The sequence below is a fragment of the Numida meleagris genome, chromosome Z, assembly GCF_002078875.1.
Source record: "Numida meleagris isolate 19003 breed g44 Domestic line chromosome Z, NumMel1.0, whole genome shotgun sequence".
Taxonomy (NCBI): Eukaryota; Metazoa; Chordata; class Aves; order Galliformes; family Numididae; genus Numida; species Numida meleagris.
Window position 1 is genome coordinate 35,944,891 of NC_034438.1, and position 60,948 is coordinate 36,005,838.

General features: G+C 40.3%; 1 protein-coding gene across 4 annotated transcripts; it reads right to left on the minus strand.

Moving 5' to 3' along the window:
- On the minus strand, nt 2,349-60,745 carry TMEM2 (transmembrane protein 2). Of its 4 annotated transcripts, XM_021380434.1 has the most exons (26): nt 60,730-60,745; nt 59,945-60,036; nt 57,098-57,206; nt 36,972-37,308; nt 32,116-32,256; nt 31,021-31,582; nt 28,275-28,444; nt 26,775-26,963; nt 22,594-22,763; nt 19,869-20,078; nt 19,285-19,490; nt 18,675-18,744; nt 15,961-16,089; nt 14,832-14,920; nt 13,235-13,366; nt 12,706-12,741; nt 11,854-12,009; nt 11,567-11,774; nt 10,868-11,083; nt 9,957-10,165; nt 9,248-9,433; nt 7,818-8,037; nt 7,190-7,288; nt 5,656-5,804; nt 4,829-4,935; nt 2,349-4,199 (listed from the first exon to the last, which is right to left on the minus strand). In XM_021380434.1, the coding sequence occupies exons 4-26, from the start codon at nt 37,294-37,296 to the stop codon at nt 4,003-4,005; spliced, it is 4,176 nt and encodes a 1,391-aa protein (XP_021236109.1). In that variant the 5' UTR covers nt 37,297-37,308; nt 57,098-57,206; nt 59,945-60,036; nt 60,730-60,745; the 3' UTR covers nt 2,349-4,002. The 4 variants fall into 4 exon arrangements, with proteins under 4 accessions (XP_021236109.1, XP_021236110.1, XP_021236111.1 ...); XM_021380435.1 differs by lacking the exons at nt 57,098-57,206; nt 59,945-60,036; nt 60,730-60,745 and adding an exon at nt 51,522-51,663; XM_021380436.1 differs by lacking the exons at nt 57,098-57,206; nt 59,945-60,036; nt 60,730-60,745 and adding an exon at nt 50,966-51,082 and having other exon boundaries at nt 11,567-11,744.

A 60,948-nucleotide genomic window follows, 5' to 3' on the forward strand; every position in this document is an offset into this window, starting at 1 on the left:
GGCACAAGAGCAGACATGGGATGTTGTATCAGAAAAGGCTGGGCAGATCTTAGGAAATTCACAGATTAAAATAGTGCAGAATCATTCCTATTGTATCCAAGGAGTTACTTTCTCAGTTTCTTGACATAAAAAAACAGGAGAGGTAGTCCTATGACTTGCCACTCCCATTGTTCCCAGTCATGCAGGTCAACTCCCAGACATGCCTTTTTTTAAATAGGAAGTTATAATTGATACAGAAAATTACGCTACTCCTAAGCCAGATAATTAAAAAGCTCATAAACTTTCTCAAGCCGAATCCGAAGGTGGACTTACATACTTCAACACCATGCGCTATATTGGAACTTTAACTAACACACGACATGGGGAAAGAAAGAAAACATTAGAAAAGAAGTTCTTGTGAAATGTGAGGCAGGCCAGAACCTTCCCAAAGCTGCTAGAACAATGTGTATGACCAGAAGAGAAAGGAGTTGAAAAAGTAGTTACCAGGAGAAGCTTGTATGTATGCAGTTTTGAAGTTCAGCATTTATTGATTCTTTGATCTGGTAATGTTTGGACACCAGGATACACACGTTAAACAAATATAGCTGTGGCACATGCTTTATTCTTGTCACTTCACCGTGTATCCTTCCTGCATAAAAAAAAAAAAAAGACATTAAGGGGAAGTGGAGGAATTCACTCCATGAGGCTTGCCCAAAATTAAGATAAACGGTTCCTAACACATACCCTTGCCATCATCTCAGAACCTTAGAATATCCAGCTCTTCATGTGGTGGCCAGAGAGACTGTCTTACTGATAGAAAACTTCTCTGATCTCTGCCCCAAGTAGTTCTTTTTTCTTGTTATTTTCTGTTCATTTTTGAAACCTTAGAACAATTACTAAAATGCAGAACGAGAAAATGCCCTCAGAGTGAGAACATGCACCCAGATGTGCCCGAAAAATCTCCAGCATGCTGTGCTAGAGCTTTAAACTCCCTTTCCTTCCTCTAGTCTCATGAACTTTTATTTATATATTTTTTTAACTGCAAAAAGGCACAATTTAAGTAAGGAATAGCATTGCTCTTCATTCCTCAAAGAAATAAATTTCTATACAAAGTCTGATCTTGAAAAGGCAAGTCCAGTGAATTTTGGGTAGGGTCTGAAAACAGAAATTTTTCATTTTTAAGATCTCTGTGACTTTCAGGCATGTGATGAAAGGTATGTGGCTCCTACATTAAAGTTGGAAAAGACTTCCAAGATCATCCAGTGCAACCATCAACCCATCACCATCATGCTCACTAACCATGTTTCTCACTGCCACGTCTCCACGTTTCTTGAACACCTCCAGGGACGGTGACTCCACAACATCCCTCGGCAGCCTGTTCCAATCCATTACCACTTTCTGAGAATAATTTTTTCTTTATATCCAACCTGAACCTTCCTGTCACTGCTTGAGACCATTACTTCTCTTTCTATCACTAGTTACCTGGGAGAAGAGGCTGACACCCACCTTGCCACAACCTCCTCTCAGGGAGTTGTAGAGAGTGATAAGGTCACCCCTGAGCCTACTCTCCTACATATTAAAAAATCCCAGTTCCCTCAGCTGCTCCCCCTAAGAACTGTGCTCCAGACCCTTCCCCAGCTTTGTTGCCCTTCTCTGGACACACTCCAGGGCCTTGCTGTCTTTCCTGCAGTGAAGGGCCCCAAACTGAACACAATATTCAAAGTGTGGCCTTGCCAGCACTGACTGCAGGGTGATGACCCCTTCCCTGCCCCTGCTGGCTACACTATTTTTGATGCAAACCAGAATGCAGTTGGCCTTCTTGGCCACCTGGGTACTTGTGTTCAGCCAGCTATCAACTAACAAACACCTCCAGATCTTTTCCTTCTGCACAGCTTTCCAGCCACACTGCCCCAAGCCTGTAGCATTGCATAAGGGTTGTTGTTGGTTTACAGTGCTCAGACAACGTACATTATACAAAGTTACTTAATGCAAGAACAGAAGAGCCTCAAGCATTTATTGCTTTTTCAGATGAAAAAATTTATTTATCAAATGCTTAAATTCACACAAAAGATGACACTTCAACTTCAGGTCCAGTTGTCCATCAGTACTCCTTACACTGGAGTAGCCTTGAGGTTTCCAAGTACAGTTTTTACAAGAAGGCTTAGAACAGCAGAATCTCAAACAATGGCCAACTTCAGAAGCCTGAAGGTCACTATCCAATAGGAATTTCTCTGCTAAGCACGACCCACAGATCAGAACAGTGGAAGTCTTAAGATCATTGCAATCCCCAGACACTAACCCTACTGCACTCAGAGCAAGTAAATCACATTGTCCTGCATTAGTAATACCAAACATTATAGTCTTAAAAATTTGCCACACACACAAAACACTTTTTTTTTTTTTTTTTAAGCATTATAGCCACTGTGCATCAAAACAACTGCAAAATACGTAATCATCCATTTGGCTTGGTTTTGCAATAAAAATAAAATCAGTCATCTGTATGTTAACTTCATCTCTTGTGTTGTGCTCCTTTCTCCTCCTTTCTTGCTTAGGAAAAAAAGGTATTAGACCAGGCAGTTAAATGGTAGCACTGAGGTAGCATATTTTAATTGAATAGAATAATAGGTCTGCTACTGTGCCTCCTCTCCTTTAAAGCACAAAAAATCCCCTGTTTTTCAACTTCTTTGGAGAAGACAAGTGAACAGTTCATTTTCAACAGCTACTCCATTTTAAATTCAAAGCACAAAGCATCTCTGGATGGTACATACATAATAACAGCTAGAATGAACGAGAACACATACAGTAACAAGGAACAATGTCAGTTTTTATTAGAACTATAGTTACATTTTCAGCTCTGTGGCACCTATTGTTCCCTATTATGAAATGCATCTTTACAGTCTCTGAAATCTAATTTCAAAGACTAGAATCCTGAAAATGGGCAGCTGTGTCTCAATTCTTCCAAATAATTTCCCCACTACCTGTAGAAAAGTCAAACAATTGCAACAAAACCCAGCGGAAATCAAAGAGAGCTAATAACAGAAATTACCAACATGGTTATATTAAAAGAATCAAAGTTAAGGCAAAATAGATAGCATGACAGAAGGAACTGAGCACACCTTCTACGCAGAATTTAGAGCTGTGATAGCCTTAATCACAGCAGGAGTAGAAGCTCAGCTTCATAACAAACTGAGAACAACAAGTTTCTCAGTTCTACCTTTCTTTCTGCTTAAAAGCTTTAAAAGTCCAGCTGTACCCAGTCTTAACAGACAAATTAATTGATGAAGTAACTCTTACAGACTCCTGTTGCGGTGAATAGAAAGCAGTGATCCCAAAGAATGGTAGTCATTTTCTGCTCTGTCATGCTGCTACACATGGCCTTGTTAAAACTCTGTTGCACAGAATACAATCCCCACCCAGCCCCAGGCTGGGTCTCCGAATCCCCCCTCTCCACCTTTCGTACAGCAAATCAAAAATTTTACTGCAGTTAAAACTCCTTGAGCACAACTGCAAGCATAATAGGAATCAGTTTTTAACACCCTGGAAAGTAATTTGAGAATGTAACTGGACTTACTGCTAAATTAACTCTCAGGAAAACATGTATACAGCAGAGGGAAAATGCAAGTAAACTGAGTTAGTATGACCAATTCAAGCTGTGTAGAGAGACTTAAGTGTTAATCTTTCAAGTAATCCAAATAGCACTCCAACACCAGATATCAAAAATTTAAGGCTTTTATGAACACACTCTTAAATACAAAAGGAGTATTAAACAGAAAAAAAAAAAAGTTTACAGTAAGTACAAACATCTGAAAAATCTCTGAAACCTGTTTATACAAATACTAATAAATTCTTTCATATTTTGTACAACTAGAAGGTGCACAGACTGGCATTCAAGCGGTCAATGATGGCAAATGTCTGTCAGACAGTAACATGATTTCCTTGGATAACAACACAGTTTAAAATGCCATAAATTAAAAATAAGTTAGTTCACATTTTCTCCCCCAGTTTTTATGTACAGCTTAGTCTTTAATGAGATCTTGTAGCCTTCTTCAGAAGCTCGAGGTCTTTCCGTCGACTCTTGATTGCTCTGGTACAGCCATATTCTTCCAGTTGCAAAGGGATATACTTTTCTATCTGAATTAGCCCATGACTAGCAGGACTGGTAAACAGCTTAATCCAGGATGGCTTAAAGTTTCCTCTGAAGCCCAGAAAGGCCACACTTCCTGTGACAAAAATAGTGCAGTGTTACAGAAGGAGCTCAAGTATAACACACAGGTCAGCAGGAGGGGAACACTCTTCTAAAAGCCTCCTCACCCCATTTACTCAGCATATTGATCCAGTCTTAGTGGCACACATACCAAATTGGCATACATTAATTCAACAATTTTATTTTCAGTTATTATTCAGTATTAAATACTCTAAAATCTTCAATTTGAAAACACAACCATCATTAACAGTTATAAAAATTGTTCCCTCACACAGAACTTACGCCACAGCCCTGAAGGGCTAAGAGCCATTCCATGGGGTTCACAGAAAGTGATCGTCCCTCAAAATACCAAACACATCATTGCAACAGAAAATACTAGACTGGCACAGGGGATTGTTTAGAAGTAGAGTGCATGTCCCTCAGATTTGCTGCATGAGACACAACATTAAGGCTTTGGAAAAAAAGCCCAGGCAATCAGGTTACAGAGAACTGCTAGTCACCTCCCTGCTTGCAATATGCTTCACACTACAGCCTCTGGGTGACATGAAGTGATGTCTGGACCCATGAGAAATCCATCATGCAAACAAAAGCATAGATTAAGGGGGACCTAAGCAGTACCAAATAAATGTGCAAAATTTCACCAACCATTGCTCTGAAGGTAAGGCGGTTTGGCTGTCCCCAGGGACATTAAGGCTTCTGATAAGTTATTAGGAATTTCTACCTCGCCTCTTGTGCTCAGTAGAACTACAGACCTGCAACAGAAACAGCGCAGAGACAGCAGTAGTTATAACTGTGATGTTTTCCTAGTATCCCGCTACATACTTTAACAGCTGTCTTTATAGCCCACTTTCTTTAGAGTTTTTATATTTAAACCATACATGGAAATAAGACAATGTTCTCTGGAAAGCAGTATCTAGAGAAGTAGACACTTGGAAAAATACTAAAAATAAACTTCCTAACTTTAATGCAAACTCTTCTAAATAAGAATTTCTAGTGACTTTTGCATTTAAAAAAATAATAATTAAATGAAACTACTGATCCAAAATTAAAATACCAGAGACCTGATTTTCCTGACACTTTCTTTTTTTTAAATGACTATATTTTTCACTCTGGATATGGAGAAGAGTCACTCCCAACCCAAGTAGGATACCTTGTCACACAGTTTGTGTCAGTGTCCATATGTACCCTTACTGAAGTAAAAGTTATTCCTCTTTTAAGCAAAGAGGTGCTACTACATGAGGTTCAGTTTCTTTTTGAAGTGAAAGGCAGCCAGCACTGGAGAATTTTAGTGAGTGGCTTTGCTTTCTCAACCAAAGCAAAGTCATCAAAGTATTTCTTCTTTTTCCTCAACTTTAATACACATTTTGCTCACTTCCAGTGTTGTTACATAAACATTATTTCTTAAATTCTTGTTAAGAGAGCAGAAATGCAGCTTGCAGAACATACTGGAAATAAACGGTCATTACACGTACCTTTGTGGAATTCCAGATTTTAAATAGCCACCTACACGCTTAATGTCTACTCCAGAAAATAAATTATTTCCTGACACAGTACCAGTGCAGGCATCAACTACAACAATAAGTACACCATTATCCTTGAAGGAAAACATAGTGTTATTGACCTGTATGGGAGGAGAGAAAAAAAAAATCATAAATTTACAATGACTTCAAGTGCTATTTTACTGTACTCAGTGTTAACCTTCATCTGTACAAAGGTGTACTGTTTAGAAATGCTCACTTCTCACTGTCATCTCTCCTATTTTTTCCTTTGAGGAGAAACTTTCAGTGAGACTTCTGAACTTGCATGGGAGCCTTCCATCACCAGCTTCAATGTGGAGACTAGTCACATTTGGGGGGATTTACTACCTGCTTTGGGAAGCTAACATTCAGATAATGAACCATCTGCACTTCTTGCCGACAGCAGAGTTAACCATTCGCCATGGATGCACAGTTTTGTCCCAGTGTTCCCTTACACTCTTACTGCTCCAGATACAGCAAGACTCCTGCAGAAGTTTGCACTCAAGTGCCATTTTTCTGTCTAAGGAACTCAGAGTTTCACTGTTTCAACCAAGCTAACACACTGGCCTTGCAGAGCATAAAGTCACATATGGACTTAAAGCTTTGTGAGCCTATCTGCAAATGCTATCTTCAGCACCACATGCAGGTCTACTTCAGCATCTGAACATAAGCGTAGTGAACATTTTATACAATACCACACAGAATCAGGGAATCGTTTGAGTCAGAAGTGACCTTTAAAGGTCATATAGTTCAACTCCCCTGCAATGAATAGGGACATCTGATGGTTGGACTAGATGATCTTAGATGTCTTTTCCAACCTTAATTATTCTATGATTCTATCGTCTACAGCTAGATTAGGTTGCTCAGAGCCCTGTCCAGCCTGACCTTGGACGTGTCCAGGCACAGGGCATCCCCCACATGTCCAGGCAACCTGTTCTACCACTTCCTTCAGACTTATCATGACTGCATCAGAATAAATACTGAAAACTATGGGCTCCTCAGTAACTGACATTTTTTAGGTTAGCAGAACTTAATGGCTTGAATGATTCATCCCATTAAGCCACCAATCTGTTACATCAAGAATAACTTCAGAAACATGTATTTAAAACAAAACAAAACAAAAACATCTGTTTGTTGTTTTGTTCTGGTTGCCTGTCCCCCCCCAAAAAAACTGCCATCAATAAATGTATAACCATATAGGTCTCATCAGGAATTGAAAGATTTTAAGTCCTTCCTTGCTGGTATGATTTTCTCTCCAGTGGTAAAGGACTTGCAATTAGGATAGACAAATAGATACAAAAGGAGGAGCTGGGAGCTTCCTTTTCTGAGATTAAAAGATCCGGTTTCTGACCGGTTGTTTTCTAAACCATGAATGAACACTTTGTATGCTGGCGAAGAACAGTGAGCTTAGCATTACGCAGGGCAGTACAACTGCTCTAATACCAAGACCTACAGAGAAAGACAGAAGAAAACTACAAAGAATACTCACGGAAATAAATGCTTGCTGACCTCTGCTTAACTCATTTTTACCAGATAAATTAATCTGCACAAGGAGGTAGTTTTTGTGAGGATCACTGGTGAATACCATCTGGATATCAAACGAAACACATAGGTGTACATCACTGAAACTTTATCATGTCATATATTTTGCAACAGGTAGCTCATACTCCAAAGCAATACGACATATGAACAGTATAATAGATCTTATTCCAGTATTTTTCTCATCTTGTATAGAGAAAACACAGACTGCAATTTCAAGTTTATGCTAATAAAAAAATACAAAAAAGAAGAGGAGGTTGGCCAATAGCATGTCCTGAACTTCACATCTGTGCAGGAAAGCTTTCTTGCGTGGCGCACAGTTGACAGAGTAGCTCTACTTATGTCATGTCTTCTCTGTAGCACATAGAGCAGGAGGCAAAGCACAAATATGGAGCGGTGATTTTCCTTCATGTTACAAGAGCCTCACTGCCTGCTTGAGCACAGGAAATAAATACCATGACTATCGCAAACTGATAGGCTTAGTGTTCCGTGCTGAAAAACTGAAACTACGCCTTAACACAAGTAGTATGAAACATCAATTACATAGATGATAAAAGTTTTTGGCTATTTTCTTTTACCTGTGTTGTGCCACACTTTGTGCATGGTACAGTAGTTTTTACTGGCATCTGCTTTATGACGGCTGGTCCTCGGTAGTACTTTGGGTAAGCTTTTGCCATGCAGTTACTGACCCCTTTTGCTGAATCTTTGGTCACAATCTTGATCCTTTCACATCCCTGAGATGAGCAATAACTGTGACCATCCCTACTGTATTTGGCTTGAAGAAATAAAAACAGTAATCTGTGCACACAGAAAGAAAAAGGGAAGGGAGGTGAGAGAGGGAGAATATAAACTCATTGCTAGGAAGATATGTATTTATGTTAAACCTTAGCAACTACACTTCATGATTTTGAGAAGCAGAAAAACTACAGTATTTACTTCTGTACCATTGTTAAAACTTTTTCAAAATATTTACAGTTTCCTAGAATTAGGAAGTCCCTACTGACATATCTGAAATCTCTAACAATTAAGTGAGATGTTGCTATGAATGCATGTATTTTGAAAAGAACAGCCACTCCTTAAATTAGAGGCTTGTAGGAAACAAAAAAACAAACAAACTGTAGAACATAAATGTTTTCCTTAACCACAGATCTTTATAGATACCAACAACAACTGTTTGGATATTCCACTTCATTTACCAGCACTGGACAATGTAGTTACACTGTTGCATTCTAAGCAAATGCCTGAAAACGCAATTTAGAGTGTTACCAATGCGAAGGGGCCAGTAACTTTTCTATTATATATTTATATATTTATTATATATATATAACTATTATCAGTGGTAACTACTGTTACCACTGTAGCTCTTAGACAAAGGAAACATACACGATCTCTAGAAAGCTACAGTCATCTGCCCATTTTCCAGATAAGGAAACAAAATCTGGTGTTAATCATTTACTTCCACATTGAAGAACAAAATTCTCATACACACAAGTGATGTATGCAGGACTTAATTTTAGTAAATGTTGACCATATCTTAAACCTCTCGGAAAGATCTCACTAGCCTCTGCTAGAAACACTTTTGAAATGGAAACTAGGACTTTTAAATACTATCCATAAGGCTAAAAACGGATTTTCAGGAATATATAGTTTTCAAAACATTCTTGTCACAGAGAAGATCTCAGAAATTGAACAATGTACAAATTTTCTTTGAAGAAGGGAATTCACTTTCTGCAAGCCACTTCTCTGCAACACTGTAGATACCACATTTTCTCTTGATATGGGATATGAAATATCTGTGGAACTGCAATGTTCTTGAGAAAGTATTCTCGTGACAATCACTGTATTTTGGAGGTTCAAAGTCACAAACAATACTCCTTCGAAGAGGCTTTGGACTCCTTTGTAACAGCTTTCCTCTAACACAAGTGTCTCAATCAGTTGCTTTCAATGCTGTCAAGCTATTTATTTTCATGTTAAAATCTGTAATCAGAGGCAACTTGTAAGGCATTACCCAGTACTGTTGTCAAAATAAAAATTCTTGTCTGATCGACTCTTTTCAAGCTCCAGCATTGAAGATACAGCTGTGTAGCGTTCTATCTTGCTCGACAGAGCAGATGACTTCCTTTGAAAGGTTTCCAATACTATAGTAAAATCAGTATTTGGTCGATAGCAAAGACCAACACGAATCCAGTCATTCCTAAAAAAAAAAAAAAACACAAGTATATTATACACAACAGGAACAGTTCAGATGACAATATGCAGCACACAGGTCACTCCAGAAATATAAGTTACAGGAACACAAAAAGGTCCTAACTCTGCAATACTTCTTCCCTGCTCTGCACAAACTGTTTCACTAATTGTTACAGTAACTAGGACATCCTTGGAAAACATTTGATTTCATACTTTAAACATTTAGATTACCTAACAATACGATCAAGTACCCCAAACTATGCAGTCCCAATTCTGCCAAACTTCAGTATTTGGTATATTATCTTCTCCAAAGGATTTTTGTTAATGACACTGAACTAAATATAAACTTGACTTTAGGGGCAGGTTTATTGGTTCACCTCCTACTTTTCATATTTTAATATTTGTAACTTAAAAAAATAAAGGTAAAATCTGTTCTCACTGATAGTTACAAACTCTCAGTGCACTAATTCTGCAGGACATTACTTCATTGTTGCCTTATGGCTCAATGATATAATAGAAAGAAAACGTACTTGTTGAAGTTGATGAGGTAAAGATATGTGACATTCGGAGCTTTTCCATTCCAATGTATTGTGTAGCCCTTCTGAAGCATCACTACTGGCTGGTACTGCTGAAAGACAGCTCTCTGATTAATACCTCTAAGAACCATGGGATTGGATGGGTACTCATCGCGTACAATAGTCATGGAAAGATTCTGTCCATTCCATGTTTGAACATAGACCTATATGACACAAATGAAGAGAAAGGGGAAAGATTTGCACACAATCTTTAATCAGTACAACATTAAATGAAACAGTGAAAGACGGACTGTATTGCAGCAGAACTCAAACTACTGCAATTTGACGTTTGCAAATACTTCACAAAAATCACAGAATAGTAGGTGTTGGAAGGGACCTCTGAAGATCATCTAGTCCAGCCCCCTACTGTTTCGCTACAGTAGGTTTCCTTCAAAGCAGATCCCTATTTGAAAAGCTACTGTAGATTTCGTCTTACCAAAAAAGAGAAAAAAAAAAAGTGTCGGGGAGGTGGGGAAAAGCAAAAACAGTACTTGATCAGTCTCATACAGAACAGGAATCAGACCTACATAAGATTTATATTCAGAAGGTGTTCTCCAATAAACAACAACAACCAGTAAACCTTAAAACCCAGTCTGTGAACAAAACACAAAACTCCAGCAGAAGAAAATAGCTCCAATACGAAACAGACGGGACTTCAACATGGAACTCCTGGCGTACATACTCCCAACATATGCATTTGCTTTTTATCATGCAACAAGTATTGCAATCCAGTTTGCATTCTGAATGGAATGTTGTATACAAAAATGGCTGAAAATTGTGGTATGCATAAAAGTATTTTAAAAACTTTCTTCCACATGCTTTGTTCATACTGTAGATTTGTCTCAAATAGAAGTCAGAGTACTAGCCTGTGCATAGGTCCCACTGCAAATCACTCCATTCCATTCTGTATTATTAATGCATTTGGGGTGTTGAATCAAGTAGTTATCCATTCTGCCCACATAAGTATCCTTGTAATCAGTCACTGAACCATCTACATCGTGGAATATTGAGTTCTTGTCACCATCCAGATCTGCTTCTTCAAACCAGGGACCAGGTTTTCCAAAGAAGGCTTTCAGAGAAACCTGCCAACAACAATCAAAATACATACATATTTTTTTTTCTCCAGGTGAAGTAAAGACTAATTCCTGCAAAGACGCAGTAATTTGACAAGAGCTGATTAAAAAAATTCTGGCAAGAGCAATGCAATCTTGCATAGCAGACATTCTGGTTTTCAGTAGTAGGCTCAGGCCAGCTCTTGCTTCTGTCATAACTGCAACTGAAAAATCATTATCAAGGATACACCAGACCTTACAAAATCTCTTTTCAGCTTTACCGTTAGTCAAAAAAGAGATCGTTAATGCAACTTATCCTACAAATTATTTTTCCTGTCTCGGAGACAAAGAATATCACAAGTGATCTCTACCCAAGACATACTAGAGTAGAGTTGCATGCAAAAAAATAACACCTTTTCCATAGGGGCCCTTGGAAGATTATTTGAAATAAAGCAAGAAGAAAACTAATCTACCCACAACGACATTGTAAAATACAACTTTCAATGAACTTACATTTGGACCAAACTTCACAAGAGAAATGTTGTTTCTTGGTGTCATCTGCCAAGGGTTTTTCATCAAGAAACCAACTGCACTGGTATATCTGTCTGGAGTTGGCACAAAGTTCCTGAATGTGCACTTAGTGAGGTGAATAGGTCCATCATAAATTTGAAAACCTCTAATTGGAAATGTCCTGTTAATAAAAGCAAATATTTGCAGCACCCTGTAACAAAAATCATGACAAGCCTAAGCCTGAATGTACATTTCTGAGGAACTAGTTCCTTCACTCATGACATACTTACCGATTTCTAGGGAGGGTGCGCACCTTACTGTCTAATCCTCCAGATCCTGTATATTTATTTTGACCACCATGAAACCCGTAATTCTTGCTCTCCCCTATGAACAGTGATTCGGATACCACTTGGCTGGCACCTTCATCATTTGGGAAGCTCCCATCACTATCAAAGCAACGTCAGAGATAAGAGCTTTTAGCCAAGACTCTCCAGAAGATGAAAACACCAAGGCACGGTCCTATTCCTACTCTGTAATAGTCTTCATAAAGCAATGCAGTTTATATTATTATTTGTAACATAAAGAATGACAAATTTAATCATTCACAGTCTAAAGGACAAAAATCCCTGCGCAGAACCATGCGTAACATTTTCTATTTCCCTATAATGAGCAGCACTCTTATTTACAACCACTTCCACAGTTTTAGAACCAATTTGTCACAACCTAAGCAGTAGCAGTTTTGGCTTTCTACCCAAGGTATTAGATTTTCTTTCACTGAAATGAAGCTCAGCCCACTCTAAACATTCATTCATTCTCCTTTATTAGCATCTGACTGCTTCGGAGTAAAATCAAAGCTGCCCAAGGCATCATGTCATACAAAAAATAACTGTGTAAACATAACCTTTCTGGTGAAGAGGTAGCAAACTGTTGTGTAAAGAAAGCACAGGTTGAATAAAGAGCAAATTTTGGCAGGCATGTCAGTTTGCAGCCTTAATAATATGTTATACACCACTGGAAATGGAAATGGGCCTAATGATGAAAATAAAGCCTTATGAAAGTATACCTATCAATTTTTGTTGACAGACTTATCTATGATATTTTTCTAAACTTTTAAGAAAACACAGCAGTAATTAAGTACTCACCTGGCAAATGTCAAACCAATTCCATTGTCTGCAAACCTAAAAGAAAGTTCATAAAATTGAGCTTCAGTCATATCTTCTAGACTATCCTATAATAAAATACTCTAAGAGTACAACCTGATATGCACTGAAGAAAACTTTTCCATTAATAGAATCTAGAAATTTATGAGTAAATCTTATAAAAATCCTGTTTTTAAAAAAAAAAAAAAAAACAGAAAAAAATACCATTTTTCATATATTTTAAGCAGGAACTTGAAAGCTTTGAAGAAACCACAGACATCTCAGTATGAACTAGTAGTCTCAAACAACTTTTACACTTAAAAAAAATAATTAGTCTCTTTTTCTCATTTGAGGTAGTTTCTCATCTAACCACATATAAACTTAAAGCAATGGGTTGGTTTAAAAGTACTGGAAGATACAGAGAAGTTCCCAGGTTTAAGCATCAGCCTTCTTTTATAACCTTGCTTTCATAAAAAACAGCCATAGGGGAAGCTTCTTAACAACATGCTGTTGTTTGTTTCTGGATACCTACCCAGAGTTTTGAATAAGGATATCTCCTCCCCTGACCCAGGCCCCATGATCATTGTTTTTGAAAGAGATTAATCCATCAATCAGGGCAGCAACTCGGGGTTTTTCAGGGTCAGCATCTTGATGAGGACGAAACCTGTAGCAGATAAAAAAACATCTATTCAATATAAAAATACTGTTTGTTTTATATGGGTCATATACGTTGGGCTGAGAGTCTGAAAGACAAATACGCACTCTCATCTGATGGGTAAAATCAAGTCTGCTTCTTGTTGGGACTGAGAGGAGCCTAAACCATATGCATCTGTAGATATCTATTTCCAGAGAAGTGTTTTTGGTGTGCCACAAAGAAGGAACATAAAATTTCTCCTTCCCAGTAACTCTCAAAGAACTTTGCTCAATCTTGCCAAGTTAATTGATCTGCATCTCCTTTATCCTCCTGCTTTTTCTCTCTGCCCTCTCCAAAGTATCCTCTCCCCAGCTCTATTGCAGCATTAATGTCACAGTTTGATGCAGGGAATTAAAGTTCCTTTGAGGGATACACAGGTGTGCAGTGCACTAGACAAAAAAGGCCGGAGACTTGTATAAATGTTTGTTATTCAGAGGGCAGAGCACGTCATCATTTATCTGGCTGCTGTGAAAGATGACCCCCATCTCATACACTCAATTTTTTACATCCCATCTTCTTGCCCTGCCAACATGCTGTAGGTTCTCACATGGTATTCTTCCTCTTGCAAGTTCTTCTTGACTAACTCTTATGACTGATGGTGATCCACAAGACCTATATGGGATTTCTGTCAAAATGTCACAACTTCTGTTAAAAAGTCACAACGTCAACCAACAACTTGTTATTTCCCAATGGAGGAAGTATCAAATATTGCCAAATTCTGAAACTTTTCTCTTTGTATTGGCAGCTATCACTTAACTAAAAGACAGAAAGTTGAATCAGAAATAAAGATAATCTTATAACTGTATCTTCAGTCTTAGTGCTTGGTTGTCACAATAATATGTTGATTTTTCTTGTCACTTTACACAGGATAACCTGAAATTTTCCCAGACCCTCCACTATTTTCTCTCACTTTATAAGCTGAAGATAAGGTGGTTGGCAGTACTATCCCAGCAAATAATCTTCAATAAAAGCATACCACTGAAGTGTGACCTCCAAGCCTAGAAGGCACACCAGGAAGCATTCAGAAGTAGGAAAGGCAAGTGAATCTATTACTTACTGCTGGCATGCCTTTTCCTAACAATTATTAGAACTGAGCCATAAATCAGAAGCAGGTTTTAAAATAGGGCTCTAGTTTTAGTAGCAGTTCCAGAAAATACTATAAGCTTAACAGCAGAGCATGATTAAAATTATGTTTTCTAACAGGCTGAAAACTATCTAAGCCAAGGGCTCAGAAAGAAAAAGCCAGCTCCTTCAAGCACATGTGCTTTGTTCATAGAGTCACAGAATGCTCACAAACAGATGCAGAGATGAGGAAAAACACAGGGAACTCGCTGCTTATTTATTATTTATAGTGTTTTAATATTTTCTCCTCTTGTGAAAGTACAATCTCAGGATGTTACCATTTTTCACTCAGCTGGAAGATAATGTTCTTTACCTTGCATTGTTGTCCAAACAAAGATATTCTCTGGGATCATCAGCGCTAGCATTAGTTGTTTTAACACCCTTATCAATGAACAAGCCAGCCTTTAGAGAAAAAGAAAAAGGGAGGGGAAGAAATTTCATGCTGCCCAACACTGAAAAGACAGCAAATACTAGATTTTTAAGATTACATTTCATGCAATACACTCCATTAAAGGCTCTCAGATCTTTCAGTTTGGCCTAACAGAGAAACAGGATCTCACCATGCAAATTTGGAAAAAGAACTGAAAACCCGAGGAAAATAACTGCCTGGAGTTAAAAATAAAAAAAAGTAATGGAAAACCACTGAAGTTCATTTTAGACTTTTTTTACATCTAACTATTTGCGGTTTTACACTTATTTCCAGATGCTCCTCTGGAAAATTTGGAAGCAAACCTTGTGGTGAATACAAAATATTCTCACAAATGCTACTAATGGAGAAAAAGTAGATAGTGCTTTGCAACAATGCCTTGTATTTTAATTTAAAACACAAATATTCTCACTACTAAAGCTGATTTCTGCTCAGACAATCATCAACTTGAATGTCAAAATCCAGCATGAATACTTGAGAAAGTAAAAAAGAAAAAGGAAGTGTTTGTGCTGTTTAACCTGAATTACATATACAGCTAACTGCAGCAACCTTTACCAGTGATCAAATTATCTTCAGAATTGAGTGCTGCTACATGAGTGGATCCTCAGGCCAGCTCCTGGAGGCAGCTCTTTAAACATGGATTTTCAGCATACAGTTATCCTTGCTTAAGGATAATGAATTACATAACTCTTTTTTCCCTCCACAATGCACTTTTGTATTAACTATGTTTTAATTTTAGTCTGAGCAAGTGCCCTACAGCCTTAGACTTATAACTACTACAAAGCAGTGCGTCACTTCTTAATATCCCAGACACCCAGCTGTCAAGTAAAATCAGCTTCAGATGTGACAAGAAGCTACGGGCATGCTCATTGCACACAGTTTCGCAATACCTAGATAGAATCGTGCAGTTCAAACAAACCATCATTTAAGCACCCTAAAATTTCAGCAGACAAGTCATAGTATAAAATAGTTACAAACGAAGACCTTCAAAAATTTTTCTGAGTTAGTACATTACCTTAAAATTAGAGTGAACCCTGTTGTTATAGAAGATTCCTAGGGGTGTGAGCTCTGACTTTGTTTCAATGCCTAAACTATGAGAGTCTCCTGTAGCAATTTTGTGGAACAAATACCATATTCCAGCATCCTGCAAATGAGGAGAGATAACATAAATTAGAAGAGTCTTATACTACTATCACTCCTCACATATTCACATCTAATCACAAAATAAGTGTATGTTAAGAAGTTGTATATTTTAAATAAGAAGAAAATAACAGCATAGTCCACACTAGCCATGTGCAGTGGAGTGTATTTATCAAAATAGTCTCTGAAGTATTGTGTAGTAAAGAAGAAGTTTGCAAATACAGCTGTACTGTAGTGATTAAGATCCATTAAAAATTGTTTGCTTCCCAGTTAAATCATTTAACACTGTACATTTCAGGTCCTGTAATATTTCAAGACAAAAAAAAAGTTTATCTTTTTCCTCTGTGATCTCTGTATTTTATTTCTACACAGATACTCAATTTGTTAGTAAACCATGCTATTTACAGAAAAACACTCAAAAGCCTTCCTCTCTTCCTTACTGCTACAGTCTGACTGTGGTTCGTTCATCTATATTCACATCAGAATTTAATGACAGCTAAAAAAAACACAAGCACTTTCAGAAAAGTGAATAAGGACATCAAGAAGCCCAGCCAGTTCAGAGCTCTGTGCCAATAACATGCAGTAATAATTTCAGCATCTGTTCATTTCCTCCACTTCTTCAACATCCTTGCTCTTAAAGAAGCTGGATTTATCTGCCAAAGCAGACTCATAAAAGTTCCTTCTCTAACCACATCTGGGTTCAAAAGGGGTGGTGCAGCAACAGCACCCATACAGCAGATATCTACAGATATGAAAAACATAGCCTGCTTGCTCTGTGCCCCTAGAAAATTAAAAAAAAAAAAATTGCATAAGGAGCATTAAAGTGTTATAAAAGAAGCAAAGAAAAAAAATACCACGTTCTATATGTTCTATATAATGAAAAATAGTCTTCATCTTCCTGTTCAAGAAGTATGGATAAAGTCAACTCATTCTAGCTTAAAATTCACTCCAAGAACATACTCATTTTCCAAACAGCCCTGGAAATTCTGCTTCTGAGTAACATATTCCCATCCGTAATGATGACATACTTTGACATTTCTGTGATTAACAATTCCAAAGAAAGTGTACATGTTCCACTAATAAAATACCAAAATCTTACTTCACATATAATTAAATACAGTACTGTGCTTGGCAAAATAAAGCAATTTCTATCCAAAACACATCTTAATGCTTCAAAAAGAGTTTAATAAACCTAAAAGCTCTTTAAGCACTTGTAAGCACTCAGGAAAAAAAGAGCTCTTTTCCCCTCTCACATATATAGCTGAAACAAAAGAACTAAGTACTGCTGATACATCCTTACAATAGGCTCCATTGCAACAAAGAAGTTGGAGAGAGTAATGGAATTATTTGCTTGTGAATTGTTATACTTCATACTCGCAAAAGCTCTACAGTGCAGTGTTTATATCAAGACAGTTAAAGCATTTTGTTTCCGAAACTGAAGCTACAGATCTTTTATGATGCAAGAATATATCAGAATGGCAGAACTTCATAACCTATACAAACACCCTCTGACAATGCACACTACTATACAGAAGAAGGGATACTCTACAGAGGCAGCAAAAGATCTTGAAAAAAGCACCAGATCAAGCAACCCATTTCCTGTAACTTACCAGCAACACTAGAATCAGGTAAAGTAACATTATATAGATAGACAAAATGGAAAGATACTGTCCTGTGAAGAGAACTGTTTTTATTCAGCAAGTGTAGTCAGGACCCTCTTAGCCACAGGCAGTCAACAAGAAGTTTACCCCCCTCCAAAAAAAAAGAAAAGAAAAAATTCAAAGCTCACAAGAAGCAGCGTAAGAAGTTTTGTGATTTTCTGTGTCACAGGTATTTCAACACATGTAACTATTTTCAGTCTTGTCCTATTGTTACCAATGTGTTATGTACTTTCTGCCTAAGAATACACTAACATACCCACATTCTACTTCCAGCATCAAAATGTCTTTCCTTTTCCTATAGCCACTGATCCAAGCAATCTACCTGGAACCCCCCATGTCTCAGCCACTCATCTGCTTTAGAAGCAGAACAGACCCCTGCCAATGCTCCACAACCTGCACAGAGTAGTTCAACACTACTCTGCAAGCAGTCGAACTGAAAAAGGGTTGCAAAAAACGAATGTTCACAGTTGGTAAAACATTATCAGCAGTCACTCCTGAGAAGCTAGTGACAAAAGACAGACACAGTGAAAGGTTTTCTGCACTTTTTTATAAAATGAACTATTTTTCCTTTCAATGACTGAAGCTATAAAAACAAAGTCCTTCAGAGCTGGGAAACAGTAAACACATGACAGGGCCTAGAGAAAATACAGAAACATTATTAATAGGAAATACACTAAATCTTGAGAAGTATTTGTTTTTATACATACATTTTGAGACCACTGATAGATCTACTAATTAAAAAAAGGAAGAGGTCTAATTCACATTGACAAAGCCTGCACTTGTAATGCCAGTATGCTGCCAAACTTAAATATTCACAAGTAAAAAAAATATATATACACATATGTATTTTTGCATTATATTATGGTTTTTTTTGTGAATGACTGGCACAAGTAGTTTGTGTTGAATTACATCCGTGTATGTGTCTTACCTGTGAACCTGCTGCTGCGTTACTTATAAGATGATTGTTGGGATGAGAAATCCAGAATGTTGAAACTGCCCTGAAATTTTATTCAGAAAAGAAGTTAATATGGAAAAGCTCAAGGCCCTACAGAAATACCTCACTCTTGCAGCAATCGCCAGAAAAGCTACACTGATGTCTAAAGTAACTACTTACCACACAAGCATACATTTAATGGTTTTTTAACTTCAATACAAAAAATTTAGGATAGTTCACACGCTCAGTGCAACTGTAAACTGTTTTAATAAGCATCTACAACAGACCAGTGCTATGCAGACAAGCTAGAGGTGACAACTTAAGGGTATTGGTACCCTTACACAAAAATAAGCCTTAAAAGTCAATTTATCAAGTACCACAAGACACAACAAATCTCATTATAAATCAACCTTTGTTTTCTCTTTAATGAAAGACCAAATGCTTTTCCTTCTTTAAACAGCACTGTCATGTGAACTGTTAAGGTGTCTACATTCACTAGAAATCATACATAAGAACTGTTCCATCTGTATATTGTCAAGAGATCGTCAGCAGTTTAATTACAGCAGCTGGTTTGGTTTTAATTTTTTAACAATGAAATACTCACATGCAGTCTGTGGCTGGCACGGGAACATAACTTCCATACACTTTATCCCTAATGCCAATACACATGGTGCTGTTTCTATCTGTAGGAAGAATAGTGCCTGGTTTCGTGACTAGTCCAAGGTTGTGGAAGAGAGTATTCCTCTGTTCAATGCCATCCTCTATGAAGAAACAGTGACCGAGTGTGTCATAGCCAATGGTGTCCTTTATCTGCAGAAACACAAGTTCATTATATCAGTAGCAATAGCATTCACTGAGATTTATTTGACAAGTGCCTTTTAGTTTTACTATCTTGGCACAGCTGCAGAGTGAAGTTTCAGTATCAGCGACTCAGATGATTCAAACATGGAGTCTTATTTCTCTCTTACAAACACACTATGCCTGGAGAGCTTAGTTGCCTGCAAGAATCTAAAAAGCAGAACAACAAGATCTGTTAAAAATAAGTCACTGTTTGCACTTATTTATTCATTGCAATAAAAAAAAAATCACTCCTGAGCTTTAAACTTTAAGTGATGGGACTGTTTTTGCTCTACATGCTCTTTTTAACATTTAGTTCAACACAGCCTGTTTTATTCTCCTGGCACGTACCAGCAAGCCATTAGTTGCATGAATAGTCACACATCTGGAGAAACAGTGATGAATGGAAAGACCATCAAGGTAAGTCTTTGAACTATAACCTCCTTTTTCATCCACATCCCCACAAAGGTGAAAGTGAACAGGGTAACTTCCTATCTGCTGCTGGCCCATTTGCTTTAGTTCCACATAGGAGAGATGAACAGATGTAAAATTCTTCAAAATCTAGAAAGATAATGAGAAGTCCAGAAAGATTAACCAACTACTTGCTTTTTAACCAATGGAAATTCAAGCTAATACATCACCTATACCAGATGCATACAGTTATCACAAGCCAACACTATGAGGGCTAGAACAGCCATTACTGTCTGTTCTATATCCTGCCTTATAAAACTGTATCATTCATGAACAAGTGTAAAAACTAAATATTCATGTGACAAACACAGGAAATTCCACCAGACTGTATACTGCCACATTTTACTTCTTGTTCTTTACCAGCAGGCATGTTAAACATTTGTTACTTACAGCCATGCACCATTTGAATAAACAGATGTCACTGAAGTCACATTAGGTTCTGTCTGTACTGAAGCTGTACCCATGCAGTCAATCCAGGGCAGAGTTAGTTTAACAAAATTACAAAGTAATAGAGGGTCCAGAGAACCTCTCAGGAAACCTGGTCCAACTGACAACGCAACACAGGGCCAGCTTAAAGATAACAGCTCAGCACATTGCCCAGAGAATATTCACAAGGATAGAAACACTCATGACAGTAATTCATATCTCCTTTTAAATCACCTTGTATCTAACCAGGATTTGCCCTGCTGCAAACAGCTTGATCCTATTGTCTACTGTCCTATCACTGAGCGCCTCCAGGACTCTGGCACATTCTCAGCCCTGAAGCAGTCCCTGAAATCTGCAAGCAGATCCCTCCTCTTTGCCTTCCCCACTCTGAACAAGCCCTGTTCTCTCAGTTCCTCCTCATGCACCACATACTCCAGCACACTTCCAGTTATAAACTATAACTGGATGCACTCCAGTGAAGAATCAACATCTTCTTTGAGATGAGGAAGCAGCACAGATCATGCAACTTCACAATAATCCTATATAATATATGATAAAAAAAAATAATACTAAACACTGAAGGCGTTATAATGGGGTTGGAGCACTAACAGGGAAAAGCAAGGGTATTTTCTTCCACCTATTCTGACCTGAAAAGAGAAACCAAGTACAACAGTTGAATTACAAGGTATTGAAACACAAGGAGCTAAAGGGTGAGGGAGCTTTGTTGTTACTTTATTAATTTATCTATACTGGATATTTGAGTATTTAACAAAAATAATGCTTTTCATAAACACAGATTACCCTAAAGCGAAATGAGCAATAAAGTGATGAACCATTTAGTGTGTCTGTTTACTTTTTTACCCCTTTCAGGAAGGGCAGGGTGATTTTTCTTTTATTTGATTGCACAGCTAATATTTGCTTGCTTAAAATACTGAGAGATGGACAAAACCAGGCATTCCTGAGATGTGACCTTCAGCACTTAAAAGCACGAATGAAGTGGTGAAACCACTCCCCGTTGCTCCCAGCCTGTTTTGCCCCTGTGCAGGTCTAGCCCAGAGCAGAGTGAACCCCCAGGCCCTCAACACCTGCCAGAGACCAGGCTTCCACCACTAGAGCACATAAGGTTAATGAAAGCTGAAAATGCTTCTAGTGCTGAAGCATAGGTTTAGCAGCAGACACTCAGCTCCTCTGAGCAGACTCCTGGGAACCGTTTAACTTCGGTGACTCTGCTCTGCCTGCTGGGCATCTGAGGGGCCTTGCTGGACCAGTGCCCTCCTGGCAATCAAGATCACACTTAATGTAAGAAAAGAATATAAATGGCAAGCTGTGAATATCATTATCTCAAACATAAAAGAATGGTTTAAGCTCATCTATTTCTCTCCCACACAACAAAAGCTGCCACACAGTAGGGAAAGGCTGCATTTTCTTTCCCACTATTATGTACACCACTATAAAACTAAAATCTGCATCCAAGCCTATTGAGAAAGGAGATTTAAACTGTGACCAACACATAATGAGCACAAATACATTTGCATTTAAAACTTCTCCAGCAGTGAAGAGCTGACATACTGCTGTTCCATCCTTTCATTTAAGTGAATATGAGTTTCAATATTAGTTTCTACAATACTACTTTCACTCAGCTTTCTTTATACTTATGGTAATACAAGAAATCAGCAGCAATTTGCTTTACATAACCTTAGCACATTCAACTAAAATGAATAAATAAATAAAAATCCACCACAATCCAACTCAGTCTCTTTCCTCTCCATGCCTCTCTACTGCCTGATTTTGGAGATGACGCGGATCTCTAGGACTGAGTCAGTGCTCATCACTTGGGGAGAGAGAAAGGCAGGGAAAGGAGAAAAGACAGATAATGAAGATCAAGTTTGATAATGTTATAGGTTGAACATGCAGGTATGCAACTTGTAAGATTTAACCACTGCCACACAATGTCGCAAGATATGGGTGTATCTTCTGCAACATTTTATGCATTTATATAACTTGCTACAATGCTGTAGAATTAAACTAATTTTGAGAAAGCTGAGAACGAAGTCTTTTCCATGCAAAGCAGCTGTACAAATTTATGTTAAGTTTTCAAATCTCCAAGTTTAGCATTGACTTTTTTTGTTCTCTATGTACTTTTGACATGACAGAAAGCTACTTAAGAAGTTTTTCAAACCTTGATATGTCCACCAAATGTATCATAATTGAAAAACTGACACTCCTTTTCACGATAGCAGGTATTTTCTGTCTCTCCCTTGATTAAGATGTTCCTTGTGAGAACTCCAACTTCTGCCCTCATGTCCACTCCATCAGTAACTTCTCCCACATGGGGATACTGAGGTTTTTCTGTCCAAAAACAGTTTTGAGAGGAAAAAAAAATGAGGAAAAAAAGAGTTGTCATTGAATAAGTACTAAACAACAAGGGCGGCTCTGAAAGTAATGCCTCCTATTTTATACTATTGGCCCATGACATCAGAGGCAGATGTTGGTGGTATGGCAGCAGAGGCTGAACCTTCCCACTGATTTTCCATTACATGCTTGTTGTTGCCATGTGAGAGATGGCAGCAGAGGGGTAGTCAGACAAAATGGAATCTGACATGGAAATGCATACAAAGCAAAGGTGTGTCACTGAATTCCTCCATGCAGAAAAAATGGCACCCACTGACATTCACTGATGCTTACTGAATGTTTATGGAGACCAAACAGTGGTGAACGTAGTGAGGTGGTGGGTGGTGTGGTTCAGCAATGGCAACAGCAATATGAAAGACAAGTCACGTTCCAGACAGCCATGCACAGCTATCACACCGTTAAATGAACAGTGCCTCCAACAGCTCATCTGCGCCAATTGGCAGATCATGACCAGGAAACTGTGTACAAAGCTGAAGATCAGCTTCAATGCATTGGAAATGATGATGGCAACACTGGAGTATCACAAAGTTTGTGCCAGGATGATCCCACAAACGCTCACACAGGAACAGAAAGAACACTGTATATGAGTTTGTCAGGACCTGCTGAACCAATATGAGGCTGAAGGTGACAGTTTCCTGGATTGAATCAATACCAGTGACAAGACATGGTGCCACCAGTATGAGCCAGCATCAAAAAGGCAGTCCGTGGAGTGGCAACATGTGAATTCCCCACTGAAGGAAAAGTTCAAAATGCAGCCCTCAGCAGGGAAAGTGAAGGGCGCTGCCTTTTGGGATAGGAAAAGGGTCATCCTTATCTGGAACCCAGATAAACCGTAAACTCTGACCACTACATTGCATGGCTGTCTAAGTTGAAGGCTCAAACTTCTAGAGTCAGGTCAGAGAAGACATCTTGCAACTTGGAAACACCAGGCCCCATGCCCGTCTGAAAACCATGGAGTGTCTTGCCAATTTTGCCAGCACTGTCTGACCACACCCACCACACAGTCTGGATTTGGTGTCTACTGACTTCTGTCTGTTTGGGCCGATGAAAGATGGATGGCGCAGGCAGCATCTTCTGAGTAATGATGCAGTCGCAGCAGTTGTGAAGCAGTGTGTCACCTCCGCGGATGCAGATTTTTGTAAGTGCAGCATGCAGGCCCTTCTTCATTGATGGAGAAAGTGCATGACTAATTGGTAGAGACTACGTTGAAAAACAGTGTTTTGTAGCTGAGAATTTGCTCTTTCAAATAGCGTTATTGTGCTCTTTGTAGCTGTTGTATTTTCCATGGAAATAAATAGGAGGCATTACTTTCAGAGTAACCTGCATAACTTGTAAGTAAACTAATAGTAGCACCAAAAAATCATACATTCCCCTAACTTAAACACTGTGTTCTATTATCTTTTCTTATGCTAATGTGCACAAAAAGTCATGCAATTGGCAGATGATAAACATTAACCTAGCAAACAAACAGATTCCCCCTTCCCAACTGAGCTCAACAAGGAGATACTTAAGCATCTTTCAGGGCATGGAATCAAAGGCGCTCTTGCATGTTTCATTATCAAACATGATGCCACCTACATATTTTCACTATAGTAGAACTACTAATCCTAAAAAAAAAAACAACAGCATTTTATTTGTAGGTGTATCTTAATTTGAGTCCAATACTTTCTGAATGGATGAAATGGATGAAAACTAAAAAAAAAGTTTGAGAACAATGCATTAGAAAAGCTTTAATAAAAAAAAAAACAACAGAGATGCAGATTTGTTTTAGAAGAAAAAACATTGGCTGCCCAATCTCCTCTAAACAAAAATTAGAGATCTGTAAAAAAGGCCAAACATCTTTAGAAAGGACTATTCACCCTCTCCAAAACAAAAAAGGATTTGCTTTCCCAGATAGCCACTCTGAGGACACAAACTAAAATTAGGAAAAAATAAACACAGATGCTCTATTTTTAAGATATTCTTCCAAAGAAAGCATCAATCTTTTATTTTCCTATAAAAAAATAAGAAAATTATCTGGAAACTTAAAGAAGATACTTATTTCTTTTCAAATTTTTCACTACCCTTCCTCAAAAGTTACAGAAGGATATAAGCTAAACTGGCGGATACCACGTGAAGAATACCAATACTGGTGTACTTATCCTGCTGTTTAGAAATAAAAAGACAACCGAGATCTGTAAATGGGACTGTACTCCTCTATTTGAAGGTCCGCCTCTTGTTTTTCCCCCACATTTAACTGTAATGTGTATACTGAGTGCAACTAGGCATCCTATTAAACAATACTTTGTTTTCCCATTACAAAAAAAAAGAAAACATAAAAAATTTCAAAAGACACTGCATTCTTTTAAAGTAAAATTTACCATTTCAAGGAAAATTCATATTGCTCAAAAAACAAAAAGAAAGATCAGTATCCCTTACTACGGGGTAGTCATTGAAAAAGACCAACAAGATGGGCCAGTTTATCTGCTTTAGAATCTTCTGAAGTTCTCTAAGCAGTTAACAAAGCATTTACTTTCAAAACGAAAAAACGCAATGATTTTGTAGCCCAACTGCAAATTCTGTAATTTTTTTGTCTTCTTTTTTTAAAAGAAGATCCTTTAAAAGCAATTACTTTTTCACAGTGCATGATTTCCAAGACCAAAGAGTTTGCAAATACTCTTACACAGTGGTGACAGAAAACCTTCTTAAACCTCATAGTAGCTTGCACCTTGAAGTATCTTGCACTTTGAAGTACTGATAATGCATATGGAATGAGAAACATGAGAACAAAAGCAAGTGTCATGCACAATGGCACTAAGTCAGCTCCGCAGCTTCCCGCATCTGTCTCTGATGTGTAATAAGGAAAAGGCTGGGATATCTCAGTTCACCTTATCTGGGATTTCACAAGGCAGGAAAACATATCTTAGCCTCACTAGCAAATGTTGTGGGATGCTAACAATACTGGAAAGTGAATACAAAAATTGGCAATCCCGAAGAGAGAGGAACAGGAAAGTTTGAGGGAGTAGCACAGAAAACTTCTGAGAACAAAGGAAGAGGAGATAAGAGAAAGTCACAGAGTACAGAGGTTGAATGGGACAAAATCAGATCTTGAAGAGCACAGATCAGCTGCTACCAAAGGTGGTTGCTGAGTTGCAAACCAGCCCCATAGCCCACCAGAAGAGAAGGAGGGGACAAGCTTCAGACTGAGGCTGATTGACTGTGAGGGAAGGAGGGCGTTGGCACAGAGGGGTTACGGGGTGGCAGAAGGAAAACACAGATGTCTGCAGAGCAAAAGAGCCAACCCCGTGGGAGGCTCTTGTGAAGTCAAACAGTCTGAGTCAGATAATAAAACAGGAAATGGTCAACAACATGCAAGACAATTTTGTGCGCATCACACCCAAAGGAAAAACAGATTGCAACTAGTTAGGGATATCCTGTGTGAGTAGACTTGGAAGGGCCACTTGTTTCATAACCATTTTACTGGTGCATGGGTGGAGGGGAAAAGAGATTCAAAGATTGCTGTTTTCTTCTTTTTAAACAACAGAAAAAAACATATACAACGATAAAAATTTGAAAGAGAAGAGCAGTAGAGACAACAGAAATAGTAATGACCACAGCAGCCATTCAAGTTCATATAAAGAGAGCTAGCGAAAACACAGAAAGGAGTGAAAGGACAGTAAACAAGCATAACCCAAACTCTTCCAACTTAGGAAGAAACCTAAAGCACTCACTGAGAGTGTGAAAAAAGGAGAGAGAAAAGTTAAGGTGGTAAGCTTTAGAAGTCAGAGGCAGACCTGACATTAAACAGAGAATTTTATAGTAAGTGCAAGTATACGCTCCTGTACATGGCAACAAAGCAATATAGAGAGAGATGAAAAGGCTGTTGTTACTGCTTGGGCTGAAAGGAACCATTTGGGCTGTACTACTATTAACAACACATGATTCTTCAGATGGTGATGACTGCCATACCTTTGACTTTGACCTGGTGTTTGGTACACTCTGGGCAGGGAAGGAGGGTGAACTCCTCTGTCTGATACATTGAGTAGTCCGTGCTTGCAACCACAATTCGGTCTCCAGGCTCCCAACTACTAACATCATCAAGAAGATTCAGTATCACCCCACCAACAGGTTCTACCTGGAAGCCTGAAATTGGGACACCTAGTTTAAAAAAAAAAAACAAAAACAAGAGTAAACACCATGTAAGCGTAGGGGGTTTTACAAGTTCAATACCCACTAAGTGCGATTCCACTCTGAAACATGCCAATGTGAAATATCATTACAGCCTGCTTATTTGGTGGATTTCAAATAAAACAAAGTGTAGAGATGGAAACAACCTTGACAGTAAAAACCTATGAAATAATAATTTAAAAAACCATATAACAATATATCAAATACCAACAATTTGTAGGCCCAGCTTGCTCTGCTTCCTTCAAGTGGTATTCTTCTGCCATTTAAACTCTGCAGATGTCATGAAGGACTTAGCAAATCAGATTAGGAGGACTTTTTTTTTCTAAGCACAACTAATAAAGCAGTTTTGCAAACTACATTACAAACATACGCTATTTCCCTGCCTTCAAATTCAGCAGTTCTCCCTTTATTTAACATTCCCCCATTTTATTTAACACACAGGAAGCCAATCACAATCTGGCTTACTCACTGAGCTCAACCCTAGAGCACCAGCAAGTCAAAGATATATTTCTGTGGATTGTTATTTTTTTAAAATATGAGTCAATACAATTCCACAGGGCTGTAATGAAAAGTAAAAGGATAGTATCAAAAAGATCAAGTGCTAAAAAAATAAGTACCCTAAGAAATTAAAAAAAAAAATCTTAAAACATTCTTCTGAAGCAAATAGGATATAGCTAACAATTCAATGAACGTGAACAGATGACTACTCACAAAAGTAAAACGCAGAAAAAAGATCTCAAAACACAAAAACAAACAAACAAAAAAGCATACACATGGTAGTTCTTTCAGGGTTTATAAAAAACATAAAATGTCTAATTGATGAGAGAACCAAAGTTTGGCACTAAATAACAACATAAGATTGTAACAAGGATAAAACATTTATCTTGGCTCCTACCCAATTTTCTTATTAGGATCATAACCAACATCAATGAAGCTTAAATAAAAAATATATGACTGAAAAGAAAAAAAAAAGACTGAAGAAATCTGTTTCAGCACATTTTAAGAACTTTTATCTGTAACTAATATATTAAAAATGAAGATAATTAACTCATTGTTATGCTGCTTGCATTCTGCATGTAGTTAGATCAAAATTGTGACTGAGAAAATACGCTGTCCTCGTACTTCATTCAATTATCTGGCCACATGAGTAACAAAAAGCAAAACTTACAGCAGCAATCAAAAATTTAAATTGGAACCAATAGTTCTAGCAAAAAAACAAACAAAAAACACCATATGCAGCATTTATTTTTTCCCTACCCACAGGGGTTAATGCTTTCCTACCATCATTCCATTCACTGTAAGCTCTCACAACAAACTTCTGACCATCCACTGTGAAAAATTCTTTCTGAGCAAGAGCTTTCCCACCGGTGCTGTGATTTTCATAGTCTCGCACTGATTCATTACAGGAAGAATTCCCACCACCTATAACACCAACTAAAGCCCAGGCTTGCCTGCAAAAAAAAATAAAAGCATGTGTTTAAATATAATTGCCCTTAAACTCTTCACCAAAAGGCACAAGATGAGACAAGGTGCTTAGAAGTTACTTACAATCCTTTGGCCTGCACTCCCAATTTCATTTTAAACCACAGTTTTAAAATGAAGAACAAAAATAGGCATACCTCATTGGAAGGGTACATAGCCTTAAATAACAGGATGTCCTGTAAGCAAATTGGCAAATATCACAGCTCTTAACTGAGATGACTTTCAGATACCTTTTTTGGTACAACATCCTATATACAAAAGAGAACCACAGTGCAGAGTGCCAGAAGATCCTGCCCGCAGGCAGGCTTAAGGCAGCACAGGAAGATGTTAAGCCAGTGCTGACTCCTCTACCACAGCACATACCCATCACAAGGCAGCAGTCAGCTAACAATGTCTGCACAGAGGAGGCAAGGAGCCCCTAGGGATCAAGCTTGCATCAGGATGGACACGGCCAGCAATGGGTGCTGGTGATCAGCACCCCTGCCAGGCAATACTTTTTGAAACTTTCAAGACACTTGCACCCAGAAAAAAAGGTACTGTGTTTGTTCTATTGCATAACCTTTGCATAAGGGATCATCAGTGTTTCTGAAGGCTGAGGACAGGAGTTTTTTTCCTCTTCCCCCTTTATGAGTCCTTCCCTCAGCTGAACACTTGGCTGAGTGCCTGTGGGGAGCAGGGAACTGTCCTGGATGTCTCTTCACTTCCTACAGCTCTGCTCAGTGAGCCCAAGTTTTTGGAAATGGAAAACCACACACCACAGTAAGCTGCCATCAAGTTCACAAAACAAGAATATTTGTTGCCCTTGACTGCTCTGTAATGCTGTAATTACGTGCACATGAAGTAATCATCTATTAAAAAGTTGAACAAAATTGCATCATTAACATTGAATCATTGACATGAAGTGAAAACAGTAACAGCTAGCTGGACTGCAGCCCAGCGCGAATGATTGATTCAAAGGCAGATATTAAAACCTTCTTCAATCCAGTTGCCTTTTATTTCAGTCCTTTTATGTTGTTCTTCACCACTGTGTTTAAAAGGCCAAATCAAAGTGCTCAGAGTTAACCTCTTTGCAGAAATAGTACGTACTGGGCTACCTTTTAAGTAGCACCAACAAAAAGCTGAGTGTTTTGCATATCAATATTTAAAATAAATACAAACGTGTTTTAAAGCACACTATTTTGCATGGGGAGGCAGAACCCAAATCCCTTTCACCAGCTTTACAGGTTTAACCAATTGCCCCTGTTTTTCCTCAGCAAGCACTCAGCTGAGCTTCTCACCCATCTCCCACAACAGACGGGACACAACATGTTCATGTGCATTCAGAGTCTCTATCAACAAGTGAAAATTGACAGGAATCAGTTCTGCAGGGAAGGAAAAAAAAAAAAGCAGCTTCCTCCTCCACACTGCAGGTTAAACAATTCCCTCACTTCACACCAGCACTGAGGCCACCGGCAGAGGTGAACACCAGAATTGTCAGCTCCAGGCGAGGCAGAAGCCAGCTGCCCAGTACCTGACCAACTGTCCGCTCACACTTCCAGAAGATGGGCGTTCCTACGGGATGCCGAGGCCTAGGCCCCTCTGATGAAACTGCCTCAAAGGCACTGCAGGCAGACTCCCCACTGCAGGGGTCCCATGACTAGACGTTTATGCAGTGGATGCCATAAACATGCCGCTGGAGGAAGCAAGGTCAGAACATGCCATCCTGACTGACGCCTCAGCCCAGCTCTGCCAAAGCAGTGCGGAGCAACTCCAATCCAGAGGTTAGGAGATAGCAAGGGCAAGAACAGTAGAGAAAAAACTAAGCTACTGATTTCCTGGAACACATCAAGAAATAAAACCAGCTTATACAAAACCACTTTAACAGAAGCTGAAGGACTGGCTGACAGTAGATTTGATGCACCATCCACGCGTACAGTTAACCCTGCACAACATAAAGCTAGGGTCAGAACACACAAGACGTTAAGTTTCCTGCTTTCGTAACATTGACTATGTTTCTTCTACAGCCCCACCACTTCAGCTGCAAACAACTTAAAAGAACGGTCAAAAGTCACGGACACACCTGACAATTGTATTTCAATAATAAAATACTTTTTTACAGATCATTCCCTTGCAGCATCAGTGAAAGGAATAAATAAGATGCAATCTGACATATGATTAGTGTCCCTTCCTTGTATTCAGCTTCTAGCCTGGCATTCCTTGCTCCTCAAAATGTAACGTCATATGCATTAGAAGCTTTATCTAGGCAACTGTTTTCTATCTCAGCATTTGAACAGAAGAAAGTCCCACTCCTAGCTTCTCTGAAGAACAGCAAAAGAGTAATTATGAATAAGCAATGAGATGTATCACAGAAATACTCGCAGGCTGCAGCCTCTGCTCTATCAAAGCACTGTGTACTGAATACTGCAACTGTAGCACTACACAAAATCTTCAAAGGATTATCAGTATTGTAAGAACAGACACTGTCCAAGTTCTATAAATCCCCCCAAAAAAGGCAGAATCCGTATCTAATATTTACACAACATAAAGGAGAGAATAAATTATTTACCTGTAACTCAATCCTCTGACAAACTTACTTCCCAGAAGATTTTGAATAGTCACTCTAGTTTCTTCCAGTAAGTTTTTAGCAGCTGAATCTCCTACAGCAATAGCGATAATACGACCAGGACTTCTATTTTTCAGTAGGTTCTGGAGCTTCAAGCTTTCTTCTGAAAACTCATGAGTATCAAACTTCAGTACTTCCAAAACGCTCGCTGTGTCCTGATCAATCACTCTCACATTTAGTCCTCGGGAAAAATTCTTTTTAAATGCATAATGACCACAGGCCAGCCCTGAGAAATTCATAGACTTTGACAGAAGAGTCCATGATAGCTTCTGATGCCCATGCAATTCCAGCGTTCCTTCAGGGCCCACACCAATAAATTTTTTGCCAAATTCTGGCACACCAGCATCTTCATTTGACTTCCCATACAAAATAATAGTTGCTTTGGATTTATAGCGGCATTTCTCTGCTCCAACATGAAGCATTCCACCATCCTTTATCAGGATAAAACGAGTTCTCAAAGTAATATTTTTAGAACCATCTTTATCATCACCAAAAACAAGTAATCCTAAAGGGAAAAAAATATATATTTCTGTAAGTCAAATCAATTCTGAGATAGACTCAAAGAATTAAGATCTTCAATAAGAGCAACAGAACAATTAAGATTTATTTTCCACAACAATTAAATAAGCTACGAAGCTTATAAATATGTTTATGAATATTTAGGAAAATAACTTCTACTGGTTGTGGTTCATCTTTCTAAGTATCTGGCTAGTTTATCCCTAGTTTTTATACCATCTTTGTAAAATGGCTAACATACCATGTTCACCATGAGAACATAATCAGATTCTATACCTGGAAAGCTACTACACAAGCCTTATTTTACTATATCATATAGAAAATGACGCCGTTATTCCCAGTGACAGACTTGATAGTATTCATTCAGCTTTCTAACGTCTGGTATATCTGGCCTGGCAGAAGGCAGAAAAGTGAAGCAGAAGAATTGTTCAATATCAATATTCCAATGCATTTTTCATGCAATCATAAAAATATAAGCTATGCAGTGACATGAAGCATTTTCTTCATCTTGTCATTTCATACCTCCATCCTGTATGGTTATAGAATGTACTGTAGCATCTGAGTTCAGACGAAACAAATCTCCCTTTTTGATGATAACCTTCTTTTCAGGATCCTTCCCAGGGCTCCAGTTTTTCAGACGAGGATTCTGATCAGGACAATTCTCTGCAATATAACATGAAATTCATTACTTTTAAAAATTAGAGTCACCAACATGACCACAGCAATGTTGGCAGCATGATGATGAATGTGAGTAAGGCAGTCAATCACCCACAAAGGATTCCCACCTCCTTCCATGGTTACAATACTGCAGCAACAGGTATTAACATATAAATTAATGCAGCTAAAAAGATAACTGGATGATGGTAAAGCTTCTGGGGGTGAGAAGGGATTATACACCAAATTAAATTGCTGATGACCACAAGCAGACTGAACTCTCAACATCTGCTGCACTTATAACCTCTTGCTAGGCATCTTTGTTTTTGCAAGCAGTTACTCTGACTCCTCAGCACCATACTTGAGATACTAACATGGTGGTAGGCACAGAAACATCTCACCTCCCTCAAGGTTACAAGCACCTGTGTGAGAAAGGCTGATCCCCTTCTGCTTATAAGCATGTCAATCACTTCTTTCAGCATGAGTTTGCAGGTATGGGAGAAAAGGGAGAAAGGAGAAAAGACAATCTTCATATATTTAGTGTAATACTTTACTACTTAAAGCAGTTTCCTGGGAAGTGAGGCATTTGGATCCAAACTCACTGTGCTTTTTAGGAAGTTACTTTAAATACCAGGCTCTGAATGACACCAGAGCTGAGATGTACATAATCCTTCTCAAAATCCTGCTGAAGGTTTAGCACCACACAGGCAGTGGTGCCACGCTTTAAGGCCAGGAAAGGAGAAGTAGCATCAAGAAGTGACAGGGTCAAGTGATTTCAGATGGAGCTACAGCAATGTGGTACTTACAACACATCCCTTTTGAATATTAAGCAGCTAAGTAATGTGGCAGCACAGAGGTACTATGAAAACAGGAAGTATATTGCTTGGATTTTCAACTTTCTTACAAGATTACAGACAGCAAATATTTTTGTCGAGAAAAAAACACAACAACAAAGAAATGCCAACATAAACAGGTTAGAAGCTCAATTGAGAGAAATAGTCTAAACAGCCTTCTCAAATCTTATATTCTGGAGAAAAAGCCCCATGGATATGAAATGAAACTCTGGGGGCAAAAGGCTACTTGCAAGAGCCCATTCTTGCAAAATCTAAAGAAAGAGAAACCTACCCACAGATTTAACACAAGCCATCCTTAGTTCTGCTGACAAAGTTGTTTTCCTTTGCTGTTCCTCTCTCCACATTTCAAATCCTTTCCAACCCAGGAAACCCACAGAAACCAAGATTTGACTGCCAGTGGAAAAAAATTAGCAAGACTGCATGAGGCCAAAAGGCATCTGAAGTAGTAATATAAAAATAAAAACAAAAGTAGTTGTTTTTTCTTTTTTTTTGGGGGGGGGGGGAGAGAGGAGGAGGGTGCAGCCTAAGAAGACAGCATTTAAAAAGTGAAACTCAACATAGGAAGAAAAACTAAAAAGCAAGAAATATCGCTATCTTGCAAGACTGCTGAGCAGACACTGAAAAAATGCAGTTCTGTTGCCTGACTCATGCCGAGTCAGTAAGCCCCTTCCCTTAACGCCGCACAAGTACTGCGAAGAAACACGCACTTCCTGGCTGGAAGCAAAGGGCAGTGTGGGGAAACGGTGAGTCAGCAACCTGGTAATTTCTGTTTAGCATGATTCATGGAAGGAACAAGATTTAGTTACTGCAAGTCTTTCTGTTGAGTCTGAAAGATGAGGTACAGCACAGCAACTCAATAAAATAAAATCAGAGTCTAACTTATCTAACTATGTTTGAGCAAGGAAGCTAATGGAATTGGAAATGGGCACTCCTACAACATGAGCATGCTTCTGAAGCACAGTGGATCAACTTTCTGGCAAGTGAATCAGATGTGCTCAACAAAAGTATTTTGAAATTCTCCCTTAGTAATTGCAGTGGGTTGTAGGGAAACATCAAATATTTAGTACTTCACTATATGTTACCTCCAAAATCACTGATTGGATTTCATAGACCACAGTCATTGCCTTTACAGTTAAGGTTAAATGGAAGCAGAAGCATAACACAGAAAATGTTAAGTAGCTATAGCCTTGCCAAATTTAGCCACTCATGCTGAATTTTTTTCAAGTCAAGCCTCTGCTTAAGTGCATTTCTGTAAAAAGGGGTCAGCTGTCCTTAGGGTTTAGTTGTTTCTAATAGGGTCAACAGGGGGAAAAAGTGATATGTTTGTATATGGTGAAGAAAACAAAAAAAAAACCAACAAAAAATACCTTGCCCCCCCAAAAATTCTAGAATCTTTCATGTGTTGGGGAAAGGATATGAAGTTTGGCAGAAGAACAGACAGGAAACAGATCTCAAAACATAGTTAAATAGTTGCTTTCTACCTGCTTAGCCACCAAGTCTGGAGTTCCTAAGGCCTCTGGGAAAAAATTATCAGTGCTGTATTATGCTGAGCCGAAGTTATCACAGTTCGGCAGCTAAACTTTCTGAGGATCCTGTTTACCCTGGGCAAGCTCCAGCTAAGAACTGCAAAGGCCAAAGAGAACTTTTCCCCCTATATCTCCCCTACTTCTCTTCCTGACCCTGTAGCACAAGCCTCTGGAAACAGGGAAGGAAATTGCATTTCCAGCACTCTACATGTGTTAAGGCCTTCTTAGAAAAAAAGATGATGACAGGAAGATAAAAGCAAGGAGGAAAAAGAAACCAGCTGACAGACAGGAACAGAAATGCAGACAAGTATGATTTTCCCTGAGGGGAGGGTATGCCGGAGGTTTAGGATTTACACGCAATTACTACTAAGTCTCACGTTCCCTCCACTGCCTTTCAAACAGCCATTAAAAGCACTGACAATATGGATTTCCAATTAGCCCTCAGCAAGGGCACACCTAGCTGGAACTGGAGCAGTTGGCTTTAATACTGCATGTGCGAGGATAGAGCTAAAGGCTTTAACATTTCAAGAATCTTTGGGGGGAGGGGGGAGTTGCTGCAGCAACACTGTAACAAAATTAAAATTTTTGTCACTTTTTCCCTGGTGCTTGGATGTTGTGTCAAGGCTTCCATCACATTCTACAGATGTGTGATTTTTCTTTTAAAAGATAAGGCAGGGAAAATTCAGAAAGACATAGTGCAACAACTGATGCTGCAAGCTGAATGAACTTTCATAGAGAAGCAATGGGACACTGGAGAAAAACAGTCACACCCTTAGATTATTCCTCAGATTCTATGCATGTCACTACAGCAAAGATAAAAAAGGCATACAGCAACTCTTCCTGCAAAATCCTCTGCATTCTCATTGATCCATCCTTGCTGACCAGGCATTCAGTGCAGGAAATATACAAAACTCGATGCCTCAGTGGACAACAGCAGAGGAAAACAAACAAAAAACCCCACTCCAAAAACAATCTGCACTTAAAAAACAGGCAAACTCATTTCCTGCACATTGACAGTTTTTAAAGCATAAAAGGAGTATTAATTTACATAGTCTGTGAAGTACAACCTCACTTCTACTGAAACAACCACCAAAACCTACAATTTGAATTAATTACATGGTTTAAAGTCTTGGTATCAAAGTGGAAAGATTTGTTTTGTTTGTTTTGGAAGGAAGGTTCTTTGTTGTTTTTTTTCCTCCGAAAGAACTTCTCCAGGTCAACAGCCTATATCACCCTTCAGACTTCTCTTCAGCTTGTAACTGGAGTACTTACTACACGACTGTGCTATTATTACCAGTGAACCAGATCACAGTGTAGCAGTGATCTTCCATTTACTACTTCCTAAACATCTACTTTCTTTTCCTCCATAGTTATTAGGAAAACTCAGTAACTTCACCCGAGAAGAGATCTCTGCAAACCACCATGTAGAGTGCCTCAGTTAAGATGCATGCACCCATTTCATACTGACATCTGAAATTCTCAGTTGATTATTTTGTTTGTTACCCATGCATTGCATTGACTCTGGAAACAGAAACTTCTGAAATACTACTCCAAAAGCCATTGTGCAGTCAAAGCTTGTTGTGTTACAACAGATAACAGTTTTCAAATTAAAAAAAAAAAAAAAGTCATTTCATTTTCAGGAACCTGTTTTCTTCCTCAGAAAAACAAAACCAAACAACTTGTGCTCCAAAGGATACTATCAGCCTTTAGCAACTGCATGTCACAGTAGGCGTTAGCCAAATTTGGCAGAAGGGCTGTCTAGTTGGTGAGCAGTAGTGAATCACACCACCTCTTCGTGCCTTACAGCCAGACAATTTGAGAGGTTTTTCAAATTCTGTGAAAGCTTCTCTGCTTTCTAAGACAAGCTGAAAGCTCAGGGCTAAGAGGTCAAAGAGCTCCCTGCTCAATTTAAACAAAGCAAATAAACAGTTTGGTATAAATTCATAGACTCTTACATGCTTTACTTGAACACTCTTCTACTGTTTTCCTTATTTACTGCTCATGCAGACAGCATTTTATTTCACCTGTCCTTTGTGAAGATCAAAATTCTACGTACAATTATGCTTATACAATACTCACACTTCTTCCCCTCATCAGTTGTCTTTACTTACTGCTTTGCCTTTTTTCTTCAAGTAAGCAAGTCAAATCATTCGTAATAAAAAGTGCTACTGAAAACAGCAAAAGAAACTGAACCTAACCTCCAACCACAGCTTCCTTCCACTTTAAAATTACAGTAGGCATTCTATTTCTGCACTCGATTTTCAACGTTTCTAATGCAAAATTATTGCAATATGTTCACAGGGACTTCAACTTCTAGAATGATTTTGTTCATGTAAGAACTTACCATCTGGAGCATATTTTGAAGCTATTCCCATAAAAATCCCCAGTGCAACAAAAAGTGAAAAGCTAGAAACAGCAAAGCAAATTAGAGTATTTTTATGTCTGTTGGTTTCTGCCTGGCGGCGGTGCTGTCCCGATGGTGAGGATGCGAACATGGCCCGGGCTTCTTGTCTTGCAGAGGTAAATTCGGCCGACACGTGGCTCTGTGAAGGCAGTGGGGGACGAAGAGGGGCAATTCTCCCCGGGACATACCCAGAAGACCTGTGACTGCTCCCATTCTGAGGCGGAAGGAAAGCAGGGGAACTCCCCCTGGCATCAGTGTCTTGCATGTTACAAAGTCACTGCAATGGGCACACACAAAGATAAGAGAGAGGCTTTCAGTACATAGTACATTAAAGAGAAAAAAAAAAAGCAATTTTAAGCCACATGCCTTCTCCTTAATGTGTCTATTTATATAGTATCAGTCACGCTATAGCTACTGGACATTTGCCACGGTGTAACAGTTTGAAACAATAGCATACAAAATATCTGGAATACAATTAAACTTGAAAGGATCTGGCATGGGAACATAGCACGGTACAAGCCATTTCTGTTAGGTATTTTCCAGAGGTTTGTCACAGTTGACTTGCGTTGTCTGATTAAGAAACAAGTTGAACAATGAGAAAGCCAGCAACCCCTTTCTTCTCCACAGTTATGCAAAGAATGCCCAAATGTATTTCTTCTGCACGCAGAAGCTGAACAAGCTCCTCATTGTTTTCCTTTATGGAAGAGAAGCTGAAGGAGACAAACTTTCATTCCACATTGGAAGCAGCAAGAAGGATATAAATTTAATAGGTAAAATACAGAACAATTTTGTTTATACACGAGAAGATGCAACTTAAGTCAACACTTTATCATCTGAGGCATTTGTAGTCTACAAACTCTCAGTTCACTCACAGCAGGATTTGGTTTGCCTGTGTGCTGGGATTGATCCTGTAGGAAAGTCATCTGCATCTCATTCCACAAAGCTGAGATGTCTGGGTATGGACAGAAAGACTTGAGCAATGCGACTGCTCCAGGGCTCTCTACCTACCACTGAGAACTGAGACCTTTTATTCCAGTTACTTGTGTTGTTTCTACCTCTTCCTGAAGCAGCCAGCAAGAAAAGCCACAAGAAAACATTCCTCCCCAACCTGCTCCAGCCAACAGTTCTAAACTACTGCACTTTTCTGCTTGCTTTAAGAGATCCCAAACGGCATTCAACTGCTTTCTTAAGTTCTCTGGTCAAATATGTTGCATGGCAGGGAGTATTCACAAAGCTAGCACGATTTTTAATTAACATTTCTTAGGGATAAATGATTTTTTGACAAGGTTGCTCAAGTTTCAATTCACTGAAACCCAATTTTCGAAACCAAATCTTGAAGGAGATTTAAGCATAAGCTAGATGTATTAAATCGCAAAATGAATTGTGAAAATAAGAACCACCAAAAATGTGAACTACCAAATGCATAAAGATCCTCTATTTTGTTTACAAAGGGAAGTCTGAGACACCCTCTGAAGTTCCAGGCACTTTGGTGAAGGAGGAACAATACAATTGCAATCTTCTGAAATGTAGCAAAGGAGCCTTTTGTCTCACATGCTGTAAAATCTGATACTTCACTGTTTCAAGGCAAGTGAGTTGTTATTATTGAACAGGCTGGATTACCCTTCCATGGGAGACAATGCACTGCCAGATGTATGCAAAATGACAATAAAGGTACTGAAACATTAACTGGGGTAGCCAGCCCACAGCATATGGTGTTTACCTGTCTCACTGACAAATTGACTATATGGTGTCATTATAACTTGAAACATATGGAGATATTAAGTCATTTAATTTCTCAGTTGTACAAAATCCAAAATACTCATGCAAAGCCTGACTTATTTTTATAGCATAACTTTACCACAATTTTGTCAACTAAGGCATTTTTAAATACTGCTACCACTTTAAAGAAGAAAGCCACTCACTACAACAGAGATTGAAAATGCCTGTGTTCTATTTCAAGCTTTTTTTTTTTTTTTTAATAAAGCATTCAGCCTTGTTTGCAAGGCTCATTCTGCCAACTGTAAAGTGTTTTCTAAATATCCCACTTGAGTGCAAACACTGGTCACCCCAAGAACAGGTGGAAAAGAGACCTCAGAGGCACAATACTCCACGTTACAAAATAAAAATTGTGAAACACAGCCATAACAAGATATTTAGCACAATCAGAAGATTTACCATATAGTTTTCCATTACACGATGTGTAATCATTTCAACACTTCTTTCTCCCTGTGCCCTTTGAAATTCTCTAGCTGAAAGAAAGATCTTCATCCCACAGAGCAGCTGCTAACTTCTCTTTTAAATTAAGATGATCTTGATGAACTGATTCAAGTTACTGACTTTTTTATATCCACTGTGGAAGTTTTCAGGTGGCAACATGCAAATGTAAGTCAAGTAATCAGCTATAAAGCCCAGTAATGCCCTATATAGTGATGTTATTTGGCTGTACAGAGACAGTTTGAGTAAAATGCATGGGAGGAGAAAGAAAAATCTGTTGGAACTTTAAAAATATATACATTTTCCTTCAAGTTCCCATTTACCTGAGTTTTTCCACATTAACATTTCTTTCTCTGCCTGCAAAGGCTTGCCATTCCCCTTTGACCCATGCCTGTGGTGTCCTCCGTTAAAAAAAAAAAACAAAAAAAAAAACACCTTGGTATCAAAGGTCCCAGAATCCTATGTGCAGTCAGAGACACCAGAGTGAGTTGGCTTACCTTCAGGACCTTCCAGTCCCACAGAAGCATGAACCCTCAAGAAGGAGCAATGTGATATGCACGTCTCCCCCTGATAGCCCAGCCCTGGGCAAGAAAAATCACCACTCTGACAAACCTACCGCAATTGCAGCGGGTTGTGTCACTATGGCATTTTGCTCTGTAGCTTGCTGCAGAATCATTTCAGTGAAAGTCAAGTTTTTGCACAATACACAGCTGCTCAACTTACTGACCCAAGTGGTACAGAACTGCCTGTGTAAACCTGCTCTTGGCTACGCCATTCAGGCAAGCTGCTTTCACCATTCTCAGTCTTCTCAGCCTTCAACAGAGTACTACATGTTATCATCAAATCCGTTTTTCACCACCAGCTTTCACTCAGGGATACATATAAGAATGGACTTCCACTTCACTGTGCCCCGGAAGCCTGGAATACACTAATTCAGCGGAAGGGTGACTGCCACTTCAGCCCACTATGTTCCAGTTACCACCTCTGTGCTGGAACACTGGATGTGTTTGCATGCCATCCTTCTGCAAGGGCAGCGCTTCTCCACACAACCTGGATTCCTGCTTATGAATCCCCTCTTGCTACATCAGCAAGCAGGTATGTACTTCCCATATTCATCATGCCAGCCAATCCAGTCCAAACCACCCAAAAAAAAAGTCTGTTTTGCACAGAAGCTCGGCAATTACATAGAAGTTTGTTTCTGCCAAAAAAGCACCTGAGCTGCATTGATAACAAACTCCAAAGCACATCAAGCAGGCTGCAGCATCTCCAGAGCCCTCCCATGTTTCTCCACCCTTTCTACTTGTGCCATACTGCATGCTCATATGAACCTACAGAAAAAAAAAAACAACAAGGAACGCACATGCAACCACAGGATAACATTGGGTCCTCCTGAAGCATGAGCACACACTCAGAAGCAAGCGGCACACTTATGTGTTACTGAGGATGGGGCTAGTCTCCTGAACAGGAAATGGATTTTTCTGCACTTTTCATGTCATCTAACACCACCCCAGAAGTGAGAAATACACCAAGACATTTCACATTTCAGATGTTAAATAAGCAGCCTAGCAAAGCATGTCAGATTTGCTGTAAAAACCCCCTTGCCATTGCATTTTCTCAAAACTTTGTACGCAAAGAAAGCAAACTTTCATACAGAGCAAAGAAATTAATGTTTCCTTTAAAGGACATCTTAAGGATGCACAGTTTATAGGTCTTAGGAATAAAACAGAAAAGAAGCCAGAAGAAATTCCACTTCTGTTGTTCTTGGATATGAAATGCTACCAGCTGCAGTGCTGACCTATTTCCACACCGTTTAATCTCAGAATACGTAACTGCTGTTAAGAAAAGGATGAAGGAAGGGTGGGAGAAAACCACACACTGAAAGAATAATAGTATTTCCCCCTGTAACACAGTGCTGCATTGGTCACTGTTGCTTTCTTGGCACGGAGACTTGACTGGTGTCAGATCAAAGGGCAGCCAGAAGCCCAAGAGGGACAAGAAGCCCTACTAAAGGGATCGTGAGCTACAATTACTAAACAGAATATGGTGTAAATTCCTGAAGTACAGCACACAAACCTTCACAAATCTCCAAGATAGCCATTAAACTGCTACAGATATATGGATTTCAGGACAATGTTTCAAACGCCTCAGAAAGTCCCCAGCTCAACAAGTCTTAAACTTTCCCTTAAGAAAAAAGGCTAGGCCCCAGTAGGTGCATGGGGTACCCACACGCCTTCGTCTGTGATACACATTTTTTTCTATTGCCTTGCTTCAAAATTATGCCTACTCATTCTCATAACACACAGCACCTTTGGAGGAACCTACTTTTCCAGGAAGATATGTACACGTGTACAGTAATGCACTACCACAGTTCTGTACCTGTGGGAAATCACAACAATGTCTGCAAGAGCCTGAAAAGTCTCAACTGACTTAAACTGCAAAAGCTCTAGACAACTTCTGTCACATACTGCTTGCTGAATGCCACCACTGAGTCTACTTCCTTGCCCAGCAATTTCAGAAGAAATTCAGGAGCAACAGCTAAAGAGAAACTGAGATATAAACAGGGTAATAATTACAAAACTTTCTCCAAAATATATCACATTGACTCAGATTTTCCTAATTTCCTGTGTAGCAAATACTAATTTTTACTGTTTTTTTTTTAGCACACAGAAAATGTGCGTCTGATTTGATGATACACAAGAACAAGCTGAGAACACACTTTCAGAAACAAGCCCTTCCAAAGTAAAGATCAAGATACAGAAGTAGAAGAATGCATAATATCTACAATATAAAACAATGTGTGTAGATAGAAGCACTCTTTACCAAATCATAAAATCTTCTGAGTACACAAGTCCTATGGTTCAGAGGCAGCTGTATACAAATCCCTGCTGATATGGAAAACAATTCAGTAATTATCCATGGATTACAAAGGGTGTTGGGGCAGAGAGGATGGTAAGAAGACTGCTTCCCAAAGGGGACAGGGAGTTTGTAGTCCATGGAATGTGAGTTTCACTGTTGGAAAGAGTATGAAACTACGGCATATCAACTGAAACCACTCATGTTTATGGCTTACAGCAGGCATGTCCAACCCTCAGCCCACGGGCCACATGCAGCTCAGCACAGCCTGCTCTGTGTCTGCTCACTGCCCCGCTCCATCACGGCGGCGGCTCTTCCTGCCAAGTGGCCCGGTCTGGCCCTAGGCATGCACCCATTGCCCAGGGACAACCGAACATCGGTACATGATGGGCACTGTCCGGGTTGAAACCAGGACACAGGGAGGGCGCAGTGCAGTGCTAACAAAAGTGATGGCAAATTATTTTATGCTTTTTGATACACTGGCTAAACACAGTCCTGTGAACAGCAAAAAATACACAGCCTTGGTTTCCGTTTTGATACAGGAATTTGAGAATAGGTTTCAAGATTGCCGAGAAAATCATCCATTTTTTGCAACACCATTTTAAGTCAACATAAATACATTACCTACTGATTTTCAAATGGAATGTATAGGGTTGCAACTAAAAATTTGAGCATGTCTCTCTACCAGACCTTTACAAGCCCTCTCCTACCAAGGAAAAATATCTCTCACTCCACAATAACACCTTATTCATGCCATGGCTTTTGGCAGTATGTACATTTGTGAACAAGTTTTCAAAGACTAAGTGTCATGGTTTTATGATTTTCGGTTGTTGGTATTCCACATCATAACATCATGTACTGTATGTACCTGGTTCTCAGAAGATGACTACTACATTCCCCAGGGTACTTTGCTCCTCTGTTACCATTTCCAGTCAGAGGGAAAGATAAAAACTCACAGATCGCAAGATCTCTCTCTTTCCGTCCGTCTCTCGTCCTGGCAGCATCTCACTCCCCAGCCATCTTATTGTCGGTATAAGAGTAAGGCCTACCTTGATTTTTGGACATTCTCTCTCGCTGTATTGGATTTATCAGCTTAAATTGTAATTATATTGTATTATAGTATGCTGTTTTGCATTCCGATATCTTATTTAGCAAATTAGTTTGTTTCTCCTCAGATTGTTGCTGCTGTTTTTGCTCCCAGGCCCATCTCCTTACCCTTTTTTCTCCTTTTCCCTTTCCTGGGGCATGGGTCCTTGGGTCCCCCATCCCATTCGTCACGGAACCGGGCCAAACGCCCGTAAACCGCTGACACTAAGTACAGGAAAAGTTCATTAACATTTCCGATGAACACTTTCAGAGCTCCATAAGAACTGCAGCCATTGCCGCTGAACCAGACGGATGCATTAAGTTCACAAAAACGAGGTCAAATATCCCCCTAGTTTTATGTTTTTGTTGTGCTCTTTTATGCCTTAATAAAAAATATTTTTAAGATAATTTTGTTAATTACATAAATCAGGTGTATTACTGTGGCCCAAGCCAACTCTTCTTCACTCAGTGAGGCCCAAGCAAGCCAAAAGGTTGGACACATATGGCTTACAACATAGAGAGGAACCATTAACATAAGTTTCTTGCCTCTTCTGGCAGTAACTGGCCTGGTTATCTGGAGAGATCCCAGAGGATTGGAGGCTTGCCAATGTGACTCCAACCTACAAAAAGGGCCATAAGGAGGATCTGGAGAACTACAGGCCTGTCAGCCTGACCTCGGTACCAGGGAAAGTTATGGAGCAAATCATTTTGGGTGAGATCACACAGCACGTGCATGGCATCCAGAGGATCAGGCCCAGCCAGCATAGGTTCATGAAAGGCATGTCATGCTTGTCCAACCTAATCTCCTTCTGTGACCATATGACCAGATGGGTAGATGAGGGAAAGGCTGTTGAGATAGTCTACCTAGACTTCAGCAAAGCCTTTGACATGGTCTCCCACAGAATTCTCCAGGGAAAACTGGCTGCCTGTGGCCTGGACAGGTATACTCTTTTCTGGGTAAAGAACTGGCTAAAGGGCCATGCCCAGCCCTTTAACATTAGTAGTTAATGGTGGTAAGTCCAGCTGGCACCCCATTACAAGTGGTGTCCCCCAGGGGTCAGTACTGGGGCCCTTCTTGTTTAATATCTTTAATGATGACCTAGATGAGATAATTGAGTGCACCTTCAGTAAGTTTGCAGATGACACCAAATTGGCAAGAAATGTCGATCTGCCTGGGGGTAGCAAGGCCCTATAGTGGGATCTGGACAGGCTGGATTGCTGGGCTGAGGCAGATGGGATGAGGTTCAACAAGACCAAGTGCTGGGTCCTGTACTTTGGCCACAACAACCCCAGGCAACACTACAGGCTTGGGGCAGAGTGCGTAGATGATTGTGAAGAGGAAAGGGACCCAGGGGTATTGGTTGATGCTCAGCTGAACATGAGCCAGCAGAAGCAGGGAAGTAATCATCCCCCTGTACTCAGCAATGGAGAGGCCGTGCCTTGAGCACTGTGTTCAGTTTTGGGCCCCTCACTACAAGAAAGACATCGAGGCCCTGCTATGTGTCAACAGAAGGGCTGCGAAACTGGTGAGGGGTCTGGAGCACAGGTCTTATGAGAAACAGCTGAGGGAGCTAGGACTGTTTAGTCTGGAGAAGAGGAGGCTCAGGGGAGACCTCATCACACTCTACAACTTCCTGAAGGGAGGCTAGGACGAGCAGGGGGTTGGCCTCTTCTCCCAGACAACAAATAGGACCTGAAGAAGTGGCCACAAGTTCCACCAGGGGAGATTTAGATTAGATAGAAGGAAAAAAATTTTCTCTCAAAGAGTGCTCAGGCACCGGAATGGCCTGCCGTGGGAGGTGGTGGAGTCACCATACCTGGCGGTGTTCAAGGTGTCTGGATGAGGTGCTACAAGACACGATTTAGTAGCTTAGTGGGTAGTAGTGGTGATAGGAGGATGGCTGGACTAGATGATCTTGTAGGTCCCTTCCAACCTTGTGATTCTATGATTCTATGACCCTTAAGGATGAGGGCAAACAGATCAGAGGTGAAGTGTTGCCATTTTTGGTGTTTTTTTTTCTTCCACTTTCTCTACAAGAAAAGTGTTTCTTTTCACCAGTGATAACTGAGCATGTTTTTGTCTTTTTTCCATAGCTTGTGTGAATGATCTCTGTAGCAGGGGACATGTACATGGACATGTCTGTGTTCTCTAGTGCCTGGACACCAAACACTGTCCTGCAAACACTCACCTGCTCCTAACTGGTGCCAAGACACATTCAGTTTTAGTTTGCTCTAATACATCTATAACATCCTTAGATGTTACATCTCACTGAGTCAAAGAAACAAACGCCAGAAGCCACTGTGGTCTGTGTATCTGAAACAATGTCTAACACTTACAGAGACTTCAATTTGTTTCTGTTTGACGTGGTTAATCTTCATAAATCATTTGCAGATTGGGGGATTCTATTCTGTTTTCCATTTATTGTTTAAACAATAGAATGTTTGGCTGGAAGAAATCTTTCAGAAACCTTTTTCTTCTTTGTATCCTACTGAATCTACCAATGCCTCAATTACAGAGGATCCTGCGCAGTGCAGTGGAAATACTGCATGCATGCTACAACAGAAAACACGAAGGGAATAATTTTTACCATGTTCCTCATTTCTAGAAAGGAAAGCTTTAATAATTAGCATAGAGTATCAAAAGTGGAGGCTTGCATTTTAATCACACATCTGTCATTAGCTTGCTGTGTGAGTCACTGCTTATTTGAGCCCTGAGTCTGTAACACGAGAAAAAAAATGGTCTCTGGCCTTGCAGGGACATTGTGAGGCTCTGTCTACAGAACAGTTTGGTCTCCCTCAGCTCAGCAATACATCCCATCACAAGCCTACTTCTAAGCAAATAAATACATCCGTTCAAGTCAACAGCATCCATGTGAAAGTAACTGATCTACAACATTCACCTCAGAGAACCTGAAGATGGTAGTAGAAGTAAAAACAAAGTAAAATAACTACTTATTGTCTTAATGATAAGAAGAAGCTGTATTTACAGATATTCACAGTCTCAGGAAGAACAAGTCTCACTGAAAACCACTACACCTTTGGACATCAGAAAAAAATAAATCTCTGTAATACACTTCAGAGGAACGAATTGCAGCTCTGGAGCTAACCACTAAAGGACTGACGAAATTGATTTCTGGCATTCCAGAGGAGGAAGGCAAGATTAGATATCTAATTCCTTCTTGTCAAGCATTCTGATTGAAAAATCCTTAAGAACAGATAAACACATGCATAAACAGGTATGACAGTACAGAATATAAAATGGAGTGAGAAAAGTCTGATCCCCACATTCAGATTTGGTCTGTAGACATAAACATACGGAAACTCCAGGAAACTCCTCAATGCATTGCCAGAAGCACTTAATAATCAGTGCCCCTTCACATTTAAATTCCATCTATAGCACTCATCAGTACCATAGTGTGCTCTCTTCCATAATTGTATATGCATTTCTTTCTTTCTCCTCATGTTGCTTTCTCTCTTGGCTAAAGCTCTCAAGTTCTTGAGATTTTTTTCCAAACTAATTCACATTTCAGTATGTTTTATGCCATCCCTTGTTCTGCTTACTTGAAGAATTCTCTTTGCAACTTTTTTAGCCGTTCATCAGCTACAAAGGAAAAAACGCTGGCTGAGAAGTTGCCATCCCACAACTGAATTAATGTAGCTGCACACTCACATTCTTTCAGAGCTGCCTCGCATTTCTATAAGCCAAGGAGTTTGCATTAAAAGATGATTAAGCTGAGGGCTCCAAATCAGATCCACTGAGCTAACAGCTCTGACATCAGCACCTCTTGGCAATTTGATCCCCCAAAGGATTCTTCATCCTGTAAAATGATGACTAAGAGAATATATGACAGAGGTCCACACAGTCAGGAGTAGCACAGAGAATACAAATGACTCTCTTCAAGTGGAAAAAAGAAAGGGGGGGGTGGGGGTGTTAAAAGAGGTTTTTGAACCTGACTCAGTATTGCAAGTTCTGGATTTTAAGAATTTATAGAGGTTCATAAAACAGTAGGGTCACAAATGAGAAGCCAGTAAAGGACTGCTGCACAAAGAGCTTAGGAAGTTCTCCAACTGCAAGCTGTTGGAGACTGGAAGCTGGGGCATCACATGTAATGTCTTTACCAGGCATTTATTACTCATTGCTGTCAGACATCAGGTAATTGCCTGGACAGACATTTGTCTGCCATGACAGCACTATTCTTCTATGTTTCAAAATCATACTTAACCACCTTGTGCTCATCCTTTACCAAAGTCACCTCTTCCTAGAAAAGCAAAAATCCTCAGATCAGCCATTGTAACTGTAGACATTGTGAACACAAAATATGTACCTCTACCTGATGGCTTAAATTAATGTGACAGATTGGCATACAGCAGGAGAAGAAGCGTGGAAGGGATTCCATTTTGCTGCAGGAATTGCCCCGCTCTTCAGAAGAAGAGCAGGGCAAACACCAGATACACACATGGCTTTGGAAGCAGCAGTGATGCTCGAAGTAAATGCTGAATAGAGTCTCTCTAGCCAAAAAAATGTGGAGTAATCTCACTGCATGTCTGGATGCCAGCTTTCTGTATAGATAGAAGGTATCCACGGGAGTCACAAAAATACACAAGCTGAGAGCCTGGCGAACAGTGCACAGTAATTTAAATCACTTGACCTAAAACTCTTGCAAGAAACAATTTCAGAAAAGAAAAGCTCTTTCCATCATTTCCCAGCTGTAAAAATCACAAACAGTGTATGGGACGCATCAAAGGAGAAGCAAGTCTTCAAAAAGCAAAACAAAGACTTTAATCCACTACCAAGTATGTGTTCTGCTGAGCTGGTGGCTGCATTCATATCTTGGATTACTGCGGTAAATTCCTTTCCAGGGAACTCCAAGAACTTTGCATCCAACAGCCCAACCTTGCAACATCCTGCCAGGTGAAGGCAGGCATTTTGCATGTCTGCACTACATTTTTTAGCCCACAGTGCCAAAAAAGATAGCAGAGCTATCAGTACATTCCCTACCGTTAACCTACTTCACAGCAAAGGAAGAACATCAGATACAAGTCTAAAAGCATGCATTCTCTAACGTCTTGAGCATTTCCTTTCCTTATTGGCAAGTATATCACTTTTCTCCCTCATATCTTTCTTCAAGGTTTGCCGTTCCCCCACTCCATTTCCTTTCTCCAAGAAAACACTTTTGTGGATTTCTGAACCTACACCTACAAACAGTTAATTCCCATTTGTCTTGCCAAAAACATCTTCACTACATCAGCAGTTAAATCCTTTTGATTAAAAAGAAGCTTGAAATGGATGAAGTCTAATTGTGACTTGATTCCAAATAAGAACTAATGTATCTATAATCTATATGATCTAATGAATCTATAATGTAATTCATACATTATAGATTTTAACCTTGTTTTGATGTATACTCTGGGTGACCATAAAAACTGCCTTGCTAATGCAAAGAACAAACTGTTGATACGCTTCAGACTGTGCTCCCAACACAGCTTTTTAACACATAGAAAATGAGACCTGCTGGATGGTAACCCTCCCACTGCCAGCTGTCAGCAGTTTTTCAATCCTAAACAGAAGCAGGCAAGGTGGTGGAAGCAGCCCCCTGGGGATGAAGGCTGCAGAGCTCCCCCTGCCCAAAGCGAGGGAGGGTGAACCCTGCCCAGCTGCAGCCTCAGGTGGCCACGCTCTGCGCCAGGCAGAACACACCAGTGCTGCAGCTCAGAGCCAGCGCCCTGCAGCATCACTTCCTCATGGTAACAGGTAGGATGGGCATCACCTAGGCCTGAGCAGTCCCAGAACCCATCCTCCTTCCCTTACAAAGAGGAAGAATAAGCTGCAGGGCAGTGCTCATTTTCTGTGAGAGAAGCTCCAAAAACAAGAGGCTGAACTGACTGCAAAATGCACAACAGCAATATGTGAAAACCGATTGTTAAGCACCTTTCTAAAGTGTACTGTAAAGCAAGGTAACCATTATGCTTGGTGTTAAAACCAAATCAGTAAGTAACTTTACTATATTCTTCCGTAGTTGAAGAATGTTTCTAGTCTGAATTGCCTACAGCACATGCGCATCTATGCGCATCTTCAATTATAAGAATGCTGTTACTGGGCATTTAGCTTGGACTGAAAAGCACCTGCCCCACTGTTCCCTACCATCACCCACCAAAGCAGGAACCCCCAATCCCTTTCCATGTACAAGATATCCACGTACATCTCACATGAGATTTTCAGAACTTCAGGCTATAGAGTACATAATCCCCATGGTTGGTTTGCTCCCAGGATGAGCAGATGTCATCCAGCTGTACCTATTTTTATAACCACCCCTTACGGGAAAAACAACCTCTTTGTTCCCCTGCCCCATGACCTGCTTCCTCAGCTCAGAAGAATAGTGATCTGTGCCACTGAACGGTACCTGTTCCTGTCATGGGACAGCCACAGCCTTCAGAGAATCTCACAGGCCCTGTGAGAAGCAGCATTATTGTTTTCCCTGTGCTTTGGTCACTGCTTAGCCCCCGCCAGCCCCAGCCACCACTTTCCGCACAAAATATGGTGGGCTTAAGGTAATTAAAACAAACCTACAGTCTACCTCCAAAAAACCATCTACGTGCATTTCAAACAGTGTTCAGCACAGGTAACATTAAAAAGACACTCTGTTATGGATCCTTGACGAACTGAGATTGCCAGCCCTCCTTTTTCTGCTTTTTTGTTTCTTCCTTCTCCCCTCTCCTTTTTCTCCTTTCTGAATTCCATTCATAACTGGGGCTACTGCCTGCAGTTTACATAAAATGAACTCTTCATGATGCTTTGCCCAGATCAGGCCCAGGACACGCGCTCTGCTAGGCGCTGGAACACAGCCAGAAGAGCAGGCAGTGCTGAGCCGGTCGCACCCGACCCGGCAGATTTCACACTGCCAGAGGCGGTGCACAGGATCCCTGCAGACAAAGCACCTCTGCCAGCTGCACGCCCTGCAAGAACAAAGATGGTCCTCACCTCTCCTCCACCCCACCGCTGCCCATGGGCTATTCCACACCAGTAACGCAGACATGCTCTTACAGATCTCCTGTGCTGCATCAAAGCCTGACTGGCGCTATCCTAGAACTGTTTTATCTTCCTCCCCGTGTTATCTTTGTAAAGCCTCGGGTATGGTTTCGTCTTTGTAACTACAAGGGAATGTGTAATCTCGTTGGCTGTAAAGAATCCGTGCCCCCCATTCACCTTTAAGATACAAACAAGGAAGGCACCCTCAGCACGCGCCCCAAGCACGAATGGAGCATGTCTGGCGCCGCACACCCTGCAGAAAGACTGAGAAAAACAACTCCCATTGCTTTTCGCGAGCCTCTGGGCAAGGAAAACACGCCTGGGTTATCACGAGCAGGAAAGGCAGCCCATAGCAACCCAGACACCTGGGGACGCCGAGCAGACGGCACTGCTATCGGAGGACTGCGGGACGCCCCGCTGCCCGGGGTGAACCCGCTGAGGAGCGCTGGGACGGCAGCGCCGGGCGCGGGCAGCACCTGCCGCAGGACCGCAGGGCACAACGCCCACACCTGCCGTCCCGGCCCCGGGGCACCGAGCGTGCGCCCAACACCGGCCTCCAGCAAGGGCCCCGGCCGCTCCCTACCCTTCCCCCCTCCCCGCGCCGCCGCCGCTCCCGGGAACAAAAGAGGCCGGTGCGGGCGGGCAGCAACCGGCCCTGCTCTGCTCCCCGCGGCTCCCCGCGCCCGCCGGCCCCGTCCCGCCCCGCGGAGGTTCCCTCCGCCTCAGCCCCGGCGCTGCACACGCACTCGCTCACCTGGGCCCGGCGCGGCGGCGCGCTCAGGGCGGCGGCATGGCGCTCCCCGCCCCGGACACCGCGGGCGGGCGGCCCCAGCTGCTCGCCTCCCCCCGCGGCTCCCGCCCCGGCTCCCGGCCTTACGCAACTGGCGGCGGCCGTAGCCACCCCCCACCCCGCCCCGCCACCTCGCGGGGCAGCGATCCCCGGCCCCGAAGGAGGCGGCTGCGCCCCGCCGCTGCCGGACCGCCTCTCCCGCCCCCGCGCCGGGGGAGGAGCGGCAGCGCCCGCCCGCCCCTCGCCGCGCCGCGCCGCGCCACCGGCCCGGCCCCCTCCGAGCTGCCCGGCGTGGGGTTGTGTGCTGAGCCGCCTGGTGGCGCATGGCTGCGGCAACACCGCGCTGTGCGCTGGGGCACAGGGAGACGCGGGGCGAGCGCGCAGGTGTTGCTGGGGAGAAGAGCAGAGAGGTCCGGAGGGAGCGGGGAGCGCGGGGTGATGGCCCTCTTCAGGCCCGGGAGAAAGGTGCCAGCGGGTATCGATACTGCGCTTAAAGAGAGCGGCGAACAAAGTTACTTACAGGAATCGGAGCCCGGGCAGCCTCTGGTCCGGGAAAAGCCAGCTCTTGCTGGCTGGAAAATCTGATTCTGGTTTATGAGAATTTCTTTCTTTCTTTCCTTTTTAAAATCTGATTTGGGCTGTAGTCAAACCAAATTAAAAAAAAAAAAGTTCTGATTTCAAGGAACCAGTGCCTGCAGCTGTTCAACAGCAAAGCGCATCACAGTGGTTGAGGCAGCAGGCAGGCGGTGAATGGAGCTCCAGCCTTTCTCAGTCCCTCTGCCGGGGACGCGGAACCGCCCAGGTTGTCGGCTTTGATGTGGATCTGACAACGGACCTCTCTTAAGTGTGGGACGTCCCACCGCTTCCAGCGCACTGAGGTCGGGCCGAACTCACTACAGATCAGAAAGGGAAAAAAAAAAAAAAAAAAAAAAAAAAAAAAAAAAAAAAGCCCCGATCGGATTCTAAATGCTTTGAATGAAAGGATTCGGGAAATACAGCCAACATTTTCCAACTTAATTATTTCCTTGGGAAAATTCCAGACAGCTGGAAACCGAGGGATAACTCATTTATACTCCCACAAACGCTGCCCCGCGTAACTTCAGTTCTAGCTATTTCCTCTTTGCTTACAACAAGTACATCCTGTCCGTGCTGATTGCAGCGTGTGGAGACATCTAGCGACCGAGCCGCGCACCGCGGCAGCTCCGACGGCTCCGGCCCTCGAAGGCGGCCCAAGACCCGCAGCCCGCGGGCACGGCACGGGCCGGCGCAGTTCCCGACTCGTCCTTCGCACGGAGCCACGGCGAAGGAAGCCCGTGGGTGGATAAATAAAGGCGTTTTCATCTCGTTTTGATCGCGCCTTTGTCTTCTGCTGTCATTTTTTAAAATGCCCCGGAGCACGATTCTTTCAACACGTAAATCGCTGCCTCGTTCCAAAAAAGGCGCAAGCAAACTGACCGTTCACATTTGCCAGTGACTTAGGTTTGAAGAACAAGCGAAACTGAAGGTGGTTCATCTTTGCTTAATGTGAAATTCAAACATTTCAGGTGCAAAACAAATGCCTCGCTTAAAACAAACAAATCAGCACTGCCCTCGGTATCCATTTTATACACACACACAGCTATGCCTGTCAGTGCATGTGCTCAGTTATTAACACTCTTTCAGTTACCCTTCTGGTATAAAATAATGCTGAATTATTCCCTGAGAATGCCAATTGAAACAAAATGTTCATGCAATTTGATTTGTGGAAATTCCATAAAATATTTAGTGTTAAGCCTTTCCTTTCCTTTGAGAAATTATTTTCATTTAATGCAGTACTTCCACAAAAATATATGTGGACTGATGTTTTCTGTTCCCAGAAAACATATTAGTTACTTCTCCATTGATATTTTTTAAAAACAGTGCTTTTGTTTTTCACTAACATTGAGCAGTACTTATCCACTGGGAAGTTATGAGTCCAAAACCAGAATGAGCCATTTATGTGCTTGTGTATACTTGTATAGAAAATTAGGACACACTGACTAGTCACCAAAACTCACAGTCCTGAGTGTGCAGAGGTCTCCTTTCAGTCATGTCTGGGTAGATGTTTCTTGTTACATCCTATATGGTGGCATAAGGAGAAACACTTCTACAAACACAAAATAGTCTGAAGCTCAGTGTATTGTATGGAGCATGACACACGTAGCCAGTTAATCTTAGGCAAATGTAAGAGATCCTCTGTTTTTACAGCAGATCTTGCAGGATGGAGTTCTTACCCAACAATTACAACCTGTAGAAGTGGTGGTTTCAGTGGCTGTAAAAATTCCTATGCCTGTAAGTATATGAAAGAGTGGACTATAGATTACCTGAGTATTGCAAATCTGTGCATCAAAGCCAAGTGACACAGTGAAGCACTACACCTACATCTAGTGTGACCTCTTTCCTCATACTGCTTTGGGTGTAAACAGATGGAATTGTGTCAAATGCATAACCCAAAGCTTAGCAATAGCAAAAGACAGACTTGGAAGAGGCCATCAAGAGAGTGGCTGTGGTCTAATGGTTTCAAAATAAATAAGAAAAAGTCACCTTTTGTCCTCCTAAGCAAAAAGAAACTCCAATAGGCTCGGGGAACAAAGGTAAGTGTATCCAGTTACTGCTTGAAGTCATGGCCTGTCTCTGCATTCCCACCTGGATTCCCGTGATTCAGAAATGTCGCTGTTCATGTATTGCAGACAGGAGAGGGAATGCACATCCTTCTTTCCTTGTTTAAGCCTTCCTGGTGTACATCCCAGGTACTCTGTGGTAATACCTTTTCCATATAGTAGCTGTGTTTTCAAATATCATACTAAACACATGCATGTTTAATTACCTCTCTGGGAGTTTAACATACCAGGTGGCAACAAGAAGTGAAATTCCTTAAATAGCACAAAGGCTGCCAAGCTAACAGCAGTTAACAAAATACAACGACAGTTTAAAAAAAAAAAAAAAAGAAGACAAAAGAGTTTAAGCTGCGTGCAGGAGGAATGCTTGGATAATTTGTTACCAGGTCTTAGTAGGGAATAGTTTAATTGTGGTTTCTCATGTTATAACGTTTTACATTCACTTCTGACTTTCCACCTCAATCTTCCCCTGCCCACTGAAGATTATGCCTTTTTGTTTTTGCATTTCAAAACGAGGGTGATCCTCCCCCTCTATTCTGCCCTGGTCAGGCCTCATCTGGAGTACAGTGTCCAGTTCTGGGCTTCTCAGTTCAAAAAAGACAGCAATCTCCTAGAGGGAGTCCAGTGGAGGGCCACAGAGATGCTGAGGGGTCTGGAGGAACTCCTGTATGAGGAAGGGCCGAGAGACCTGGGATTGTTCAGACTGGAAAGAAAAATCTGAGAAGGGATCAATGCTTATAAATATCTAAAGTGCAGGAGTCAAGTGGATGGGGCCAGACTCTTTCCAACAGTGCCTAGTGGCAGGACAAGGGGCAGTGAGCGTGAATTGAAACACAGTAAGTTCCAAGCTAATACAAGGAAGAACATCTTTACTGTCAGAGTGACAGACCACCGGAACAGGCTGCCCAGAGATGTTGTGGAATCTCCTTCTCTGGAGATATTTAAGACCCATCTGGACGCCTACCTGTGCCACCTGCTGTAGGGAACCTGCTTAGCAGGGGGTTGGACTTCATGATTCTCAGAGGTCCCTTCCAGCCCCTACAACTCTGTGATTCTGTAACACAAAATTTGGGTGTTTTTTTTTTTTTTTTTTTTGCAGGTCTATGGAAAAAATGTGAAGAAACTCATTAGAGGTTTCATTTATTACTACTGAAATTAATAACGTTAAAAACAGACCAAAAAAACCCACTTGTACTATGTGGCATACTTTCACTCAGAAGTTCAGAAGTCTGGGTTTAATCCTTACCTATCTTACACAAATTCCTATTTTTCAAGGGCAGTGACTCTGCCTGATAGCAGTGGCACGGACAGGAGATGGCCTCAAGGAGGCTTCGAGGATTTCACTAGCCTCCCTGAAGCTTCCTCAATAGACCCATCTCTTAGTTCTATCAAAATCATGGAATGGCTTGGGTTGGAAGGGACCTCAAATATCAGTCCAAACCCATGCCACAGGCAAGGCTGCCACCCACTAAATCAGGCACTATCTCAGGCTGCCAAGGGCCCATCCAATCTGTCCTTCAACACCTCCAGGGATGGGGCAGCCACAGCTTCTCTGGGCAGTCTGTGCCAGCACCTCATCACCCAATCAGTGAATGTTTTCACTTCAGCTATTACCAATGATTTTACAGTGGAGAAAAACATTGGAATTTCAAGATTCTAGATCATATAGAGATTATAAACTGATGAAAACCAAGAAGAAAGACTGATGCCTGTAATCCAGGCACTAACAGGGAACTAGTAAATTCATTTCAAAATTCCTGTTACTGAAGGGGCCATAGACTGCACTGGAGGTTGAAAAGAGGATTCACAGACTGGGATTTTCAAAGAAAGTTTGAAGATACATGTGAATAGCAAATGAGAACAGGCTGACTGCAGCCTTACAAGTATAATGGCAAAACAGGCATGGAAAAGATGTGGAAGATGTGGGTGTATTTTGCCTTCAGTATTTCTCCTAATGTACAGTTTGATGAAAGACAAAATGCATCAAGTTCATATTGCATTTATTTTTAATATCACCTCAATGAAAGTTGCAATTCCTTACCAAACAAATCTGTACACTGTGTAGTCTCAAATTAAGAAATAAAGATAACTTTTTCCCCCCAGAGTGTGTTTATATTTTTGATCAATGTGACACAAAACACTTAGTCTGACTGCCTTCTGTATTAAAAACATTTTCCTTGACAAGGCTTTCCTTTGAAGGTTCCCAACTTCCAAGTCACTTCAATATTTATTTTAATATGAATTGAGTTGATACATGTGCCAAAATTAATAGGGAATGACAATAGTAAATTTGGCGTATATTTACCAGGAATATTAAGGAAAACATATTGTTAAATGAGCTACTAGATACGTAACCCTAAGGGCTTTTTGGCTCTACCTGCTGGTTTGATCCAGAAACAGAAGCAAACTGCTAGTCTTGTCAATCCCAGGAGAGTCACGTCTGGAGTGCAGAAAGTTGAATTCTGCAGACTTTTACATAACTGTTATAATTTTTTTTTATAAATTATGGATTATGAGTTCTTAAGAGACATTTCATAATACATAAGGAAGACTAAAAACTGTTAAGTGCATAATTTCCTGTAAATTGTCTATCAGACTTAAGTGAAATTTCTTGACGTACCTTCAACTGTTTGTGTTTCATCTCATGAGTTTAACATTACCACTTCATAGCAATTTGCATGCAGAATTGTGCGTGTAATATTTCTATGCCATAAATTTATGTCCTGCAATTTTTGGTATTAATTTTTACTTAACTAGAGAATGATTTTGGTTGACATACTGTGAAATTTACAGGAGGAAGAGCAGAGCTTAAGCCATGGATGTTCACTCGTATTGGCAGATGTATACAAACAAGGTAGATACATGAAAAAAAAACAGCTGTTTCACTCTGGGAAAAAGAGGGAGTCTGGCTTCCACTGTAAAGAAATCCATTTTAAGTGATTTACTTCTACTATTAGTTATTACATATCTGATTAATGGCACAATATAAATATTTTCATAATTAGAAATGCTCCAGTACATCAGATAAATAAAAGGCATTAATAAATACTTCGGGGGGGGGGGGGGGGAAGCTATAATGCTTCCAGACTGTTCCCTAAACCAAACATAACACGTTCTGAAAACCTGTATTTGCAGATAACCCACCTCCTCCAAGAAGAAGCATATACAGGTAAGAATACTTTTTATATCTTTGAAAATGTAACAAGTCTATTGCAGCCTTAGGATACCGAGGGAAGGTACACTTCCCTGGCATCAAACTGATGTTTAAAGCAGGGCTTTGCATGACACAGTGCAAGAGAAGATGATTTGCTATTGCAAATCTCTGTGCACAACTTTAGGCTCTCAACTCCATTGTGCGTTCAGACCATAGTACTCAAAATTATACTCTTTTTAAAAAAAGATATCTGAAACAGTGTGAAAACAGACACACTTTTTAGTAATACTGTAGAATTCCACTTACCTTGTACTATGTCAGCAATCATACATAGAACTGAAGGGTTTTGTTTCCAGTAAATTTTCAGTTTTCTGTCAATACAGTGTGTCACCAAATGGCTGAATGAGCCCTTTTCCTTTTGGGAGAGAACAAATACAATGGCTAATCAGTGTTACAGGAAAAGTTATCTGTTGGGTTCCCTGCACACGAGATCATCGTGACCTTTTTTTTTTTTTTTTTTTTTTTTTACAAAAACAGGAATTAAAGTGTCCTATGAATGACAATGACAGCCAAATGTAAAAACAAAAAGTATTTGTCTGTCAGCAATGAATCCTTTGATTCACTGAAGTGCATTTGCAACACTGCAGAACATATGCTTCTTCAGACAACAGAGAATTCAAATTGAGATATTCCATAATGTCCCCAAGCATGTCAGCTCCTAAAACAAGACCCTGAGTTGAAACGTAATGACCCTTCCATTTCTGGCTCCACAGATGTTTCTTAAAAAAAAAAATATATATATATATATATATTATAAAGGAGGATGCTGTGTATGCACAGAAGTCTGTCTAGCACTGCAGCCTGCTTCCAGCAATAGCTGGTGAAGAGAGATGATGAGAGTATGAGAAAGAGCTAACTAAGTGTACCCCAACCTCTGGGGTTGTCTACTCCCCTACCAGTGGCGCACTTCCATTTTCCAGCCATTAAAAGAACCTCTTGTTTTCTGAACTCATGTAAATTCCTACCGTCCATTATGTCTTGTAAAAAGTTGTTGTACAACATAACTGCCTCTTCTGAGAACACCTCTTCTAGCTGCATTTGGAGCTTCCACCTACTCATTGCATTTGATACTGCATAGTTCTTACACTGAAAGAAAGGGTTGTTCTTTTTCCACACTACCACAGCAAGTTTTCCCATACTCATCTCTTTTCCAATTCTTAAACAGAATATGTTTCCTCATTCATTTCTTGGAAGCTGTTTAATATCTCATAATCCTTAGTGTGCTTTATCATCTTTTTGCTGGTTTGCTACAACTTTTTTTTTTTTTTTAAATGGTGATAGGACCAGAATTGCAGAAGGCTCCAGAATATGGGTGTCTTGGTAAACAAATCTCTTTTTTTAATTCCTTCTTCTACCTAAATCAACTCAAAAGTCTTCTTGCTTTTTTGGCCACCACTGAATGCTTAGTAACATTCATTGTAATGCCAGGATCTTTCTCCTGAACAGGAACTTTTCAGAGCCCCTAACTGTACCCATAAGCTTTCCTTAAAACTTCTCAGCAACAGATAAGTACCACATGCCACCAGAACACTAAGTTTTTAAGAGATAACTGTCCTTCAGATTAGTTGTACATTCATATTCTGAATCGGGTACAAAATGAAGCCAGTTAACTTACAGCTTGGTTTTATTTTGCAGCTGAAAGAAACAAGCTGTCAACTTGCCTCTTTTGGTAACTCAGCACAGGCTGTCAACATCAGCTGGAGAACTCATAATCGTATTTTATTTCCTGTGGTCATAGAATCATTAAGGTTGGAAGAGACCTCTAAGATCATCTAGTTCAACCTGACAATATATACTTTGGAGGACTTTGGGAATTACAGAGGCTCAAACCTTATCAGTGCCATCTAAGTTTTTGAAATGCTTTTCAATACAGTCTCCAAGTGCACAAGGGGAAAATGGATTTCACTTACAAACTCATTCTCTAGAGAACTCCAAAAGGTCAGATGCTGAGATACATCCATTCTTGAAAAGCTTCATATAAAGGAATAAATAAATAAATAAATAAATAAATAAATAAATAAAAAGTTTAAGCTTCACAGCACACAAGCTCTTTCAAGAAAACAGAACATCACTTTCCTCTTTTTTTTTCCTCAGATATTGTCACTTAAGATAAACAATTGAGTGCATCTGTGAGGAATATCTAATAGAGTATGTAACATGCACAGGGCAAGACACAGTTCTCAGTCTAAGCTTGCCATTCTTTGCACACAGCAGGCTAGACAACACTAAATCTGGAAAGTTCTCTTCTGGTGACCTTAATTTTCCTTCTAGTTCTTTTTGTTTGTTTGTTTGTTTTTGTTTTTTGTTTTTTGGGTTTTTTTTATACCAACCTATTGTTCCTTTCTTGCTTTTTGGTTCCAGTCCCTTCCCCCAGGGCTTCTTTTACTGCTGTGGAAGTACATTTACTAAGCAAATCAGATGTATGTGTTGGACAGACACCAACATTTTATAGTTAAGTTTTACCTCCACCAAATTCTGTGGAGTAAGCTGCATGGAGCAAGAGGACCAAAGGAAATAATAATAATCAAAACCAACCAGCCAGCCAAACAAAAAACAACTGCAGCCAGGAACATACTGCATGTCTATACTCAATGCATCTCAAACTCAGAGAGCAAAGATTTATACAATGATTTCTCAACTGAAACTGTAGGCTGAGAATACAATAAAAGCATGTGTCTGTCAAAACAATTTTCTCCACATCTGAATCAGGCCAGAGACTTTATGGAGATGAAAGGGTAGCCGTAACTTAAGCCCTGGGAAAAGAATGCTACAGTTGGCTCTATCAAAACAAAACAAAAAACAAAGCCACAAAACCAACCAACTAACCAAGAACTTCCCATACAACCAAGCCTTTGGACAGTCTGAAGTAATGATTGTGCAGCACTGAGAAGAAGTCCTACTGGCTTCACATAGACTGCAGGACCAGTTCCCCTGATGTTTTCCACTACACATGGTGTTTGCTGGCATACATTTGCATTGCTTACAATCATAAGGCATCACAGATTATGAACCTCACTCTGAGCTGAGCAAACACAATGATTAGACCTTTCTGTGGATTCAGGCTAATGCTCTGGGGAGACCTAAGCAACTTACCAGCTTTGTGTTGGCCTCTGTCACAGGGAAGGTTTCATGCAGACTTTGGACTAACCTTCCTCGTGGATGTGAACCAGAGCCATACTCTAATCCTAAGAAATGAAGAAGAAAAGAGTCAAGAAAAGAAAAAAAAACATAAATGTTTGGTAAACAAACCTGTTAATGTGTATGATAATAACTACTTATACTTTCAAAAAATGATATGGTCTTCAGCACAGCAGCTTTGGTGAGAACAAAAAGCTGAGTCTGGCTAAAACTTGGGTCTTCTCCTTGAAACACTTCCTGACTGGAACACAAACCCTCAGAGATTTACAGTCCTACCTACAGAAGAGGGTAAAGAGTGAAATACTGCAAAGCTATGGATGGTTTTAAGTCAAATTCCTTCCTATGCAGAAAGGTTTGCTTACTCCACAGCTACAGAGATTATCAGGAAGTTTGTTATTTTAGTTCATTTAATTTATCTAATGGCTAACACTTTGATGTTACTGTTTCAACTCATGTCCTTTTCAGGATGCAAAAAACCCTAAATCCTACATGTACACTACTCAGCAACTGTATCTTTGTGGTGTAATTGAGTATAAAAGTCTTAAAAAAAACAATAGGAAAAACAACGTTAGGTATCTTTATAATTGAAATTTAATTTTAAATAAAAAAAGAGATCAACTAGACGCTTATTTTTTAAACTTGCTGTTTTTGGTACACTTCAGGGTGCATTCATTTTAATTGAAAGAAGGAAGAGTAGAAGGCTTTTCCCTGTTAGTTTTGCATTTTTGCTAACAGCTTACCTCCAGTGAGCTTCACTATTTGTATTATCCATAACACGTAACCATGGAGAGACAATACTTCTTCAGAATCAGAGAAATATGAATACAAATTGTAGACTGACGGAAAGCCAGACCGTACATAAATCACCTTCTGTTTAGAAACATCATCCTCAAAACAAAACACTGAAGGAGAGGTAATGAGATAAAATAAGACAATGGACATAAATATTTTTGTATGCA

What these genes read in the sequence shown, in the direction of transcription:
- TMEM2 (XM_021380434.1), bottom strand. Translation starts at nt 37,296, where the DNA reads ATGCAAGACACTGATGCCAGGGGGAGTTCCCCTGCTTTCCTTCCGCCT. An exon ending in ATTGGTTTGACATTTGCCAG is followed by an intron (nt 12,010 to 12,705) that starts GTGAGTACTTAA and finishes TTGCTTTGATAG; the next exon opens with TGATGGGAGCTTCCCAAATG. An exon ending in TTGTGAAGTTTGGTCCAAAT is followed by an intron (nt 11,084 to 11,566) that starts GTAAGTTCATTG and finishes TGTTGTTGGCAG; the next exon opens with GTTTCTCTGAAAGCCTTCTT.